Source organism: Amblyomma mixtum, chromosome 7, assembly GCF_055824585.1.
Source record: "Amblyomma mixtum isolate Tamu chromosome 7, ASM5582458v1, whole genome shotgun sequence".
NCBI classification, from domain to species: Eukaryota; Metazoa; Arthropoda; class Arachnida; order Ixodida; family Ixodidae; genus Amblyomma; species Amblyomma mixtum.
Genome location: NC_143018.1, coordinates 130,960,000 through 131,031,754, shown reverse-complemented (window position 1 = coordinate 131,031,754; position 71,755 = coordinate 130,960,000). Strand labels below are relative to the sequence as shown.

The 71,755-nt window shown below is 49.1% G+C and overlaps 2 protein-coding genes and 1 long non-coding RNA gene across 3 annotated transcripts; 1 reads left to right on the top strand and 2 right to left on the bottom strand.

The window, feature by feature from the left end:
• Positions 1 to 14,891: 14,891 nt before the first annotated feature.
• LOC149337599 (uncharacterized) lies at positions 14,892 to 15,713 on the bottom strand. The gene has a single exon (XM_089554913.1). The coding sequence runs from the start codon at positions 15,606 to 15,608 to the stop codon at positions 15,060 to 15,062; it is 549 nt and encodes a 182-aa protein (XP_089411039.1). The 5' UTR covers positions 15,609 to 15,713; the 3' UTR covers positions 14,892 to 15,059.
• Positions 15,714 to 19,439: 3,726 nt separating this feature from the next.
• On the bottom strand, positions 19,440 to 48,470 carry LOC149337598 (uncharacterized). The gene is made up of 4 exons (XR_016284408.1): positions 48,039 to 48,470; positions 32,850 to 34,584; positions 26,057 to 26,974; positions 19,440 to 19,761 (listed from the first exon to the last, which is right to left on the bottom strand). It is a non-coding gene; the product is annotated as an uncharacterized LOC149337598 (long non-coding RNA).
• A 6,006-nt stretch (positions 48,471 to 54,476) lies between these two features.
• LOC149337597 (uncharacterized) lies at positions 54,477 to 64,275 on the top strand. Its single transcript, XM_089554468.1, has 4 exons — positions 54,477 to 55,136; positions 55,722 to 56,112; positions 63,673 to 63,893; positions 63,982 to 64,275. The coding sequence occupies exons 1-4, from the start codon at positions 54,477 to 54,479 to the stop codon at positions 64,273 to 64,275; spliced, it is 1,566 nt and encodes a 521-aa protein (XP_089410594.1).
• Positions 64,276 to 71,755: the final 7,480 nt, after the last annotated feature.

The following is a 71,755-nucleotide window of genomic DNA, read 5'->3' as shown; positions in this document are numbered from 1 at the left end:
AGAGACGAGAAATGCGTACATGTTTACACTTATTAATGTTTAGTTGCATGTTCCAAATAAAACACCAAATAAAAGGCAATCCAGGCGCTCACCCAACGCGCGTCTCGGGGTTTGTCGGCGTTTCGCTGCTGCCATGTCGTTGTCTTCCCCACGACGAAGGCGAGTCGTAACAACCCCGATGATGTGGAAAAGACAGCATTCGTGACTCCCGACGGCCTCTACCAATTCAACCGTATGCCGTTCGGTCTCTCAAATGCTCCAGCCACCTTTCAGCGCCTCATGGACCGCGTCTTAGGCCATATGAAGTGGACTATGGCGCTGGTCTACCTGGATGACGTCATTGTCTATGCGGCCACGTTTGATGAACACCAAAGGCGACTCAAACTCGTCCTCGAAGCCCTTACCTCTGCTGGGCTTCGCTTAAAACCAAAGAAATGTTTCTTCGGTTTCGCAGAGGTCACGTACTTGGGTCACGTTGTGAGCCGGCATGGCATCCGTCCCGACCCGGAGAAGCTAAAAGCGCTTACGGCTTACGAAGCTCCCACCACTGCCAAGGAGCTCAAAAGATTCCTCGGATTTGCTTCATACTTCCGTCGTTTTATACCAAACTTTGCCAAGCGAAGCGCTCCGTTGACCGCCCTACTGAAGAAGAATGCAGCGTGGAGTTGGACAACGGCCCAACAGCTCGCGTTCCTTGACGTCAAGCACGCGCTCCTCGAGCCTCCTACGTTGGCCCATTACAACGAATCGGCCCCCATCGTCCTCCACACGGATGCCAGCCAAGATGGGCTCGGCGCTGTCCTTCTGCAGGAAGACGAGTCTGGTGACCATAAAGTCCTAGCTTATGCCAGCCGCCAGCTTTCCGACGTTGAGCGCCGCCGCCACTCTTCAGAACTCGAGTGCCTCGCCGTTGTCTGGGCCGTCGAGAAGTTCCGTCCCTACTTGTACGGCCGTCACTTTACCATCGTCACGGACAATAGCGCTCTGACTTGGCTGCAGTCTGCCAAACACTTAAATGCCAAGATTGTACGCTGGTCCCTGCAACTTCAAGAGTATGATTTCACCATAGTGCATCGGCGCGGCTCTGCACATCAGGATGCCGATTTCCTTTCTCGCCACCCTTGTTCCGTGACAGCTTTGACGGACCTCAGGACTGCGCAAGCGCAAGATCCCGACGTTGCTGCCATAATCCACTCCCTTGGCACCGCCGTCGGCGCAGGTCTCCGCAAACTGCGCCGGGTCTATCAAATGAAGGATAACCTCTTGTGTCATGTGAAGTGGTCCCGTGGTCGACCACCCGTGTGGTTGCCAGTTGTGCCGGCAAAACCGCGGTCGCAAATCTTGCGCGGCCTACACGACGCTCCCACGGCTGGTCACCTTGGTCGCAGCAAAACCTACGCACGAGTGACGGAGCGCTTTTGGTGGCCTAATATGTCCAGAGACGTCAAGGAACACGTGGCGTCCTGCCAGACGTGCCAGTTCAGGAAGTCATCCACACGAGTAACCAAGCCACCCCCGCAGGCGTTTTCGCCGCCGAGTTCACCTTTCGAACTGGTTGGACTGGATCATTTGGGCCCGTTCCCGAAGACACGCGCCGGCAACCGGTATATTCTGGTTGCGGTCGACTACTTCTCCAAGTGGGTCGAAGCACTGCCCGTTCCCGACACGTCGTCCGCTCATGCCGTCTTGTTTGTGGAACAACATCTTGTTCTTCGGCATGGTGTGCCACAACGCCTCATCACGGACCGCGGGAGCTGCTTTATGTCCCAAGAATTTGAGCTTGCCCTCCGCTCCTTCAGCATTGCGCATTCCACTACATCCGTCAATCATCCCCAGTGCAATGGCCTCGTGGAGCGTGTCAACCGCACCCTTACGGATATACTCGCCTCCTACGTCGCTCCGTCCCACACAAACTTCGATCGTTTTGTTTCTACTGCAGCTTTTGCACTCAACACTGCGGCTCAAGAAACAACGCATGTCACGCCGTTCTCAGTCGTCTATGGCAGAACGCCCTCCATCCCTCTCGACGCGCAGTTGGGCCTTCGCCATCCTACTGCGTCACCGACTGACTGCGCCCAACGACTTCGTTCCGCCCGCCTCGACGCTCAGCGCAACCTTCTCACGGCCCATGCGCGTGCGCAAGTGGCCAATGCTGCAGCACCACCACCTCCCTCCTTTCGGTCCGTTGACTTGGTCCTCGTTCGCCGCACCATCCGCGCGACTGGCCGTGCCGCGAAGCTCTTGCCCCGATTCCGCGGCCCTTACCGTGTAGTTGCACGGCTCGGCCCCGTTACGTACCGTCTAGAAGACCTCCCCGAGCTTCGACCACGCGGTGTACACCACATTTGTCCGGAACATGTCTCCAACATGAAGAGCTATGTCTCCGGCACCCACCGTGATCCCGACTTGGCTCCCACGTCCTCCCTAGTGCCGCCCTCCCGTACCAGCACCAGGCCTCCCTTCCTGAATGCCGCCCCTTAAGTGGAGCGCTGCTCCGTGAACGCAATCCCAAGTCCGGCGGTGCGAGAAGCCCTCGCACTTTTCGTACGGCGAGGAGTCGCCTACAAGCAGCCCCGGGATCTACCGGGACCGTCTCGTGTCAGACGACACTGTCATCACGACGTGACGATGCCTCCTGCGCACCAAGCTGCGCCGGTGCGAAGAACCTCAGCCCGGGCTCATCGGGACGAGTTCGATGCCGCCTGCAAAGCGAAGCACGCGCTAGGGGACACCAGCGGTGTCTTCCCCCTCTTATCTTGGAGACCGGAAGAGACTCTTACCTTCCACCTCTTTCCCCCCCCGGTGGAAAGATGTAACGGCATACGACCTTCGCAACCAAGAGCGCGCTGCGGTATACAAATAAAGAAGAGGCGCGGCGCGAGCGCGAGGGGAGAGCGCGCGGCGCTAGCGCGTGAAGCAGAGAACAAAGGGGAATCGCCGCGCCGGTTATGTCTGAGTCTCCTGTGTCTGAGTCTCTGTGCCTTTCTCTGCGCGGGCCCGCCGTCCCGTAACAGTACATACACGGTTTTGCACAAAACTTGGGCAACTGACCGCTTCAAGCTTTAAGTGCTAGAGCGTTACAAAAGACGTCAACGTCAAGCTCCGCCACATACAGTGGTTTATACGAGCACAATGTCATGCACAGTGCTGCCTACATTCGGTGTGATGTCAGAGCTGCCTTAACAGCACACGACGGTAGATACAGAAATAAAGAGTTAACTGCGCGAAAGGGTTAGGACACCAGGGTGGCACATTCACGACACTTAGAAGCGCAGACTGACAAAGTTGTCAGTCTTCTGTGTAGTGAATGTGTCTCCCTGGTGTCCTAACCCTTTCCCGCAGTTAACTCTTTATTTCAGAAATGAACCAACTAGCCCGGCAAATCCTTTTGCAACATATTTTTGGTAGGTATACTACGAGTACTATTTTGAAAGCTTGCATAAATCCTCTCCTTAATACTAGAGATGTAGTTGGCGTAGTGCGTTTTCTAAAAATGTCCGCGAACGATGCGTTATTTTAGCATGAATCTTAGGCAGAATTGTTCTTCGCTGCGACCAACAACCTGGCATGCTTAAACCATCGCACGAAAATAATGCGGACGGAGGAAGCGTGAAAACAAAAATGATTTTCTCTAACGAAATACCTTGTATCAGTTTTATTTGCAGAGGTGTTGTGCTTTCCCGACTAGCCCGACGGAAGTTGTGTTCTGGGCTCATTCGAAGACAACGACCAGCATGAAAAGGCGGTGAACACTACCAGCAATGCACCCTATCACCTGTATTCACTTATTAACCAGAACTCGTTCGGGCGACAGGCACCAGTATTGAAAAGAGATGTGTTCAGCTGCCCCTCCTGCGCCTACGTTTCAGCGTACTTTGCCGATGTTACGAGACACATGCACACTGAGACAGAAGGAGAGCCATTTAAATGCTCCAAGGGCCCTGAGGTGTTTACGATGTGCGAGGCTAAGAAATATATGCTATGCCACTCAGGAGGCCGACTGCATGAGTGTCTCATGTGCCCTTTTACAACTGACGACTCTGCAACGTTAACTGCGCACAAGCATATACACATGCTAACGAAAGGCCTTTCAGTGGCAATACGCCTGCTTTTACACGTGCAGAGTCTCGATGTTTCACAACACACGATAGTATGCACACTGGCGAAAGCCACTTCAATCGCGATTTGTCTCCTTTTACACCTGCGGAGTCTGAAAGTGTCACTCCACATGATAGTATGCTCATTGGCGAAAGCAACTTAAATCGTGACACGTGTCCTACACATGCAGTCTGGATGTGTGACAACACACGATAGTATGCCCACTGGCGAAAGCTTCTTCAATCGGGACACGTCTACTTCTACACCTGAAGAGCCTAGATGTGTCACTACACACGATAGTACGCACACTGGTGATATCCCTTTCAATCGCGACGCGTGTCCCTCTACACCAGCGGAGTCTAGAAATGTCACTCCAGATTTTAGTAGCGCACATTCAGAACTGCTCATTCTAAAAATCTAGCTGTGCACAAGCGAATGCATACTGGCGAGAAGCACTTCATTTGCAACGTGTGCCCTTTTGCAGCTGCCAACTCCGGCAAACTCACTCGACATAAGCGTATACACAGGGGTGAAAAACCGTTCAAGTGCGACACGCACTCTTTTTAACGGCAAACCCTTGCAACTCAACAGCGCACAAGCGGACGCACACAACGAAAAGACCCTTCTTTTGCGGCTGCGAAATTTAATACACTCGCTCGACACAATCTAACACACACCGGCGACAGACGCTTCAAATGCGACATTTGTCCTTATGCAACGTCGCGGCCAGTTAGTTTAAACCGCCATAGGCTGACGCATGCTAGCGAGGAGGGCTATCGCTATAACCTGGGCTCATTCACGTGTTCAGGTAAGCATAGCCTCAGAGACCACCTGTACGGTCACGGGCAGCGAAATATTCAGGCAGGCGTGCCGATGTCAGCAATATGGGCCTGTCGCTGGTGTACAATCCGGTGCGCCTTACCGCATAATATTAGCGTGCTCAATTAAGTGTGCTCAGTTAACCGTCACACGAGACGTATTTTTCTTGAAGTTTGACTGACACCGAAAACTAACGACGACTTTCTTAATGTAGGGAGATAAATGCAAGATTTCGCAGGTTTTATTCTTTATTCAGTGTTGCGCGCGGGTGCACGGTTTTGTTAATAAGTCACATTTTAGAGTTGTACTCGGAATCATTGCTTCGGCATTTGTCTGAAAATCAGTTTCGGCTGCTGACCCGAAAGACGCGGGTTCGATCCCGGCAGCGGCAGTAGGATTTTTTTGGAGAAGAAATTCCAGAGGCCCGTGTACGGTGCGATGTCAGTGCACGTTGAAGAACCCCAGGTGGTCGAAATTTCCCGAGTCCTTCACTACGGCGTCCCTCATAGCCTAAGTTGCTTCGGGACGTTAAACCCCAATAAACCAAGCTAAACCAACCAAAGTTTGTATACTGACGGAGCTGTGTCACAAACATTGCGGAGGGCACTCAAGTCTACATGTGTGCTATGAATGCGAAAGCATCGTTTCTGTATTTTCATCTCTTTTTAATTTTATTTACGTTGTTATTATGTTATCTTCCTTTTTAGAGACACACCTACTCATTAGCATACTGTCGTAAGGCAACGCATGCACTACGTTCGCCTATGCTCTTGAAGAAGCGACGTGGTTTTACGGCCTGTGGTTTTATATGCTCGCCTCGCAAACTGGAAGACCTTGGATCAATTCCGCGCACCTTGGAAAGATATTTTCTTTTCTTTGATATTTCCCCGCAGGGGGACGTCTGCAGCATGCAGACGTTGGTGACTGGCGACACCACGGGGTATCCCGAGCATCCGCAGGGACATCCCCGCAGGGGGATGATGGTGAGCATGCGTCACCACGGACCCCAGCATCCGCGCTTAGCCGTGCGTGGCATCGCCGTGTCCGGCGAAAAGGGGATCCTGGTGGTTGAGCCGATGCCGAGCGTTTGTACCCTTAAGGCCCCTCGGCGGAGGCAACACGCCACTTTGGCCCCAGCTTCCTGTAGACGGCACCTCCGGCCTGTCCCAACCGGAGGAAATCGGCAGTCGCATTTTCCTTTTCTCCCCTCCATCTTTCACTTTCCTATTTCCTTTCTTACAACTTTCCTGTATCCTCCTCTCTTGTTCGTTTTTTCCTCTTTTTCCTGGCGGCGAGGGTTAACCGTGTGTGACCAACTACCCTGAGTTGAGTCATATTAGGTTACAGTAGATGTGTACAGCTGGCGTGTGCAGGACTTTCTTTCAAGTTCCTGTCAGGTCCCCTTGTTGGACTCCATGCTGGGTGGCTGGCACCATGACCGAAAAACATCAATTTTTTATGGCTCCCCCTTTCCAAACCTGATCGCTCCCTCAAGAGGGCGGAACGAAGCAGCAGACTTTCTGATGAAAAAGAAACCAACTTTCACAAAGTTTCATGTTATACACAGTAACTGTGAAGAAAAGCATGTCCGAATCATATCCCCATTTCTTGTTACCAAATGCCTAACAGATACCTTAGGACCTGGCTACAAGGTATCCAAAATGTCCAGCGGCGACCTACTCCTTGAACTATGCGAGAGCATCCAGTGCTCGAAACTTGCAAACATTGCTTCTATAGGGGACATCTCTGTCTCCGTGACTCCCCACCGATCCCTCAACACAGTTAAAGGCGTTATCTCAGAGGCTGACTTTATCCACCTAACAGAAACTGAAATGCTTCAAGGACTATCCGAACAAAATGTAATTGACGTCCACAGGATCAAAATCCGCAAGGATAGTAAGGAAATAGACACCAAAAACATGGTCCTTACATATAACACCAGCAGCTTGCCCGAAACAATCGAAGTAGGATACCTGAAAGTCAACGTAAGGCACTACATATCTTATCCCCGTCGCTGTTTCAATTGCCAGAAGTTTCGCCATGGCTCACAGAGGTGCCGCGGCCGCAAAACCTGCGCGAAATGCGCATCAAAGGACCACCAGTCTGAGGAATGCGACGCAGCACTACGCTGCGCAAACTACGAAGGCGACCACGCTGCGTACTCCAGGGCTTGTCCGTCCTGGAAAAAGAAGAAAGAAATCATCACCATTAAGACCAAAGAAAACATTTCATTCAACGTAGCCAGAAGGCGTTTTGCACTTAACAACACATTCTCCTTCACAGCAAAACCAAACGTCGCTGATGTGGTGCGCAGGGGCGTAGCACCACACAGCACTCCGGCACCTGCCGCGGCCACTTCCACCGCGCCTGTGGCAGGGCCATCCACGCCCCAGGCAGAGACAGCGAAGGCTGCTCTGCCAAATCCAAGCCAGGAAGTGCCGGCCCACGGGTCAGCATCCCGCAGGACGTCCCCCCGTCGGGGGAGGCCCGACACCAACATATCCGCTGCTTCGCGGTCCTCCAGCACCCCTCGTGAGGTAATGGATACAACTCCTACTCCTCCTGCTTTGCAGCGGCGGACCGGCTCTCACGACCGAAGAAAAGACAGAGCCCCGGTAACGGGCCCCGAACAGTAAATTCTTTCCGTTCCATTCAAACCCAAAAACAAAAACATGATATTTGTGGTTCAATGGAACTGTAGAGGAATGTTGAGGAACTACAGTGCTATAACACATATTCTAGAGTCAGTGATGCATCTAGCTTTATGTCTTCAAGAGACCAATCTTGGTGCACAACATTCAAATATCTTAAAACCTTATAAAACTTTTAGGCCTGATAGCGAGCATGCAAATAGGCACTCGGGAGGCGTCGCAATCGTCATTCAAAGCGGAGTCCCGGCTCAAGAAATCGAACTGAAACGAAAACTTGAGGCAGTTGCGGTTAGCGTCATCAGCTACAAAATCATAACAATATGTTCTGTATATCTTCCCCCACACATAACATTAACATGCCAAGATCTAGAAGGCCTGATCGATAAACTGCCGGAGCCATTTCTGGTAGTTGGCGATTTCAATGCTCACTCTCCGTTTTCGGGAAGCGAACGCTGTGACTCTAGAGGCCAAACAATAGAAGATACTTTCGAATAATGTCTGTCTTTTAAATACGGGAAAAGCCACATTTTGCTGCCCAAGCTCAGCAAAAATGAGCTTTCTCGATTTAGCTTTCGCATCATCATTACTTTCTAATGATTTTAAATGGGATGTTTTAAATGACCCCATGGGCAGCGATCACTTACCTACTGTCATCAGGCGCTCATCGTCCACTCAGTCATCCCCACAAAACCACGGCGCTGGAAAATTCACCTCGCCGACTGGTCACTTTTTACAAAAAGTGCCACTCTGGAAAAGGAATTTTCGACCACCTCAGCACAGATGAAATTAATGAGAAATTTACTGAATGCATAATATCGGCCGCAACACTCGCTATACCACAAACAACAGGACTTGCACAAAAGAAACATAAAGTGTGGTGGACACTAGAATGCACATTAGCAAAAAAAAATAAACAAAGCCTGGAGCGCTCTGCGTCGACATTCCACTGGAGAGAACTTACTTACCTTTAAGAAGGCAAAAGCCAGAGTGCGGTATGTGCGAAGAAATGCAGAGAAAACCTGTTGGCAGAAATATGTCTCCTCAATAAATAGTTAAATAACATCAACGAAAATGCGGAAAAAAGTTCGTAAATTTACTGATGACCCTTTCACACTTCCTCTCTTGACAGCACCCGGGACACAAACATCTTTAGAAGAACAGGCCAACATACTGGGCGAGCATTTTGCTGAGATCTCAAGCTCATCCAACTACACAAACACATTTCAGAAACACAAAGCAATAGCTGAAAAACAAAAATTCCCATCCGGAGCAGGTATACATGCGGATTACAACCAGCCTCTCACACTGCAAGAAATAAATAAGGTACTATATTCTGGAAAAAAGACAGCACCAGGTCCAGACAACGTGCATTACGCTATGCTTGCCCATCTCTCCGAGGCTGCTGTAGAGGTACTGTTAAAATTCTTTATTAAAATCTGGATAACTGGAAATATACCTGACGAGTGGAAAAAAGCAGTCATAATACCTTTTCTCAAACCCGGAAAACCACCAACAAGTCATAGCAGTTACAGACCAATAGCCCTCACCAGCTGCATTGCTAAATCTTTCGAAAGCGTAAAACATTAGACTGACCATCGTACTTGAATCTCGGCAACTATTAGATACACACCAATGTGGGTTTAAAAAAGCATGCTCGACCACAGATCACCTTGCCCGCCTAGAAAACACCATCCGGGAGGCGTTCATCCACAAGCAGCACTGTATTGGGGTCTTCTTCGACTTTGAGAAGGCCTATGATACCACGTGGAAGTTCGGCATCCTCCGTGACCTTGCAGAGCTAGGTATCCGCGGCAGGATGCTGAACTGCTTGAACCACTTCCTGGCTACCCGGATATTCCGAGTCCGCCTAGGAGCAACTCTCTTAATCGCTTTCACCCAAGAGAACGGCGTACCCCGTGCGTGCATTCTAAGCACGACACTCTTCATAATAAACATGAATTCCTTAGCTAAAGAAATACCCAAGTCCATAATTTATTCAGATTATGTAGATGACCTACAAATTGCGTGCTCGTCCTCCAGCATATCAACCTGTGAGAGACAAATACAAATCACACTCAATAAACTAGGTGCTTGGGCAGACAGAAATGGATTTAAATTTTCCCCTCAAAAAACAGTAGCTGTTCTTTTTTCATTGCGACGAGGCATCCAGGTCGATCCCAATCTACACATGAATCGTACTGCGCTACCCATTAAACAAGCATACAAATTTTTAGGCCTAACTTTCGACAAGAAACTCACATTTCTACCACACATTATAAACCTTACAAAGAAAGTTTCTCAAACCCTCAATATCTTAAAAGTGCTCTCACGGAAACGGTGGGGGTCCGATAGAGCAAGCCTTTTACAAATATATCGCTCTCTGGTGCGCTCCAAGCTTGAATATGGGTGCATAGTATATGGTTCGGCAAGAGCACCCTACTTGAAAAGATTAGACCCCATTCATAATATTGATTTACGCCTATCATCTGGAGCTTACAGAACATCACCAGTAGCCAGCCTATACATTGAAATTAATGAGCCCGCTCTTGAGGAGCGAAGAATCGCACTTACATACACATATGTCTTAAAAATCCGTTCTCTTCCGAAACATCTCTGCCATCCAATTGTCACCAAGGGCCCATCTAAAAGATTATTCATCAACAAACAACATTCTATCAGACCATTACTATTGCGCTTTCAAGACAAATGTGAAGAGCCAGTAATAGAGCTTACCGAATATTGCAAAAAGGAATGAATATTTGCCACCATGGTACAGCCTGCCTTCAGTATGTGACTTCACAATGACACATTTAGACAAAAAGCAAACGCCAAACGAGTACATATTACAGGAATTCTTTGCACTGCAAGAAAAGTGTGACACTTACATTGAAATTTATACCGATGGCTCAAAAACAGAGTCACGTTGGAAGTGCAGTAATCCAAGAAAATACTAAACAGATAATGTGACTACCAGAATGCGCATCAGGTTTTACTGCTGAGTGTTATGCCGTCTTTGTAGCTGTAGAAGAAATAGTAAGAGAGAGCATCAAAAACAGCATCATTTACACCGATTCCCTCAGGATGCTCAAAGCACTGCACTCCAGGAATGCTGCTGAACCCATAATAGGAAGCATCTTACATAACATAGTTAAAATCACAAAACAGAAGCATAACATTAAATTCTGCTCGGTTCCTAGCCATGTTGGAATTGTGGGCAATGAGAAAGCAGATGTATGCGCTGCACAAGCCCGGAATGGTCAAATAAAACAAGTGAGCATACCGCACAGGGATTGCTTAAAGTTTATCAACAGTAAACTCAGAAATAAGTGGCAGGCAGCATTACATTCTGTTAATGCAAATTACATTCTGTTAAGCCTATTTTAGGGGAATGGCAATCATGTAAGCATCAAGAACGTTTTACCAAAGTTATATTATATCGGCTCCGCATTGGACACACCCACCTCACGCACAACTTTCTGCTAAACAAACAAAACAAACCTCTCTGTGAAATGTGCGGTGCTGAACTCACAGTGAACCCCATTTGAATTTCATGTATAAATCTAGAAGAACAAAGAAAGATATTTTACAACATTTTACAGGGAAAGCATCCCATTACACCCCGTGTTACTTTTAGGTGATCGAGCACTGGTTCACATCTCATGTATTTTTAGGTTTCTCAAGGAAGCCAGTGTTTTAAACAAACTCTAAGTATAGAAAGCTTCACCTTTAACAAAAACTCTAACCTTGTGTTTGGCGCATCATAGCCTCAGTTGCTTTTGCGCCATTAAAATCAATATTACTACTACTACTTTTCTTTGATATTACGGTGACGTCATCAGGTATTTTTGGGAGGTCGCAGACGCCGCATTTGTTTCTCGATGAGCCATGTAATCGTATTCGTATAGGATATTCTCATTGATGTATTCGCATTGATTTCCTGCAGACAAAAGCTGGCTAGGCCGCTGAGCGCACGGTCCGCTTCTCGGGGTGCGTCACTTAGTGTACAGGATTCATGACCGCTACAGATGTAAGGAACGTCGGTAGGCAGCGCTCGCTGCCAAATACTTGCTTACAGTGAGAGTGAGAAAGTCGGGCTTCGGACGTTCTCCATATTGCAATAAAATTACCACAGCAGTTACCAAATTACCACGGCCTCGTGCCTTGATTAGGCCTCCGTTGTCTGTTCTTTTATCTATGCTGCTCATGTGCGCTTAGGCATTTAAATAAAGAACAGATTGCTCAGTCCATGTCTCAAGAATGTGTCACAAGGAAATCGTCAAACCGCTTGACAATGGTTGGGTATGAAGCCTAGTTCTCAAAACTTGCTTCTTCTCACTTCGCATATCGAGCACATACATCTGCTAGCTTATGCGGTGAGCCAGTTGAGAGTGTAGAAGCGAAGCCCTGTTGAAGCTAAACGAAGAACACCGCAATAAGGCAGGTTGACCATAATTCTTGTTGCGTGGCTGGCATTGCTTGGGATAAAACATTTCTTAAAGCGCTCCGAAGTAGACGTGAATAATCGATGCAGACATGCATCACCCGTGAGTCTTCGCAAAGACCCCGCCGTGTGAGTCACACGGGTAGGGTACTTAAAATGCGCCTGGCGGATCTGCGTGGCGGGATTTGGGACGTTGCGAATGCCACGAGGAAAGGCCACCGAGGAAAAGGAGCCGTGGGACCGATTCTCAGGTGTGCTGGAATTCTATAGACTGTTTTGTGCTGGGAATATGGCGCCGTCTAGTGTCTGTGTTGGAAACGACCACTATGATTGCATGCGCAGTGAAATGTGTTGCCATCTAGTGGCTATGCTGGAAACTACCGCCGTGCTGGCATGCTCGATCGGCTTCGTGCTACACGCGCTACTAAGACGCAGGTGGCGCCAATCGGCATTTCGGAGCTTCCACTTTAATTTTCTTTTTTCGTTATAAAATCGTGCAATGATCGAAAAAGCTTTTCATTCCGCAGTGAGGCAGTCCGGTAAAAAACTGCCGGAAAATACCCTGATTATGGCGTCGCAAGAGCTTGAGCGTTGTGATGACGACTGACGTAGGTAAAAAAAAAATCGGAGGAGTTTGGCGGCACCCATGGGGTGAAAAACAGCGTGCGCGTAACGCTGGTTGTGACAGCGGTCGACGGACTTTGCGCAGGACAACTGTCAAGCAACTTTAGGTGATACTTTACTTAATTTGAGGAATGACTAGATTAACCAGCTCGGAATATTCTTGGAAGCTAGTGATGTCAGTCCCTTTTTTGCGACTGTCTTAGGTGTGTATGTTAGTCGTACTACGTCTGTCGAGTAGCGCCAGTGCGTACGCACTCAGTTTACATTCCGAATTACTTCCCCGATCAGTTTGTTTTGTGAATGCTGAGCGGCTATACGACAAGCGACGTTCCGCCCTCTCCTTCACTCTACAAATATATGACATCTCGAGGGTACGAATAAACTGTCGCGCCGAATAACGGAAATCTGCTTCTAGTCTACAAGCAGGGCATACAACTCTGTTTCTGCAGTTGTTCCATGTGACAGACTATGTGAAACAGTGAGATTCAGCACAGTGCTTTTGTAGACTAAATACTGTGGCACACTTTTAAAGAGTCGAAAAAGAGCTCCGAAGTCTTTCGTGCAGAACTTCTGGAAGGACACTATGCTTTCACAGGCAAAATACAAAACGAGGTCCGAGCATGTGTGCATAAACCTTAACTCCTCTTATTTTTTTTGTCGGCATGAAGTCAGTTCTCAATTTACGTACGCCACCTCGTAATTTTGATCTGTGTGGAAGTTGCCTATATGCACAGCTGTTTTCTTTAGTGCGTAAATTCACGTGTGCGAACGAGTGGTTCTTTGTTTTTCAGATAGCCGCATGCACACGTACTATTGGCAGAAAAACAATATCAGAGTGTTTTCTCACACACAAAAAAGTGGTTGTAGCACTGCTTCGCAATCAAGTCCCACGAAACACAGAACATCTTAGAAACATCCTTGAACAGCTCGAAATGGCTTCACATGTCTTGCGCTAGAATGAAACGTCTCATATACGTCGACGGCCAGATGTCTTTTGGAAACTTCAAGACGTCCGTTTAAGATATCCGCGGTTACTGAAACGTCTAACTCAAGACTATGTTACGAAGACGGGCCAATATGTTCAGGCGATTGGCAGAAAGCTGCCACCATTGATTAAACATGATATAGATCATGACAAGCATTTTTAACCTTCACGTTTTATTCCAAGCAATGAATTAAACATGCAAATGTGGCACATAAACTGTTAGATTTCAGTGCCCTACACCGATATTTGCACCTTTTTAAGAGAAGGCGCACCGGTGCAAAGTCCGCGCTTTGTGCTCAAACTCTGACAGCGCATTTTGTCATAAGTAGTCCGAAATCACGTTTATCACGGTCCACATCGAGTACAACTAGCCCACCACTTGTAAAGCTGCACTAAAGTTACGCAAATCATGAAATTTGTTTCCTGTTGCGAACGCCTCTTCGTTCGGCCTCAGTTGGCCACGAGCAAGGAATGTTGCCGTCGCGCCATCGCCGCTTTCTTCCATGCTGTCCTCGCCATGTCGGCGCAGTCCGCTCGAGGCTCGCGCGCATTCTTCCCTTCGCCACGGCCGATCTCAAGAGGGGCCCCTGAACGCCTCAGCTTGCTGCTTTGTGTCGCTCCGCTCGGTGGTGATAGTCTACAGTCTGTCTACGTGAATTTAACTGTTTGAAGTAAAAATAAACCTTTTTGCAAGTTATAAATGATTAGCGTGACATAAAAGTATGAGATGCAATTTGTGATTATTTTTATGTTGCTGCTTTGTTTATTTTGCATTTTTGGAATGTAGTACTTTGTCTGGCCATTTGGCGTTGCGGACGCTAGCGGTCGCTTGCTACGCGCACTAAGTGGACGCTCACAACGTTTCTCTGCCTTCTTTGTCTCGCGCTTGTAGGCGCTTCGTTTCACGCTGCTGTTTGCAGTTTTCCCGCGATGCCTTTTACTACCAGGACTGCGCTGAAAGGTGCACCTCGTTTTCAGCAAAAGTAAGTCGCCTTCTAATTCTTTCGTGTGTTGAAAGCGTCAACCTTTCTGCGGCTAAGTTGGCAATGTGCCTCATTCAACCGTCTGCTGTGCGTCCCTGCTTTGGTTTGCAAATGACAAAGCTGTCTCAGCCAGTGTTCTCATACCAAAGTGAATGAATGAATGAATGAATGTCTATTTCGCTTTTTGCCATTACAGAAAGCGTGGGTGACGAAATAAAAGCGGTTGACAATAACCGCTTGACGGGCTTCGTCACCCGAAAAAGTCGACGATGAGCGGCGGCAGAGGCAGCGGCAGCGGCGGCAGCGGCAGCAGCGGCAGTTCTTGCGGCATACAAATAACAATTCACACATCAAACAAAATAGATTTTGCTTTAATGCAGGTAGGGGGTTAGATATGTTAAACAATGAGAAGGAAAGAAAAAAAACGGTCGACATATGTATTTCAGTACTAATACAACCTAATCAATAAAAGTTTCACGAAGTCCACGAAAAGACATTGTGTTTATATTGTTATAAAGAGAAGAGTTCAAACATCTTGGTAGTATATATTTCAGCATAGCAAAACCATAGTTTAATCTACATCTGGGTACCGAAAACATTTCAGCGTTTCTAGTGGTATACGGCATGTTGTGTACCAGCTGCACAATACGGGACAAAAAGGGGTCATCTCTTGCAGTCTGCTTTTTATAAAAACAGGCAAACCTGTACTCAAACAACCTAGGAACTGGAATTATTTTGTATTTTATTCGAATGGGACGAGCTGGGGCGTCATAGCAGGAATTTGTAATGACTCGTAGCATTTTCTTCTGTTGAAGAAAAAGCTTTTGCAAATTGGACACTGTAGTATTTCCCCATACCAAATAGCAGTACCCTAAGTATGAAAAAAAGAATGCATAGTTAAGGTCAAGTTTTGTCTTTGTAGGTAACATATACTTATGGCGAGAGACGATACCTATGGATTTAGAAAGCTTGATGCAGACCTTGTTTATGTGAGCATCCCATGACATTGAAGGGGTAAAGTATACACCAAGTGATGCGAATGATTGAACATATTCAATTTGTGTGCCACTGAAAAAGATAGGCGGACCATTCTCTACCAACTTGCCCTTAGCATGAAATATTATCGCCTTTGTTTTTTCCTTATTTACTGTCAAGGAGTTTGAGGATGACTATTCCTTCAGAGCAGTCAATACTAAGTTCGCTGAATTGGTTAATTGGTTAATAGCAGTGGAGGAACAGAACAAAGTGGTGTCATCAGCATAAATAGTAAATTTTATCTCGTTGTTTATATTAGTGATGTCGTTTATATATAAGTTAAAAAGTATAGGACCCAAGAGACTAACTACCCTGTGGCACTCCATTTGAAATCTGTAGGACATCAGAGTGGCAGTTATTGATGACAAGATATTGTGAACGCGAGGACATATACGACTTGAAAAGGTTGAGGGCATGGCCACGTATACCGTAATGTTCAAGTTTTGCATAGAGGATGTTATGATTGAGGGTACCAAACGCCTTGCTGAAATCTACGAAGATTCCAAGAGTGAGCTTCTGGGATTCAATATTACCTAATATATATTCTTTTTGATCAAGTAATGCATGTTCTGTTGATTTGTTCTTGGTAAACCCGTATTGGCAGTCATTTATAATAGAGTGCTTTAGAAGGAAATTATGAGTTCGATGATGAATTACGCGTTCTAGCCCCTTGGAGAAGAAAGGTAAGACCGATATGGGCCTGTAATTACTTAAATTATTTCTATCCCCCTTTTTGAAGATTACTGCCACCCTAGCAAGTTTCATATCAGCAGGAAAGTGGGCTGTAGTCAGCGCCGTGTTATATATATGCGTTAAGCAGGGAACTATTGAAGGCAGGACATACTTTATTGGGCGGCTCTGGAGATCGCAAGAGTCAAAGCTTGTCGTGTCTCTCAAGTTTTTTAAAATAGAGTACACTTCAGTTTCATCTGCAGGTTCAAAGAAGAGGGATTGTGGAAGTCTATCACCAAGAAATTTTGAGAAGTCAGGGCTGTGATACCGACTGCCAACGGTAGTAAAAAATGTATTAAAAGCACCGGCCAAACAAGACCAACTTAGGTTAGTTCCATCAACTACTAAACTTGTCATGTTATTTGGATGCGTAATTCTATTCAAAAGTAGATTAAGGCGCCTCCATTTTTCTTTAGGGCGATTGGAGAGTTCCTTATCAAAAAGGTTATTGTGGTAAGTGGTCCTAGCTGTTTTGAGTACTTTGTTCAAAGAGTTCCGAAATGCTTTAAAACGGGCCAATAGTGAAGTATCCCTAGTCCTAATAAATTCAGCAAGCATCCTGTGCTTCTTTTTTACAAGTCTTATAAGTCTTGGGAACATCCATGGTTTGCGAGCATTTTTCGGCAGTTTTACTTCAACAGTGGGAAAACATTCGTGATAGATTGGTAAAAAGAGTCGCAAGAAAGCTGTGTAGGCAGCATCCTAGTCGGTGCTTAAGAAAACAGGTTCCCAGTCTACTAGCTCTATGCGACTTCTAAATGTTTCAAGGTTTTTCTGGGAAATACACTGCCGACGTGGATTAAAGGTTTGTGTTGGAGGGGTTTAGTCTCAACGCGCAGAAAAACAGGTAGATGGTCACTGATGTCTACTGCAAAACGCCCTGCGGTGAGAGGCACATCATAATTTGTGATGAAAAGGTCGATAATGGTAGATGAAGGGGAAGTTATGCGTGTTGGGCTATTTAAAACGTTCTGGAAGCTAGCGGCTTTAAGCAATATTGTGAATTCTTGTTGTTCAGGACTGTTAACACCCATGTCTGTATTAAAATCACCTCCTATACAAGATAAGAAATTATCGGACAAAAAAGTGAGTTCTTTTTCAAAAACACGCAGCAACTCATTCATATTGCCTTGTGGTGGGCGGTAAACGACGGTAAATGATTGACGGCGACATTGGACTGTAAGCATTTCAATATTCTCGTTCCTCACACTGTGTTCCGATAAGATATGACACGAATAGCTTTCTTTTAATAGAAGGGCGACGCCCCCACCACGTTTTGAGCTTCGGTTAAGAAAGAAGTTATTATAGCCTGGAAATCGAATAACGTCACTATCGAAGCGATACCAAGTTTCAGATAGCATGATTACGTCAAGTGTACACTGAAGGCTTGACAAAAAACTGTTCAAATGATCCGTCTTATTTAAAGCACACTGCATGTTCAAGTGTAGCATTTGCAAACATTTACCGCACTTATTGTTTCTTTGAGAGCAGTTTAACTCCCATGGTGTGAAAAGAGGCGTATCTTCCATATTAGTCTAAGAAACGGAAAAAAGATGCATCTTCTGAGCGACCAGTTACTATTCCATTTTTGACAAATCATCGTGCAGATACAGGCGAATGACATTGGATCCATGAGTTTTGCGTGCGTAAATAGCCCCATTTCTTGTCCACACGTACTTCCAGTCAACTTCCTTTTTCTTTGCTATTGCAGCTCCAATAAGTTTTTTTGTTTTCGGGCGTTAGGTGTTCGTTGACATAGATTGAAGCCGTGCCTTCCAGTCCAACATCCTCGACAATAAGCCGCATCTTTTTTTATTTCTGCAGCATATCATCACGCTTGGCTTTGGATTTGAACCTAACAACAATGTTAGATTTGCCGGAGTTGCGAGTGGGAACGCGATGGCAGGCCTCGACATCCAAGTCTGTGACTGGTTCTTTGACTGCATCACCAAGTTTTCACAGAATCCGAGTCACATTTTCTTCCTCATTCTCTGGGACCTATGACCTATGACGTCACGCGTATGACGTCATATTTTTTGACCAATCAGCGTTTCTAGCCTACCTACCCGCAAACGCTTGTGAAGTGAAGTCTATTTTCCTGATTTCGGTTTCGAAATGGCTCCCTACGAAGACACCAAACAGCCCGCGAATTTTAAAAAACACGATTTTTAAAAATTCATAATAAAATGCCGGCCCAGTTCCGAAGACTCATATTTGTTGTCAATGCTTCTGAGCGTCACTTCTAACATTTACAAGCGGCTTTTAATTGTTTGCATGGTCCCTTTAACGTGCACTGACATCGCACAGTACACGGGCCTCTGGAATTTCTCCTCCAAAGAAATTCAACCGCCGCGGCCGAGATCGAACCCGCGTCTTTCGGGTCAGCAGCCGAGCACCATAACCACTGAGGCACCGCGGCGGCCAAAAAAAAAATAATCGATGACGTGATCACAAGCGAAGTGTTAAGTGGGTCACATGACAAGGTCACCTCTCATGGTGACATACAAAAGCCACACAACAAAATTACTTAAAAAATGAGCGATTACGCCGATTTAAGCAACATATATCGCAGGTGCAAAGGAAATCCTCTCGATGTCATCACTAGTTGACCTCAATTCGGTGGCAGTATTCCGGAACACATTCACCAAAATTTTTAGCAACCGTTCGTTCTACAGCATCTGGTCGGTGTCGTAGCATTTCTCTATGAATATAGCTTACATGTTTTACTCAAGTTGCTTGTGACAGGGGTTCGGACCAATGACATGTGCACCTTAAATTGCATGCTTTCTAAGACATTTTCCTTTAGGGTGCAGTTGAGGTGTCCACCGAGATGTCGAGATGTGGTTGGATGCGAACTTGGGATAAGGGTATAAGGGTTCGGACCACGATATAGGCACCATCAGTGGCATGATTTAAGGCGCCTTTGAGGTGTCCACCTGAGAGCTACTGCGTCCTTTCCTTTCCTCAAAACACATGATTTCGCATTCCTCCGCTCAGGAAGACGGGTTTTTTCTCGTCGTGCACAGTGCCATTTTGTCTGCGTGAGTGCCGCGGCAGTAAAGGAGGAAAGTCGCCGTCGCAGTTATGTTGGTATATGTTGTTAGCCTATGTTGCAATGTAATCAGTACGGCAGCCGAGGCCGATGTTTTTGGCAGTCATTCTCTCTTCGTGATTGCGTGTTTTGTGGTATCATGCAATGACAGCTAACAGGAGGCTGACCTGAGCTTGAGGAAGCGAAGCGGTGTAGTCCACATGAATTCAGGAGAGCAACGTGGTGGTTGGTGCTCTCATGAGGACCAGAAGTGGTACCGCAGTGGTCATCGTGTAAGAATCGTCACGGGAGCAAGTCTGGTACAGACAACCGTTCGGGGGTCTGCTGCCGGACAGAAGTGCCTGCAATAAAAGGAACGATGATCGCTGCATCGTTACGGCCGCGTTTCGGTCCACTCGGAAATATGACGGGAGATCCAAACGTTCGTGGGTGCCTTGCGTCAAGATTTAGTTAAGGTTCTATGCCGTTTTGAAAGTGTAATTGATTTCCAGTGCCCTTGAGACAAACATGCTAACTGCAAGTATAACAGAAAATGGGGCTAGTGGGAGCCCAACCGTGAAGATTTCGATCAAAAATGAACAATCATTCAGCACTATTTTCACTGCTCCCTCAGTCACACCTAGAGATTGGCGCATCTTGGAGAGCACCTTGAGAATAAAAATGCATCTGAGGCCGTTGATTTCGAATGGTTTAAGCGATTCGAAAGGAAGCACCTTGACAGCTCATGAGATGAAAGCAGTGGACGGCCTCGATCATCAGCCAGTGATGCACATATCGCTAAAATTGTTTCGACAGTAACTATATAAAATTGTGGAAAGCCTTGCGGATACTTCCAAAATTGCAAAAACACAACTTAAGCATACAACATGAGAAAATCCTCAGATTTGAGACAGAAGTTTACAAACTTCAAGCAGGCAACAACACTGATCCTCTGGAAACCAACATGGATTTTCTAGCAAACAGCTGCTGATGCTGCCAATTATTTCTCAGGTCTTGCTGCTTGCGACATATGCAAATCGGTTTTTGGTATGAAACTATGCACATTCAGAAATAGGGTAATTTCTATAGGAAACAATGATTCGAAAAGCGTTTTCGAAGCATGATATGCAAAAATAAAATGAGCTGCGGTTTAACTACTCGAACTTGGTTAGAGAGCGAAAACTGTGGTGTATCGGGCAAGTAGACACGGCTAGGCGTATGTAACGTTGAGTGCGTTCCCGACACTTCCTTCCTGCTGGCCACCTTGCACAGGAGGCCCTCGTGTCCCCCAGACCATCATGGAGGACAAGGGCACAGGCTTTTCAACGGCTGAAGCCTACAGCAAGGCGTGGCGGCTCTTGCTCTGCGCGCCTTCACTATTTCTCTCTCCTACTTCTTTCCATCTTTCCTTACTCCTCCTCTCTCCTATCGGCATGCAGGCAGTGGTGGTGGTATTCATACCAGTCACAGGCCCGTGCCCTTTCCTCTTTCCTATTCTCTACAGCCTCTAACAACCGACACTGGAGAAGCAGGGCGCCCACCTTGCCACCCAGGCAGGTGGCAAGTTATTGGTTGATCGCGAGAGGTTTCTCACCGAGTATACACCGCGGCTACAGTGTACTAGAAAGCCTTTGTACCGCGGCTTATTGGTGCAGTGCCGCGTGCCTGCCACAGCGTTGTCAGCGTTAAGGCATGCAGCCCACATCTCTCTTACCACCGCCACGTATCACAAAGCGCGGTTGAGGCGTCCTCTGACTCAGGGAGCCAGTTATTTGCCCTTCTTTTCCTGAAAATCATCCCTAAGTAAAACGTTGTCAGCGCCAATGCCAATGAACGCCGACGGCCTGTAAAAATGTGTTTTTGAGGAAAGGAAATGGCGCCGTATCTGTCTCACATCTCGGTGGACGCGTGGACCTCCCCATAAGGGACGGGGGGACAAAGGAGGGAGTAAGGGAGAAAGAGGTGCCGTAGTGGACGACTCCGAAATAATTTCGACCACCTGGGGCGCTATGCTGGAAGGCCCGAGTTTGCTGAAACTCGGAATCTTCCCGAGCTCTGGCGACGCCCTCAGATGAGTGAACTAATGGTAGCAAGACAAAATCCCACCCTCGTCACGCCTCCAACTTCATTGGGTTATCTGGATATATTCCGTGCTTTATCACCACATCGGCGCCACCTCATCGGCTTCTTGGGCGGTCTACAAAGAACGGGTTACGTGAGCCAACCGCCGGTGCACTTTTCATTTGTGTGTCGCTCCACCAAGTGCACTGCGTGTGCAATTAGACACACGAGGTTTGTTGAATTTTATAATGCACTTAATACACCTTTATAAGCATTTTATAGTGTGCAAGATTTGGATTTAAAGCGCTTTGGAGTGATTTATGCATTATTAAATTTTGCTTTGTACCGCGAGGGAACGCTACCAACGCCCGTCATCAGCTGACCGCCAATATCGACGAGGTACATGTCCAACGCTACGGAAGTAGTCCGCAAAAAAAAAATGAGAGTTGTGTCACTCCGCGCTGTTCTGTGGCCGTGTGGTCTAACGCGTCGCTCCGCAGAGTCGACAGGCAATGGGAGCGCGTGGGTTCAAATCCCTCATGGTAAAACTTTTTTATCTCACATTTTTTTTCATCGCAAGTTGAATTTCGCGTGACTTGAATGAGAAAACTCGTTTTGTTCAGAATCGCTTGAATATTATGCCGTGTTCTGAAATGAACTGCATGCATCTGTTCATTTCATGCATACCGCGTTAATGTGAGCTGTCCGAAATTCGTTGTCAATGAGTTCGCACCGGCTTTTGGTCAGCAGTGGCGGTTATCTTCTCGATTCTGCAGCATTGTGAATATACTTTTTAGATGCAAGTGAGAGGTGTGTGCGAAAGATGACATTCATTCGTCGGATTTAATTAATTAGCACATTGGTGAGTGCTCTGCAGTGGCCCGATTAAGAAGTGGCCATCTGCAACTTTCGACCTCGCCGTTGCCGAGGAGCCGACTTTTTTTTTGTGGGCCTCTCTTAAGGTACCTGGCATGTTATGAATTGTTCTGTGGAACCGGTTAGCGGCTGATCCAGTCTTCGCCAAAAGAATCTGGGACCGACTTTGGCACTGTGCTGTAGAGTAGCCCAAAGGACTTGGCGAGAACAATTATTTTTTACTGATTGCAATGTTCAATGCATAATGTGCCTTCCTCGTGAAATAGTTGGCCTTCACCATGTCAGGGCTGGACTTCGAAGGGGCCAATGTAGGTCTCGTGGACGCATCCCACGACGTCTGTGTCCTCAACATACGCACGCTCGGCCGCAGTCGTGGGCAAAGCGAGCCACCGCTTCTGCACAGCCGCGTCGATAAACGCGTCGGACACGTCCCTCACACAGCGGCTCACAGTGCTTTATTGGCGTCCAATAAAGCGGTCGGCGCCGACGCTCCGAAGCTGCCGGTCGCGAAGAACCGGAGGGCGCAGAGGACTTGCTCTTCGACCGAAAGCGAATGAGGCCCGGTACGCACTCTCCGCAGGCGTGGGTCGTCGCCTAACTATTTACACAACCATCGTACCGATTTTTTGGACAGGCGAAAATGTCGCTAGAATTCGTCGTCGGCCAAGGCAGTAAACGGGTCCAGCCGGCCGTACTGACATTTGCCGTCAGAGGAAGCGATTACCCAGGCTGCTGCTGCTGCCGCCATGACAGTCCCCAGATGAATTCGGGGCACTTCACCGTTCACGAGTTTAGCTCCGAGTTCCCCTGTCAATCAAAACCATTGGTCACGCCCCCGGTGTGCCGTACATAAATTACAGGCGTACACGCTATGGGTGGGCCACTCCCAACATCCCTGCCGGCTACAGGTATGCTGCGCGGCGGTGCTCATTGCTGACAGACATCGATGATGTTGACCATCGAAATATAACAGGAAAAACGGACGTCATCGATAATAAATCTAAGCACCTCTGCGAAGGACACGCAACGTGGCGAAAGCCGCCGATTTCTTCGCTCGCATACCACGTAAGACACAGCACAACGCTGAAGGCGCGTCACACCTGCTTGCAAGGCGTCAAACATGGAGCACGACGACGAACCGGTGCTTGGAGCACGTCCTACTCCAACAACATCGCATCACAGGTGTTTGGCTTGGCCGTCCTTTCATCGGTGATAAAGCTCAGCATCAATGTGTCAAACACATCTGGGATCGACAAACGATCGCTGCTCCAGACCCATTGCAATAAAGAGTTTGTAATTTCTAGCACGCAAGCACTGCGTACTTCACAACCGTAACACCTTTCTCTGTTATAAGTCCGATTCCATTATTACAAACAGGATCCCTCACCTGCCCGAATGATATTAATGCGATGTCCCTGCGGTATACAACGGCGATCGACGTTAGTGACCAAACCAGTCCGCAAAACCTAGAAGTGCGCAACGTTAACAAATACTACGCAGATACGCGCGCCACCCCCTTCACAGCTTTTAGTCAGCGTCTGATGACATAGGATGAGTTGTGTCGCTGGGTAGCACGCTCTTCGCATCCGCGGTGCACTAAAGAGGCCTCACACACAACAGGCATACGTAATGAATCATTGAATACATCCAAACAGCAATTTTTTTTTTTCTCACACCGCATCACAGCCGCTCGCACGGCCAATTTCTACCGCTGAGATTCGCCAAGAGCGTACTAAGAGCAATGGTTGGCCATAGCGGGGTGTGGCAGCGGCCGTAGCAGCGGAGAGCTCCACCTGGGGTCACTGCAGAGAGCAGCAGTGACGCGGGGGTGCAGTGAAGTTCAGTTTTTTGCTTTTGTTTATTATGCAAGCCAGAAGACGCATGACTGTTATTATTTGATATACGACACAATAAAATATATTATCGCAATGGCCGAAAAATAAGACAGATTCAGCGTGTAGTAGTTGCCCAGTATTTCCAGTCGAAGGCAGCGCTACCGGCGGCGTGTCAGCGCAGGAGCTCTCTCGTTTTCGACACGGTGGGCTGCCGCTCTAGTTCGTATGCAAGCCACGCTGCAAGCAATTGCCACACTATCGCCTCTAGCGGCAGAAAGTGTCAAATCTTTGTTAATTCCCTAAAGCTATGCTTTTCAACAACGCTTCATTGGATCCAGATTTTAAAATACATTTGGAGATGAAAAAAATGTTCATAATAATATCTGTTGCCTTTTAACGTATTCGAGAGAAGAGAAAGGGTTGATACAAGAGTGCACTTAGCGCGCACTGTTCGTCTTCGGAAATGGAGAGACAGATAGAGCTGAAAGAGAAGACACGCCTTTGACGCGCCCGAAAAGGCGTGTCAAACAGCTAGCGGCGAGTGTGCAGATAGATAGCAGAGAAGTCACGATTTCGCGATTGCTGATATGGCGCTGATAACTTCAGGTAGCGCTGCGGCCTGGTATTGCGCAGTGTATTGTGTTTGAAGTGTGAAACAGGCGCGCAGGGTGCGCTTGTATCGCCTTTACGTGGCTTTATCTCTACATTTTCTTGTCCGCTGCCTGCGCACGTTCCGCGCTATCTTCGTTCACTGACTGCCGTCATCGCAAACTCGGATGAAACTCGGGCGAGCGCCAAACTCGGGCCTTCCGGCATAGCGCCCCTGCTGCACTGACACTGGTGCACTTCAACGTGCACTGACGTCGCACAGTACACAGGCCTCTAGAATTTTGCCTGGATCGAAATTCAACCGCCGCGGTTGAATTTCGTCGATCGAACCCGCCGATCGAACCCGCGTATTTTGGGTCAGTAGCCGAGCGCAATAACTACAGAGCCGCCGCGGCAGGTTCATGGGCCACGAGCTCCGGAACCGCTGAAGGTCGCTGAAGGTCGACGTGGTCTGCGTAGCTCTCGGAACATGCCGCTGTAAAGATTTCACTTAAAAAAAACGATCTGTGGTGAAGGTATGCACTGTCATTACTGGCGACTGTGCCGAGAACTGTTGAGAATATAATTTTTTTTTGGCGCAATTTACATATCTCACTTATTTGTGAGTCAGAATAAACAAAATTTTTGAACTCGTCTCCTGTAGACCCTGAAAGGCAGCAAAACGAAGTTATTGGAATTGACAGGCAAGGGCACCGCGTTTCAACTCCTTCGCTGCAAAGCCACAGAGGTGAGCGCACTTGTGTGCAGCGCTAAAGCAACGCTCTACGTATAATAAGAAGCTAAAGTTGGGAGAAGGTTCTGAGCTTGGCCGTCTTTAACTTCTTTGTCTGCGCAATGGATCCACAACACACCGCTATCGCATTTCCCTCTTAAACACAGCCTCGAACCCAAAGCTGAAGTGGGAGCGCATCTAATTTGCATTTTACCTAACCACGCTTAGATCGTCATCTTTTTTTTTTCGCGTTAAAATATGGCACCACGGCGCAAACTATAACTTCATCAAAAAATATCATACTGAGGAAAAAAAAAATTAAGATGATGAAAGGCGTATCCTTTGACGACATGGTTTCTGAAAAGCACCAACAAAGCGTTGCAGCACCTTCTTGGGGCCTCATCCCAAGCAGCGCAGGCAATCGGCCCAATATTGGAAGCTTATAGGCAAAGGCCGGTTCTACAAAGAACCAGAGTGAAACTATTCATTTGGAATATTGGGCCGATTACATGTGCTGCTTGGTGAGCCGTCTGCTTGATGCAGCTGAATTTCAGATGAACTCACCTTACTCTTTTTTTCCCCGCACGAAAGGCAAGCCGTGATGATGGAAAGCATGTCTCGACGCTGCGAAGATTACGTGGCCATCGTGACTGCGCTGCCGTTGTCGATGCGGGAACCTGGTCGCCATCGTCCTGGCAGCTATGCTGGTGGTTATGGCAGTATAGCAGCTCTTGTAGTTGCCCGGAGTTGTTTTTGTCGTGCTTACTCGAGCGTTTTGGACGTAGTGTTTGAGGTTCGAGTGACTGCGTGAGTAGTTGAGGTGCTCGCGCTTGTTCTTTCTGCGATTGTTGCAGTTGCAACTGTGTCGTTGTAGTTTTCAAAACTGCGGTTGCTCAGATACCGGAGAAATATTTGTTGGGAACTCAAATGGTGTGGCTGTACTTTCATTTTCTGCTTTGCGCTGCATTGCTGTGGTCAAATGTTGTCATATTGTGGCTGTACTTGCGTTTTTTTGCATTGTGCTGCGTTTCTATGGTCACCTATTTTCATAGTGTGGCTGTACTTTCGTTTTCTGCTTTGTGCTGCGTTGCTATCGTCACCTGTAGTCCTAGTGTGGCTGTACTTATGTATTCTGTTTTGTGCTGCGTTGCTATGGTCATATGTTGTCATTGGCGTTTATGGAGCGTGTGGGAGAGGTTCTTGTTTAGAAGAATGTAGGTGGTCATAGAATGACCAGCATTAGGAAGAACATAAGCGCCACCAGTGGATTTGCCAGGAGGGATGAGTTGACACTGCCATGATGAACAGCAGTGCTGTTTTGGTCAAGACGCGTCTCATTTTAGATGGTGTGCCTTGCTTTGATCCGGATGTCCAAAAATGTTCAGTTCTGATTGATTGCACTTTTGCGTGGATTTATCACAGTCCAGAGGTATTAAGCAATGTCACAGGTAGGCATGTCGATAGTACTGGCAGTGGGGTAGCCTGCAATGAAAAATGCATCGCACCGGTACAGAACGTTTTGAACAGATGCCGACGCCTGTGCTGAGCAGCAGTTTGGTTTTTTGAGGCTGTGAGGCAATTTATATACAAGCAAATGACGCTCAATAGAAGTTCAAGAAGAGATTAATTCTGTATAAATGCGGTGGAAATTGCCGAGGCCACCGTGAATATATATACAGAAGGTCTTTTTAACACCTGAACGGCGTACCTGACAACGCCCACTGCAGGACAAAGACTTCTCCCATGTCTCTCCAATTACCACTGTCTATTGCCAGCTTCAGTGACCGTATCCCTGCAAACTTCTTAATCTCATCTGCCCACCTAACTTTCTGGCACCCCCTGCTACGCTTAGCTTTTCTGGGAATCCATTCCGTTACCCTTAAAGGACCTGTGGTTATCTTGCCTTCGCATTACATGTCCTGCCGAAGCCAATTTCCTGATTTCTACTGAAAATCAAGAGGAATAAATAAGTAAATGAATAAATAGATAAATTAGTTAATAAGGAGACACCTGATTTCTACTGGAAATCAAGAGGAATAAATAAGTAAATAAATAAATAGATAAATTAGTTAATAAGGAGAGAGTAAAAGTTAAAAACATAACTATTCAATATTAGTCAACCAGCTTACTAGTTAGCACGTCTTAGCTATATTCAGATGTGCTACACCACTGACGATGTTATGCCGAAACAAGCGCACTTCCCTCTCAAAAAGCGTATTTTAAAAAACTGCAGAGCATCTAAGGTGGAACACCCCGCATACAGCCTTCATAGATTACGAGACGGCAATGGACTCAGTTGAAACCAAACCTCAGTAGTATGAAGCCAATGTGTAACCAGGGTGCATGTGCAACCAGGGTGTAGAAGAAGACATATGTAAATGCTGTGAAAAATATTCACAGCTGTTGCACGGCGATGTTGCACAAGGGAAGCGATCAAAAACCGATTAGGAATGGAGAATGGCTAGATTACAGGATCTCTCTGCCACTGTTCACCGCGTGTTTAAAGAAGGTATCAAGAGAACAAGATTGGGAAGAGTTCGGGCTGAAAGATAATGAATAACATATTAGAAATCTCAGGTCAGATTATGAATTCGCCTTTCTACTTGCTAAGGGCACGAAATTCAAGCCATGATCGAGTTCGCGGTCAGGCAACGTAGAACTGACCAAAAATATTCAAGACTCTCGGAAGAGAGCATCAGTTTACGAAAAGCAGCGAAGTGTTCGACGTGGTGAGGAAATACGTCTACTGAGGGCACTTAGGGAAGTAGTCAGCACACAGTAACAGTCAGCACCATATGGTCACACTAGTATGCATGAAGCATTTCGATTTATACAGATTCAAAAACCCGCGCCAAAATCTCCTATACACCGTTTGAACGCTTAGTGTTTACTTTATTGGCCGCCAGATGTCAGGAGCTGTCCATCTTTTTTTGTCAGCTGCCCAAAAGGCGGGAAATAGTGTTCTTGTGAGAGGTGCGGCGCCATGCAACGCTCCCATGGATAAGTGTGTTTTTTGCACTGTTCCTTTAGGCAATAGGAGGATGCACTTACCTCCGTATAGCTCTTTGAATATGCGACCACCGGTGAGCGTTTTAGAAGGATTGATGTTTGTTTTATGAAGGAAAGAGCGCATGTTTTGCTTCATTACCATATGGTCACGCTGGGCCTTAGGGCTCCGTAAATTGTTTTGTTTTTCATATCTGCATTGCCTTCACTCGCACTATGGCAAAGTTGTCCCCGCTATACTCATGTAATGCATTATTGTCTAAATAGATTGACGTTGGAAGAAATAGCGTAGATACTCGAAGAGGAAGATGACGACGTGTCAGCAATTTACATAGAACCACCAGAGGCTAGCACCTATTCGGATGAGGACTCCGCAGATGAGGATTCCGGCGGGCTCATTGACAATCTGAGCGGGAGGCAGCTGAGAGCCGGAGCCGAAACTGTTTTCACGGACGGACGCCGCATTGGTGGATGTGATTCCGACGACGACGATGACGACCATGGCGGGCAAGGCGACGGAGCATTGAACACCTCGTCACCTGCGGGTGATGCAGGCGTTTGTGCAAAATTACCTCTGACTTCGAAGTGGAAGAAGGGGGATCTTCAAAAGAGTCCTGCCATATTTCCCGACCCAAACGTTTCCTCCTACAGGGACTTTTTAGCTGTGGAATTGTTCGAACGTTTTTTCGATGAAGCCGTAGTGGAGCTGCTGGTTGAGCAAACACGAAAATACGCGCTATTTTTTAATATGCCCGATCCGGAGGTCACCAGAGAAGAAATGAGGTGTTTTATCGGAGTCCTCGTTTTGTCCGGCTATACCCGCTTGCCAGGAAAGAAGTGCTACTGACAGCGGCACGGACATGCGCAACACAATGGTGCACAACGCCATGCGTAGAAACCGCTTCATACAGAAAATGAGGTTTCTGCACTGTGCGGACAACATAAGCCTGACACTCAGCGACAAGTTAACGAAGTTGCGGCCTTTGATGACGCTATTGAAAGCGAGGTTTCTGAAGCACTTTCAGCCTGTGCGTCACTTGAGCTATGACGAAAGCATGATTGAATACTACGGTCGCCATGGCTGTAAACAGTTCATACGTGGAAAGCCAATTCGCTTCGGATATAAAGTTCGGTGTCTAAATGCCAAGAATGGCTACCTTGTAAACTTTGAAGTGTATCAAGGCAAGCAGGGGAACCCAGGGACGTCTGCAAAATATGAAAAGGACTTTTGAAAGCTGCGGCCCCACTTCTTCAAATGGTGAATGAACTCCCGGCAGAAGCTCGCCATCTTCCATTCTCTTTCTATTTCGAAAATTTATTCACAAGCATCCCTCTGCTTAGGCATCTCAAGGAACAGGGCTACGAAGGTACGGGCACAGTGAGGCAGAACCGTGTTCCGAAAGAGTGCTCTATCGCTCGACCGGATGTCGTGAAGCGCCAACCTCGCGGACACGAAGAGCACGTGTTGAGCGACGATGGAATAATTGTTGTCCGCTGTATCGACAGTTCTGTAGTAACCATCGCGAGCACCATACACGGGGTAGAGCCAGTGTCGTCTGCAGACAGGTACTCCCGTGCTCAGAAGAAAAGAATCAAAGTACCCCGTCCAAATGCTGTTGCTCAATACAACAGCTTTATGGGAGGTACAGACCAGATGGATCCGAATGTAGGTGCCTACAGGATCGGAATCCGTGGCAAGAAATGGTGGTGGCCGATCTTCACAAGGCTTTGTGATGTGTCAATCAGCAATGCTTGGGCGCTTATTCGTAGCACAGGGTCCAACGTCACTCAGCTTCAGTTCCGTAGGCAAATCGCACAAAGTTATCTGATGCGATCGGACAATAAACCGAAAGGACCTCGACGACGAAGAACCCCGAAGACTGGTGACGTCTTGACGGGTGCACGGTATGACCAAGTGGCCCACTTTGTTGTACCGGTTCCCATTAGCAAAAGGCGAAGATGCGCTGGGGACGATTGCAACAGCACGGTGCGCACACAATGCTCAAAGTGTGACATTGGCATGTGTATCCCATGCTTTAAACCTTACCACATTAAATAAGTGGCCAAATATTCCCTTAGTATGTTTTTTGTCATTTCTCGCCACTTGAAATAAAGATTTGTTACTCCGTGCATTTTTGTGCAGCCTAAGGCCCAGCGTGACCATGTGGTCACGGGCTATATTTCCTTAACTAATAACACAACAGCCATAGTTTCTTCCATGGGACTTATGTGTATGGAATTGAGTTAAAATATAACATCCACTTCAAGAAAACCGAAAAAAACCGGTCCTTAATGTGTTAAGGATAGGGTGAAGTGCATTCGGCAGGTACTTTCGGCTTAAGAGTTGAAGGAGGGATCGATGGTGACTTTTCAGTATTTGTTCTTAGAGCGACGAAATTTGTCAGATTTGCTTAAAACAGCATCAAACAATCAAATATAAAGATTCGCAATGGTAGCTTCAGTAGGTTCTCTTTTATCATTGCTTTTGTATTGTCTCCATGTTACTTGTGTAAAGCCTAGTATGACAAAAACAGGCTACAGTTCTGTAAATGCGTTTAATATTTATTAAGAAGTGTGGTGTAAATCAAGAATAGACTCTACTCAATTTTCTTTTTAAATTTCTCTGCTCTGTTTTTAAAGGGTTGGTTTGGTTTATGGGGTTTAACGTCCAAAAACGACTCAAGCTATTGAAGGGCTCTGGAAAATTCGACCACCTGGGGTTCTTTAACGTGCATCCCAGGGGACACAATATGCACCTTCTGTTTACTTTTAGAATGTATCACATGTAAGAAAGAGAGTTGGGTTTTGCTGCCCCAGCAGTTATCGCCGACGAAGGAGAGGAAGAAGACAGAAGACGAAGCTGACCGAGCTCGTGTGCGCGCTTGCGAACGCTGGCCTGCTGAGCAGCACCGCTCGAACATAGACCGGCCGTCCACACTAATTGTGCGAGTCGTCTCATTACACATACTTTAGTTACCATGTAATAAAAGAATGTGAGCCTAAATGGTAAATCTTAGACTGTCTCGGCGCAGACCGCATTTCAATGATCACAACAAAAAAAGAAAACGGGGTAAAAATCTATGAACCCATTGCTGTGCTAAGCTTTCCACGAGCAAGGTATTAAGCGCAAAACAAACTTTCGATAAAACAAGCCTGGAAGTAGTAAGCCAGCACACACTGTATATGTGTAGATGCCTTCAAATATATTTAGTTGGAGTGCTTAAAGTTTATTTTTGGGTGAAATATTTCAGTACAACATAGAAACAGTGTTGGAGATACCAGAAAGTATACTTTTCAAAAATCAAATTTTTTCGCGACTTTTGCGTTCTGATCCGCACACCCCGCCTAAAGGATGGCAGTTTATCAGTATCCTCTCAAGAGCAAATGGTATAACAGCTGTATTTTGTTAGCGCTCAATTAAGGAGCAGAAACATAGATGCTTGACAACAAAGTTGAACTTGAGTTGTGACAATGCGGCGAACTTAATTTCCTTCCCGTAGCTCCCTTTCAACGTCCAGCTTTTTTAACGTTCAAAGACAGGTATAGAGCGGAGTAGGTCAGGGAAAAAATGCAAGTTAATCACACCCTAGTAGATATCATGAGAGAGAAACGGACATGGGCAGTGGAAGCCATGCAGGGCAATATAATCGATGGCCGTTATTTCTAACGCAGTGGATTCCAAGAGCAGGCAAGCGTAGCCGGAGGGCGGCAGTGAATAATCTGGTCATAAGATTAGTAAGCTTGCGTATGTGAGGCGGCCACAGCTGGCACAGGACAAGGTTATTCAGAGGGTTAACCTGGATGACTTTGTCCTGCAGTGGAGTAGTGAGGCTGATAATGAATTCACCGCAGGAAGATCCAACTCCTATACTCGAGTACCCATACCGCGATGTGAAGCAGTTTCAGTGCCAAAGTTGACGCGAACTTGCCCATGTTTCACCCAAAAACGAAGTTGCGCTTTGCTTGTGAACTAAAAGGCTCACTTGGCCACACTCTGGACAAATAGCGGCAGGCGCTTCGTTATCTAAAATGAGGTGTGCGCCCGTGAGGTACCGCTGAAGCCTCCATAATTAAAACTTGCCGTGAGAGACCGTAATGAAACGTCACTGGAACATTTTGCGAGAGCCAGTAGTGTGGCGAAGATTACGTTGTTCAATGGGCCGATGGTTTATGGGGTTTAACGTCCCAAAGCGACTCGGGACACGAGGCACGCCGTAGTGAAGGGCTCCGCAAATTTCGATCACCTTCTTTAATACGCACTGACATCGCACAGTACACGGACCTCTAGAATTTTGCCTCCATCGACGGCTGAGAGACCAGAGTTATCCTGGTTATTACCGAGTGTACTCACCACAATTGTCTTGTCTTTCGGGGTTGAGGTCGAAGATATGTAAGACTTGTTTTTGCTGCGCAGGTGACTAGATGTGCTCAGTCGGAACGTGCTGGACTTTGTCGGGCTGAGGGACCGCATTTAGTTGCTGCTGTTGAAATTTGTGCACTCGCTACCACACTTGTCTGGGAGCTTGCGGTTGTGGCTGTCGCGGTTGTCGTCATTGGTGCCGTGGTGCATGCTTCTTGTCTTCTCCACAGGCATGTTTCCTCTGCGTGGTTATTAAGGTATTATGGCTAGTGCAGCATTGAGAAAATCCTGCAAGTCGTGGCTACGCCTGTCCTGGTTTTGCTGAAGGTCTAGCGTTCGGGCGTGACTGACAAACGTAAATGTCTGAAGTCGTGTGGTTACTCTCATCTGGATGTTGGTGTCGTCATACTAATGGCGTAATGTTATCTTGAGCCATCTATCCGTCAGTTGCAATGGGCGCTCTAGACCTCGCCTGGCTGGTTGTATTTCTACAGCTGTTGTTCGGTGGTTCGCCTGTTGTAGTGTGCCAAGTGCGGAGTCTGTGCGGTCTTACGTGCAGCTATGGTAATTGTGCTGTAGTCAGTAGTAAAGTTCTGGGTACTGTTGGGGCGCGCGTTCACCGTTTGTGATGGGGACGCGGTGGCTGTGCGTTTTGTGTTAGTGCATGGAATGTTGCGGCTACTGCTAGAAACTTAAGCATGAGGAATAACAGTAGCGCCACCAGAAATCTTCCAGGTCTGTATGGAACTGTGGACGAAATGAGAAAAAACAGCGCTGATTTGGACGAGGCGATTTGGACGCTTTAGAATTATATGCTTATTTTGTTTAGTTGTTAACAAGACCAGTGTCTCTTGTTGTGAGCCTTCAATGGTCTACACGATTTGTTCTTGAATATAAGTCCTACTCAAGCTTAAATTACTAGCTGGAATCTACATGGCATCCACAATGGTGGTCATCACCATGGGAGGAAGGATGTGCGGGCTTCAACTGCCCGGCGATGTTCTAGTCGCCGGAGTGTAGATGAAGGCGTCAATGCTCTGTCTGTAGAATCGATGTTAGGCCATACGTGAGCAGACTTGTCATTAGGGACAGCGGCTGCCCTACGGGCGTGATGTCGGGACGGGGTGACGACTGTTGGTCTGACACGATGAATATAGAAGGGGCGCCACACCGAAAACCTTCAGCCAGCGATATGATGTAGCAGTGGTTGCTGTCTGACCTGTTGGCAGGACCGACGTGGCGGATGCTTTTTAGCGAGTGCCGAAGAGTCGTTGGTGCTGGTCAACCGTGGTGTGTTGCATGGCAAACACCTGGTGGCGTCTTGTGCCTGCGCGTGTTTTGGTTTTGTAGGTTGTGTTTCGGGGAGTGTCAGTCGTGTTTTCCCTGGTGTGTCCTTACTGGGTCTTGTGTCCCATCAGTGTGTTTTGCTCGTCGCTGCATACGTGTTGCTATTAATCTGCGCATTTCCTTACGGTTGTATGGCTCGTGGTTATTAAAAGTGTGTTCGACGAGCCTGGCTGTGTATTTGTGGTTGTGTCTGGTACGGCACTGTGAGCTTGGGTCGTCCATGTTGACGCATGAGGAGCAAAAGAAGTGCCGCCGGTTGCTTCGGAGTCACTGGGCCGCATGTTCCCGTCCGCAAATATGCGCACACGTCAGCCATGTCGACGCATATGCTAGTCACCAAGAGTGGTCCACTTTGCGATGTTGGTCAGTCCGATACAATCTGCGAAAAGGAAAGTGTCATCTTTGTTGAGCATTCTCAGTGTATGCAAAGCATATTTCTGTTTCGCGTAGCATTCGTGATACTCTGCATTAACACGTGCACGAACTCCTACCGATATCGATTTTGTACTGTAAAAGAGGAGCATACATTAGTTTTGTTCAATAGCATTTGTTTTTTCATCTTTCTTGGTTATCATTGCCTGCGGGTGGCCTCAAACATTTTGTATGTTAGCAGAGAGGCAAGCAGAGCTCTCTGGAACTGCGAATGACAAACGGGGAAGTGTGTACGATATTCTAGGTTGTCGTGGGTGCTTTAGCCTCTCCGCTCGTAAGTTTGCTTTCGTGTTTTAACTTAATGCGTCTAAAAAACACGGCCAGCATTCTGATTTTCAACGGCCGTGGAGCACACATGCTGATCTCGCCTCAATAGAGCATTTTGTATCGGGACGCAAGTTCACCCAATGGCGCTGCCTTCACCACTATATAACAACATCCTCGTATTATAGCTGCACAGTCTAGGCAGGAACACTCGACAGCATAAATTGACCTACAATTGTGATAGTAAAGACAGATTTCAGAGCAGCTCTTGACATGCCAGCCGCCAAAGCTCCTGACATGAAACTTGCCACCTTCCAGGAGCATCCCTTGGTATGCCACCTGCCACTGCTGGTAGGTGGTATTTTACGCTGCTAGCCCCGTTTCAGGATGTTCTCGTGGTACTTTCCAAGTGCCACGGGATCGAAACGCCACCAGGAAGGTGGGGGTTCATTCTCCTAATAATAGGAAAACCGATTACACTGGTAGCTCCAGTGCCGACAGCGCCAATGCCGACAGCGCCGACGCCAACTACCAAGCAGAATACAGAAACGCGCGCCTGAGATCGGCGCTCTAAAAACTGTAGCGCAGAGATTTTTAAGATGCCCCAGTGCTCACGTGATGCGCTCGCATGACCAAATCTGTGGAACCACGTAAGGAGCCAGTGATAGCCAAATCTATACAGCCTGCTTTGGTAAGGGCAACAACGGTGCCGCACTCGGTAATATGGCCATCAAGCGAGGATGGTGACTTCCCATCAGAATTCGCCAGTGGCTGAAGCGACGCCAAGGCTCTCCTTTCCTGCGGCTTGGGCTAACGGCAATTGTTGAACCTGGGGTGGGGCATTGCTTTAGGAAATGACGGAAAGCAAAAACAAACGAATGGAATCAGCGTCGAGTCGACATGTTGCTTCACAGGCTGAACATTAATTACGGGAGGATTCATTAATTGTCTGAATGAATACTATTCGGTCAGGATGACAGAAGATCTGCTGGGTAAACGGGTTCTCGGAGGAGGGGTGATATTTCTCTCACTATGCTGTCATGATCTTGCATGAACGAAGGAAGTGAACTTAATGAGATTCGATAGCACCACAGATTTAATGAGCAACAAGTAAGCTTATAAATACCAAGTAAAACGAACGCTGTAAAACAAAAGCATAGCTTAGAAGCACCCACTGCGAACCCAACTGAAGAAAGAAGAAAATTTGATAGACGGAATGATGTGACAATGTTCGGTAGACCTTGTAACGATGCCATCTTCTAGCACTTTTCGATGTGACCCACGGCCTTCTAAGGCCGGAGGACCAGTGTCTTTGGGGAGGCTGGAAGGGGGTTTAGTGCATAGGCTTAGCTTGCACCCTCGGCCTGTAGGCGCGGCGTCTCCAAGCTAGTGGCTGCAGACCTTGAATTGCATGGTGTCACTAGGCCAAAACTGCGAAATCATCTTTGCCATCTCGTCACATGGTATGAAGTATAGAGTCCGACTTTTACGGCGTCGCCAGGAAAGAGGTTGAAGGATCTACGTAGGTATGACGCGGCATCGCTGCCTGGGCGCTGTTACTCAGCTCTGGACTTCATGACAGCCTAGCACTAGTGCTGCTGCACTTACTCGGGGTGGGGCAGGTGCAGTGCGTCCATTTGAATAGAGCCCACACACTACCCACACTGCAGGATGCAGTGAATGCTTCAAGATGCCTTTGGCTCAACCTTTGAGTGCACCGTTTGCGGTTAAAACTTCATGCCTAAAAATCCGGAAAAAATGCCTGAGTTCGAGTGTGCATGGCTTAGTAAACAGAAAAAAAAATTTAAAACAAGCTGCCCTTTCTCGGTGCTGAAAAGTAGCAATCACAACAGTACCACACCCATCAAAAGAGCTTCCTCTCTGAGACCCAACAGCTGTGCCACGTGATCACAAGCAGTAGAGAATGGGGGCGGAAGGTTGCCGGGTCACACAACCCACTTCGCACAAGGTTCTCTTGCGATCCCGTTTCTATTTACGAGCACGTGACCATACGATTTACCGCCTTTGACACGCTTCGTAAATACCGACAATTCCACAAAGCGCGCCAGAGGCTCATCAAAACTCAGTGGCGCTAGGAGCGGGTAGGGATAAGAATTACAACCTCTTGGCGTCAATCCTTTGCCATGGAGGTTACGCACTAAGGCCATAATCAAGTGCGGGAACGGCGGCAAAATTAGAGAGCCTTAGCACTGCTTCGTAATACTAACAGGGCGCATTGCCACCTGCGTGATACTCCGTCGCGAGCTTCCCGTTCCAATTAACTCTCCCGTTAGGGTGAACCCTGGGAAGCCGTGCGGAGACCTGTCGTGCCCCCGTGCCGCTCCAGACGACAGGAGAGCCAATTAAGAGGCAAGAGGCGCCCCGGCCAGACCTGCGCGCGTCCAACCTGGGCTCCTGACACACCGGGCAAGCTGCATCGAAGCACCCGCGATGAACACGCTAGCCGCTAGGCCACAGGTCCGGCACTGGCAATAGGCTTTCAGGGGGCCTTTATGTTGAACGCATTGGGAGTACTTATTGCACCGCAACACTGGGCACATACAATGCAATCGCTGCCAAGAGCCCATCCCGTCAGCGATCGCTTGTAGCAGGAGCACGCGGCGGCAAAAAGACGAAAACAATTACGAGGAACTTTAGCGGCTAAAGTGGTGAAAGGCGAAAGCCTGAGTGCTGCATTCTGCTACGCGATTGTTCACTACATATTTTGTTTGTGCATTAATTAACTGCCAATTAATGACGCTTAAGCTTCGCATTTGGGAGTGGAACGCGACAGCGTGTTGTAGGACTGCCACGGAGTCCAAGGAACGCCTCCAGCCGTTCGGCGCGATGCGTTGCCCTTTGAACGCAACGCCTTTTGAGGAAAGGAAATGGGGCTGTATTCTCTGTCATCTCGGTGAACACCTGAGCCGCACCGTACAGGAAGGGAGGAAGTGTGAGTGAAAGAAGAAAGAGGGGCCGTAATGAAGAAAATGAAATTTGTATTTGAGGAAAGGAAATACGCATTAACTGTCTCACATATCTCAGTAGACACTAGTCGAGAATTGCATTTGAGGAAAGGAAGCTGCACAGTAACTGTCTCACATATTTCGGTGGACACCCGTCAAATTTAGCGCGCGGTGACGTCACCACAATTTGGACCAATCTGAAACGCAGATAAATACGCCTTGCTCGTCGGTAAATTGGTTTTTGAGGAAAGGAAATGTATCTGTTTCGCATATCTCGGTGGACACCTAAACCTCGCCGTAACGGGAGGGCAGGAAGATAGGAGTGAACGAAGACACCGTATTCACTAGACGCACCTTTGTGCATTCCGAACCATCGAGCTGGCATGGCGGAGTGGTAGCGTGCTCGACTCGCACTCCGGAGACCGGGGTTCGATTCCGAAGCTCGGCTCGGTTTTATTTATTTACCTGGTCTGACTAGAAATGTTAGACTAATTGGTTAAGTAAGTAATTGGTTAAGTAATTTGTCAAACTTACTTGAAGCACAATCTTTTAATTGGTTGCATGGATAGTAGCGAAAGTACAATTGGCCCCATCTGAAATTCGCGCACACTGACGTCACGACCGTTTCGACCAATTGAAAAGCGTGACATTTCTGTCGACAGCTCCTGCTTACAACGATGAGGCATTAAAGGCTTCCGCCTTAAAACTTCAGGAGACAATGAAACAGCTTGAGAATATCAGGCGGCAGTGTTAGTGGGTTCACCGCCATGTTTGCGGAATCGGTTATTCCGTGCACTCATAGGTCCCACAGAGCTCTCATGCCACCACTCGCGCAGTGGTGCAGCTGTTAGGCGATGCGCCACTGCCCTGCGACGACCGCAGTTGCCACCTGTGGGGCTTGTGAGGCTCAGGGTGCCCTTCTCGAGAAGCCTGTCGCAACCAGTCATTAATTTAGCTCTCACCTGTCACGGTGGGCAGTTCGCTCAAAATCCGGTAGGCAGGTTCTGATCACGCCACAAGGTAATGTGACCTAGGAGGCACCTAGATTGCCGGAGCGGCTAGCTGCTCCGGGTGCTCCTTCTGCGAGGCTCCAAACGGTCGCCATCGAGGCGCCGGACAATTTGATCTGACATCGGGCTACTAACGCTCTCGCGCTAAAAGAAACGGTAAAGTTAAAAAGAGCACAAGAGCCCACCGACACAGAAAGAGAGATCAGGTGTCCAGCCCCACTGAACTTAGGAAAGACAAAGGGTGAACAATTGAAACAACAAACAAAAGAAACAACAGAGACGGGACGCGGTCAGGAACGCAGGCAGCCAAAGAAATTGCTGCCGCGGTGGAAGAGCGAAGGAACACGGAGCAAAATTCAGGGGGCGCTTTGACTGTCAAGTGCGTAGAGGCGAAAGTGATTCCCCACCACTTTGACTGCCTCTGTGGCACTGGTGACATCTTCACTCGATGACGTCACACATAATGAAGTACTAATTACTAAGCAATAAACAATTACTAATAAATGGCTAATTACTGATTAATGACTAAATACTAATTAACTGCTAATTAATACCGCATAAGCTTTGCCTTTAGGAGCGGAACGCGACAGCGTGTTGTAGCGCTGCCAGGTAGTCCATGGAAGAACGCAACGCTTATTAAGGAAAGGAAATGGCGCAGTAATTCTCTGTCATCTCGGTGGACTCCTGAACCGCGCAGTACAGGAAGGGAGGAAGTCGGAGTGAAAGAAGAAAGATGAGTGGCCGTAATGAAGAAATTGAAAATTGCATTTGATGAAAGGAAATTACGCAGTAACTGTCTCACACATAATCGAGGCCAACGGCGTCAACGGCGAAACGATCACTAAATTAAAGCACAAGACAGCTAACGCCATGCGAATCCTCAAGAGGATCACTAGCAGAAGAAACGGAATGAGGGAGGAGAGTCTCACACGACTCATACACTCTTTCGTCATTAGCCATATTGCGTACGTTGCGGCATTCCACAACTGGTACAAGGGAGAAGAAGCCAAGATCAATGTCCTCATTCGCAGGGTGTACAAGATAGCACTGGGTCTACCCGAGTCTACCAGCACGCATCGCTTGCTCCAGCTCGGACTTCACAACACGCTTAGCGAAATCGCCGAGGCGCAGCGCACTTCACAACTGGAAAGATTAACGGGAACGACAGCAGGCCGCCAGATCATGGAAAGTCTCGGCATCCGTTACCACGTACAACAAGGCCAGAAAGTCGCCATTCCAAACGCGATCAGACAAACGCTAAGAGTCGACCCGATTCCACGAAACGTCCACCCGGAACACAACCGGGGAAGAAGAGTGGCCAGGGCCAGAGCTCTCCTGCACAGCCATGGAGACGATACGGGGACAAGGTTTGTTGACGCCGCGGAATACGCAGAACGCTCGCGATTCGCGGTTGCGGTCGTCGATTCGTGCGGCAAAACGCGCATAACGTCAAGTGTAGCGTGCGAACGCGCAGAAGAGGCGGAGGAAGCGGCGGTGGCACTCGCCCTCACGGATCCGACGTGCACCGTGGTTCTCTGCGACTCGCGTCAGACGGTTAGAAACTTCGCGAAAGGATGGATCTCACAGACAGCGGCCCAAGTCCTGAGGAACCGGCAAGTCCAGCAGGAGGTAGAATTCCAAACCAGAATTCAATGGTTCCCGGCGCACATGGGAGAAGTATCGAGGACGTATCGCAACCGCAACGAGACGGCACACGCCAAGGCGCGCGAGCTCGCGAACCGCGCCGGCGACCGTCGTCCGTGGAATAGCACCAAAGACTGCTTGATCAGCTACAACGAAATTACCAAGGCCCTCTGCCTGGCCCGCCGAACCTTCCCTCCGCCCAGCGACAAGCTGGACAGGGCGCACGCGGTGACCCTCAGACAACTGCAGACGCTCACGTACCCCAACCCGGAACTATACCACAGGCTTTACCCCGGTACATACCCGACAAATATATGCAAGGTCTGCAACGCCAATGTAGCCACTTTAACTCACATGCTCTGGGACTGCAACAAAAACCTTCACGGTGCTAATTCCGGAACCCTCCCGCCGCGGTTGGCCGCTGCCTTGCGCAGCCCCAGCCTCGGGGACCAACTCTGGGCCGTCCAGCAGGCCCGCGAGGCGACGGCGAGGCAGCGCCTCGACGTCCCCACGTGGGAGACCTAAGGCCCCGTCGGCGAAAGCTCTGCAGGACTATGAATAAAGTTGTTACCAACCAACCAAACTGTCTCACATATCTCGGCTGACACCCGTCATCTCTTTGTAGCGGAAGGGAGGAAGCGGGATCGAAAGAAGGGGCCGGTATGAAGAAAATGGAAATCGTATTTAAGGAAAGGAAATTGCGCAGTAACTGTCTCGCATATCTGGGTGGACACCCGTCCAAAAGCGTGACACCTCTGCTGAGCAGCTTCAGTCGACAAGGATGAGGCATTAAAGGCTTTCGCCTTAATGCAAAATGAAGACGAAGATGAGACCGCAGGTTAACACGGGGGACCCTGCGCAGAAACGAAAGCGCAAGTCCACCGGCCCAGCTACGCAGAGAGAAAATGGTTTACGGTTCTTGGGCGTTTAACGCCCCAAGGCGACTTAGGCTATGAGGGGCGCCGTAGTCGAGGGCTGCGGAAATATCCTCCCCATGGGGTTCCTTAACATGCGCTGACATCGGACAGTACACGGGCCTCTAAATTCGACCGCCGCGGCCGGGATCAAACCTGCGTCTTTCGGGTCGCAGCCGAGCGCCATAAGCACCGAGCCACCGCGTCGGCGGAGAGAGAACAGGCCTACGCTGACAACCTACAACAATGAATGATGAATCAAACTTTATTTCCGCAAACAAAGAGGGGATTGATTAGAAGATGGTGACTTGGGCATTGCGTGGTCTTTCCTGGTTCGGAGACCATTGGCGCTCGCGGTCAGCGTCGCGCGCTCAACCAGCAGAATATGGTCTTGCACGTTCACGCTGCTCAGAAGCGTCTCCCATTGTTCGGATGACTGATTTTTAATTTTGGATTGTTTCGGGTTTTCCAGACAGCCCTATTTTATGCGAAGCATATTACTAGAGCTACACTACAGCCCGTCGAGCGCGGCGGTGGAGCTACCATTGACCTTTAGCGTGACCACGTGACACCACATGACAACATGAGGTCACAGCAGAGGAGAGATGGGCTGCCGGCTCGCGCGGTCGGCCACGGCGGTGGAGGCTGCACATCAGAGGCGCGGCGGCTGACCACGTGACAACATGACGTCACAGCAGAGGAGAGATGGGCTGGCGGCTCGCGCGGTCAGCCGCGGCGGTGGAGGCTTCACATCAGAGGCGCTGCCGCTGACCACGTGACGCTGCAGCAGCGGTATAAAGCTGAGCTTGCCTCGCTCTCCGGGCACTTACGAGGCGGAAAAGGCGGGGAAATATTGCTACAACCGCCGGTACTACAGCTGCTGCTGCTGCTGGGGGTACATCAATAGTCTATAGGGAATGGTGGCGGTGGTGGAATAACTAAGGGTGTTTCCAGTGTACTTTCCATGGGTGCCAAGAATAATGTTGTAGCCGGTGCTGGGGCAGCGGTTGTACACTCTGCATTGAATTCACCGATGATCCCGTATATAGCTGCCACGGCAATCCTTGCTACACTTCTAGTGGTTGTATTAAAATGACCAAGTATTCAACCAAGGAAAGCCATGTATTACCAAGCCTATAGCCATCAATATGCTTCGCATCTGACTAGGCTTAACCTTAGCTAAGCCTCAGCCATTTATAGTTGTAGGGTGTATCCACTTCCCCACGCCTTTCACATGCCGATGCATACTGTTTGGTTTGGTTTATTGGGTTTTAACGTCCCAAAGCGACTCAGGCTATGAGGGACGCCGTAGTGAAGGGCGCCGGAAATTTCGACCAACTGGGGTTCTTTAACGTGCACTGAGATCGCACAGTACACGGGCCGCCGCGGCCAGGATCGAACCCGCGTCTTTCCAGTCAGGAGCCGAGCACCGTAACCACTGAGCCAGCACAGCGGGGCCCGATGCATACTGTGTTAGGAATGTTTTCCTACATACTTGACGACATGGATATGTGCTTGTAGTCTCCTCCAAGGTTATGGTTTATGGGGGTTTAACATCCCAAAGCAAAACAGGTTATGAGAGACGCCGTAGTGGAGGGCTTCGGAAATTTCCACCACCTGGGGTGGCTTGGTCTCTTGTGAGTCTTTTGTGCAATAACTCCCGCCGATCCGACTCAAAAAGAAAAGAGCAGGTAAAAACTGGAGGGCCCTCATGCGATAGCGTTAATCGACTATTGTCCGTATATGCGCAATTGGTCATTTTGTGCTTTAGATCCATAGATCGCGGGGTGCATTCATGCCACTCCTGGCGCAGTGGTGCAGCACGACTGCCCTGCGATGGCACAGGCAGCCACCGGTGTGGCTTGTGTGCCCCAGCAATCTCTCCCCACCAATCACTTATTTACCTGCTACCTGCCCCGGTCGTCAATTTGATCTCAATTCGGTGGGCAGGTTGTCACCGTATGACGGCACAACGTCACGCGACCTATAGGAGGCGAGTGGGCCCACTGCTTTTTTGTTAAAGCAGAAATGGCGTAGTAACTGTCTCACATGTCGGTGGACCCTTGAACCGTGCTGTAAAGATCGGGTGTTCAGCGTGATGTGAGACAGTCACTGCGCCATTTCCTTTCCTCAAAAACAAATTTTCAAATTTTTTCGCCGCTGACGATGCCAGAATTTGTGCAGAACGGAAGCCTTAACGCTTTCACGTTAACAGTGAATACCTGGCGCTCTTTTCGGGGGACATGAGTACAAGAATCGCAACCAAAGCGGGTCGCCACGACGGCTCCCGCAAGGAAAAGAGCCGAATATCAGCGTCCTCGTCGGCACGCCGGATGACTGGCTACAGGCCACAGTGTGCCCCCGAGTTAAGACGCTCAACGTGCACGGCAAGAATCGAACACGCTCTCACGCCTGGCGTGTGACGCAGGCCGAGGTCCGATCTCTAGAAATACATGGGATCGCCGATGCCATCACACACTTTGCCACCCTACCCCCCTCCCCACAATACGTTGTCTATACAGACTCGCAGGCAGCTCTGCGTGCCTTCCATGAAAGAGGCCTTCCCTACTCGATCGGCCTTAGATGACGACCGGTGACCCTTCGGTGGATCCCTGGTCACATGGGCATCCCCGGCAATGAGCTGGCTCACCAGCTTGCCTGCGAAACTATACACCGGGCGCCGTGGATCTCATGGACGAGCCCACCGACGGAGCAGGCGGTCAGGGCTTACAAACGTACTGTCGACAGATACTACGCGCAGCAAAAATTGGATTTAGCTGATTTACCGCCACCGCACCCATCCTTCTCGATCCGTGAAGCTCGCATTCTTCGCCGAATACAGTTTAATCTCCTTCTTACACCAGCCAAACTTTACCTATACCGGTACACCTCCACACCTCAGTGCCCAAACTGGTTCGGTTTGGTTTAAGGGGTTTAACGTCCCAAAGCGACTAAGGCTATGAGAGACGTCATAGTGGAGGGCTCCGGAAATTTCGACCACCTAGTGTTCTTTAACGTGCACTGACATCGCACAGTACACGGGCCAAAACTGTCCACACACATATGCAGACATAGAACACTGCCTTACACAGTGTCGCGCAGCCTTCCAGTCCCCCGCCTATCCTCCCCCTCCCCCCCCCCCCCCGTGGCCCATCTGGCTCGCCTCCCTGGATCTGAGACTGCAACGTGCCCTCGTCGCCTTGGCCCAGGATGTACTGAACGCCTAACAGAAAGGATGTTCGAATAAAAATGTCACACCACCACCGACTGTCAGCGAACCATACGGGTGCGTCAGCCTGGCTGAACGCGGAGCCTTCAGCGGAGCCCGGGTTATTTCGCACACGGCAGTTACGCGGGACCTAGACGTAAGACGCGAAAAAGTGCACAACGTCAAGCGGAGACCCTCCCGTGGACAAGCGAAAGTCCAGTCGACCGCGACTCATCGGCCACCACCAGAATCTACCGCCAAAATGACGCAGTGACTGTCTCACATATTTCCACCGAGATATGTGAGACAGTTACTGCGTCATTTCTTTTCCTCAAAAACCAGTTTTCATTTCAATTTCATTTTTAATTGTAGAGGCTAATTGTAAACGACCCTAGGCGGTCTAAATTTTTCGATACCTTCCCTACGGATTCCCTCATAGCCTAAGTCGCTTTGGGACCTTAAACGCTCTAAAAACAAAACAAAAAAAAACATCGAAACGCGACCGGCGCGGCCGCGTTCGAACCTGGGAACTCCAGCTGTAGCCGAACGCGCTAATCACTCCAGTGCCGTGTTTCTGCCACAGCGTTGTCAACGCATGCAGCGCAGATCTCTATCATTACTGTCAGGTAGCTAAACGCGCGACTGAGGTGTCCACTGAACCAAGGAATGAGTTATGCAACTTTCCTTTCCTCAAAATTGATGAAGTCGACAGCTTTGCCAACCCCAATGAACGCAGTGAACGCCGGCGAGCGACTGCTCCAGAGCCGCGCTTGTGCCACAACGGCATCACGCGTCTCGAAATATTCTTTATTTATACTGTTCTTGGGCCAAACCCACAAAGCCAATTTCTGCGTTCCTGCGTCTCGCCTATGAAACATAATTTATTGGAATTTGACCTCCAAAGCGGCTCAAGCTATGAAGGACGCCGTAGTGAACAGCTCCAGAAATTTCAACTGCCTGTGGTTCTTTAACGAGCACTGACATCGCACAGTACACAGGCCTCTAGAATTTCGCCTCGATCGAAATACGGCCGCCGCGGCCGGGATCGCACCCGCGTCTTTCCGGTCAGCAGCCAAACGCCATTGGCCACTGAGCCACCACTGAGGTTTCGCCCACAACAAAAGCGAAAGACACCGTTTTAATTCACTTACAGCTGTCGCTTATCCTACCGAGCTATTCAGCTTTAATTCCAAATGGACGGCTACTCGAAGGAGCCGACAATCATTTCTTAAATGGCGCTGGAAATGCCCCCCCTCCCCGCCCCCCGTGTATCGCACAAGACGTAATTAAGGTATGGCTAGCGTCCCCTTTACTGTGAACACTGTGAAGAAGGACGCTTTTGCCTGACGACACCACAAAGAAAGCCTGTGCAACAAACTTGAATAGTGCTACGTTTACACACCTTCCACCTCACTAATACTGCACCATTGAATAGTAACGACGTTTCCTGCCCTAGGGCCCTCAAAAAAATTACCGACGATTACGTTACTTCCTAATGCGAAATTTGAGCGCAGCAAATAAGCTGTTTCACCTTTTCGATACATTGAGGCAAAGAAATCGAGCAACACATGTATGCGCTATCACAGATTTTTTTTTTATTTTTCACACGTATTCCTTTAACAAAGACTCCACTAACAGTTCTTGACAGTCATGAAGGAAGCTTTGTGGTCGGAGAAATAGACTGATATATGTTCGACTTGGTACACCAATGCTTGATTCTCAAAGACAAGATCTATACAAGTGCCTCGCGAGGTTGTCACAGCCGTTGGACGCGTTACGAGCGAGAGGAACGGGATGTTCTCCCGCATAAGTGTTAGGAAATTGCTGTTTGTCTTTATGTCAACATTAAAGTCCCCCACTACTAACATCGGTGTGGATCGATGGACGGTTAATGCGAGTTGCAGGAAGTGCACGACGTCTTTCGTGAGTGCGGTAGGGGCGAAGTAGGCAGCTACTACCAGCAAGCCGTTGGGCAACTTTGCGGCGCACAGTTCGGCAACTTCATGTGACGTGCCAAACATTTCGACTGGTATTGCAGAGAGACCTGTGCGCAAGTAGATAGCGACTCCCGCCGCTCTGTTGTGGTCTCTGCGAGCACCACAGCAGTATAGGAAATCTATGATTTCGAGAGGCTCTTCGGGATCCATCCAGGTTTCAGCAAAGCAAAGTACAGAGGAATGGCGCCGAATGTGATCGTGGTGTACGTCCTTGGCATGTGCGGCAAGGGAGCGTACATTAAGAATGTGGTTGTGAATGATGAATCAAGTGCTGCCAGCGAATGACGCGTCCATTGGCTGTCTGCGTGTGTTACTGGTGTGTGGTTAACATGTTAAGCTTCGCCTGTGAGTGGAACGCGACAGCGTCTTGCAACGCTGCCAGGGAGTCCACAGAACGCCATCGCCAATTCGGCTGTACGCCTTGCTGGACGGTAAATTTATTTTTTGAGGAAAGGAAATGTATCTCTCTCGCATATCTGGGTGGACACCTGTACCTCGCCGTAAGGGAAAGGGGGAAGATGGGAGTGAACGAAGACGCCGTATTAGCTAGACGCGCCTTTGTTCATTCCAAACCATTCAGCTGGCATTACGGAGTGGCTAGCGTGCTCGTATCGCACTCCGGAGACCCTGGTTCGATTCCCCAACTCGACCAATTTCGTTCTCGGTTTTATTGATTTATGCGGTCTAACTGGAAAGGTTAATTAGGCTATTTCATATTTATATTCTTGCATTTCTATCCATCGTGCTCTGTCATTAACCTGTCAATTGTTGGAACTGTCTAGGATGTTCGACAAAACGTATATGAAACGAGCAACGTCTTACTGAGTGGGGAAGTGCGTGGTGGTGGAGGGAACGCGGCTTCGTACTTATCTGTTTTTTTCAGCAGCGTCTCCTTCCGCGGACGCTGTTGTCGCTGCGGCGCGCGTCTTTCTTTTCTTGTCTTTTCTTGTCTTTTCTTGTCTTTTCTTTTCTTTTCTTTTCTTTTCTTTTCTTTTCTTGTCTTGTCTTGTCTTGTCTTGTCTTGTCTTGTCTTGTCTTGTGACCACTTCATTCCCCTCTATATTAATTAGGCTAATTGATTAATTAAGAAATTAACTAAACTCAGTCCAACTTAGTTGCAGCATCACTATACGATCCCTTTGATTGGTTGCATGGTTACTAGCCAAAGTACAATTGGCCCCATTTGAAATTCGCGCACTGTGACGTCACGAGCATTTCGACCAATTGAAAAGCGTTACATTGGGGGCGGAGCTGGTTACGAGGCCGACGCCGACGCCGACGCCGACGACGACGCGAAACCCAGGAACGGACGCCAAAGAGCTGCGCTCTAAAACGCACGCGGCGTTGTTGATGCACACGCAGACGCAAGCGAAGCGTCGTGCTGATCCCAGCGCTCACCTTTCAGTGGCCGTCACCGAGCATTGCCAAAACTGACGGCGTCCGTTCATATTGCGGGCGCTGTGGTGGAAGATGTGAATGTGTCCCTTGTCCTCCGATGCGATGCAGCGGAACGAGGAACACTGTAGCTCAGAGCATAAACCGCTTCCTCAGCAGGAAGGTCAGCAGCGACTGAACCACGAAGAACGAGTGCTCGCAGAGTCCGCGTCACTCCCGCACGTGCCTCGCGCTTCCCTCGTGTGCAAGTCATGCTCGCGAGCACACCTGCTCTTCCTTTCTAAAGCATCAATGCTGTGCACGTGGACGCGGAGGAGCACAAGCGCCCCTTGCGCGGCTTGGCGTCTGCAACGTTGAGTGCGTTCCGGACACTGGATAGGTAACTCTGCGACCCTGCCACCCTTGCGGGTGGCAGTTAACGGTGGATCGCGAGGGTTTGCTCATCCGATGAACGCAGCGGCCTACTGCTGCAGTGCTGCATGACTGCAGAAAACGTTATAACCGCTAATTAACGCAGCCACGTCTCTCTCCCATCACCCCACGTATACGTCAAAGCGTAATTGCGTCCACTGACCTATACTCCGTCTCACAAGATGTTTGCAGCACTACGAAAGGTACAGCTCTCTCGTCCAATCAGGATGGCGCGCACTGCATTAGTGTGTTCCTACGCGCCTGTGGCTCGATCCACCTGATGTCCAGGTGGCTTCTTTCTACCTCTAGCAGGTGGCGCGTGATGTCTTTTTATTCTTTTTTTGGTTTGTTTTTGGACAGGCGGACGCCTGTTCCAAAGGGACTAGCCCCACTTTTTTTTTATCGCAACCTGTTCTCATCAGTTCCTCTGTTGTCGCGTCGCAGTAAATTTCAGTACTCGTGTCATGTGCATATAAATTTATTTACTCCAGCGTGCCGAGGCAGCCGAGTGTCGATGGTGGCGAAATGAAAAACAAGCCCATGTGCTGAGCGAGAGGCAACGCACGTTAAACGGGCTCGATCATCTCATCGTCCTCATAACAACTGAATTCAGCACTGCTGGTTGTGTCGTCTCCAGGTTGACAACAATGGCCGGTCCCTGGTCAACAACATCGTCGATGATGTGGTCCAGTTTTCTCATCCCATCTTCCTCACTGATAATATGCTGCACGTAATTCCTCCATTTCTCAACAGTCACTTGCGTGATGCCTTGCCAAACCAGAGGCTCGACGTCTTAGAGCTTAAACGTCTTGTGTTGGCTGGCCACGAAACCCTTGACGTCGCTCCAGACAAGCTCTATCGGGTTCAGTTGGCAGTGGTACGGTGGCAGGCGCACAACGAGATGGCCAGCAGCTTCAGCAATGCAGTCAACACGGTATCACTCCCCACCTGTGTTCAAACTGCTCACAAGCTGCATGAGTTCGGCCTTCACCACGCCGCTGCTCCACGCGACACCTTTTGCGGACAGCCAAGCCTGTATGTCCTTTTTGAGGCTACTCATCCGCGGCACTTTATCGTGCTTCACAGAATGATATGGCGCGTTGTCCATCACTATAACGCTGCCGGGTGGTAGTAGTGGGAGAAGTCTCCTGGAGAACCAGTTTTCGTAGTGTTCCCCGTTCATTTCCTCGTGGTAATCGCCCAAGTTTTTCTTCGCTCGGAAAACTTCCGCTGCGCCTTGGACAAAACCTTGCTCACTACCGCAATGCGTCACAATAAGCCTGCCACCTTTGCCACTGGGGTTTTGTAGACCAGTCGACAGTCCTGATCGATGCGCTTGGTGTGCAGATTGGATGGTGCAGTCAGTCCACACTCGACTTCGCGTGTGGCCGGCGTTAACCCACGTTTCGTCGGTAAAGAAAATAGGCCTACCCTGGCGTCGCAGCTCCGCTATCTGGCGCAGGTACCGGCGGCGACACTGCACAATGTGCGTCGCTTCGATTAACATTGCATTCCGAGAGCGCTTCTTGTATCGGAAGCCAAGTTTTTTCAACATCCTCTGCATTGTCGCTGCGGACACGGTCGGTAGCGTTTCGTCCTCTTCGAAATGCGCAACCACCTTCGCGATAGTTGGAATTTGCCCTCTCTGGAAAAAGGTGTGTACCACCCTTCGCAACACGCTCAGGTCAAAATCGTCCAGCTTCTTCGTCCGCTCGCGGCCTCTTCCGCCAGAACGCTTCTTCGGTGACAACACTCGGCCCGCGTTCAACGTCTCCGTTGTCCACTTGTAAAGCGTTCGCTCGCTCACCTGCGTGAGTTTTGCCGTCCTCTTGATGAGCGCATTTGTACTCCAACTGCCCCCACACTCGACGCGAAGCGCTTCAAGAACATTTAAAGCCACCTGCTTCGGCTGCTTGGGGAAACAGCGCACTGTCGGTGTAGAGCCTACAGGAGGCACAACAGACTCGACCGACGCCATGTTGGAAAGTGGCGACGCATCGCTACCTCGCAGCAGGCCTCCGCAGAGCTGTGTCCGTACGGGCTTTGTCTGGTAATTTCACCAGTGATTGAAACACTCCCTACCATTTAAATATACCTGTCCAAACCATGTTTTTAGTTGCAATGCTTATTGTTTTGATTAATAGTCATACACTCCTCAAATATTCGAGGGACTATTTTCTGCGTTTCTGCAGCCCTGATTGGACGAGCGAGCTCTACCTTCCGTAGTGCTGCAAACATCTTGTGAGACAAAGTATATACTCCGCTTCATACATCATGTGCAACGCTGTCAAGGCTACGGAAGTAGTCCGCAAAAGAAAATAAAGAGAGTTGTATCACTCCGCGCTGTTCTGTGGCCGTGTGGTCTAACGCGTCGCCCCGGAGTGTCGACAGGCCGCAATAGGGGTGCATGGGTTCAAATCCCGCGTGGTGAAACTTTTTTTTTTTCGCACATTTTTTTTTCTTTTTTTTCATTGCAAGTTGCATTTCGCGTGACTTGATAGAGAAATCTTGTTTTGTTCACAGTCGCTTGAATATTATGCCATGTTCTCAAAAAAACTGCATGCATCTGTTCATTTGATGCATACCGCGTTAATGTGAGTTGTCTGAAATTCGTTGTCAGTGAGCTCGCACCGGCTTTTGGTCAGCAGTGGCGGTTTTCTTCCCGATTCTGCAGCATTGTGACTATACTTTTTAGATGCAAGCTAGAGATTTGAGCGAAAGATGACGTTCATTTGTCGGGTTTAATTAATAAGCACAGTGGCCCAGGTAACAAGTGGCCGTGTGCAACTTTCGATTTCTCTGTTGCCGCGGAACCCACTCTTTTGTGGGCCTCTCTTAAGGTATCTGGCATGTTATGAATTGTTCTGAGCAACCGGTTAGCGGCTGATCCAGTCTTCGCCAAAAGAGTCTGGGGCCGACTTTGGCACTGTGCTGTAGAGTTGAGAAGCGAGATGTCTGTTAATTTAGAATGCTGGTTTAGAATTGAGAATACAGGAGCGCAGAAAACAATCTAGACTTCTTAATCGCCTATTTTCTGACTGTGTATGCGTAACATTCTTGTGCATATCTGCAATTCTTTTGTTTTTGTTAGTGTCTTTCGTTTTTAACCAAAGCGCGTTTTCCTTTGTCATTGAAGATAGCTCTATAACTTGGCTATTATATGCGGAAAAAGAGCAGTATATTTAGAGTGATGGGTCAAAATATTTTTACACACACCACCTCGATATGGCCTGTTTCCTGTGTTGTGTTAAATTTAGAACATAGTGTTGATTAACACAGTGACAGAAAACAGTACTGCCTCAAGAGTTACAGATTTGTTGTCGTGCACAAATGTATATGAAGGCAATACAGATGCAAGTCAGGTTGTCTCTATTTCCCTGCTCACCTAGAAGATCAGAAGCTGCTCAGGCAGGATTTTCATGCACCCAGGTAAAAAGAGTTCCAAGCTGTGGGAGCGTCAAGTAAGAATGCCGAAAAAGTTGTACAACACTAGGAAAAATTATTCTATAAATGAGACAGGACAGTAAAGAACGTTGACCCCGCAGTGTTTGCGAGAAAAGGTTTATTCTGGAAACAGCCAGTGGCCCCCTTGCCCGAAGGCGCAGCCAATCCCGTTGTTAAACCTTTCAGGAAAGCATCCTGAGATGACTTCACAGTCTTGTCCTGCCAGACATATTCTTTTGTGTGCCCTGTGTTGACCCAGGTTTCATCTAGGTAGATGATGCACCTGTAAATGCGAAACAACCGAGTTCACGAGCTAATGCTATTAAGTAAACAAACATACTGCAGCATGTAAGCAGGCAACGCACTGCAACAAACACACTGCTGACCACTGTCTAACAAATAGCCGCTCAAAGACAATCGAGAAAAAGAATTATCTCGGCTTTATTGCTCCCTTGTTCGGGATTATATTTCGCGCCCAGGCGGCATTTGGTAGCCAGGTTATATTCACTCTATGTTTGCTAATTCATAACATTTGAAATCTCTTCACGTGTGGCGACTGCGAACAAAAATTCCCAACGTTCGCAGCAGTAGCGCCTCTAACTCGCACCACAGGAGCAACGGGCAGTGTACGGTGGGTGTTTATTCGTTCCTAACGGAGACGATGAGATGGCACTGCCCATTGCGGTGCTACGACATTTTGGCAGTTTTGTTGTTTTTGCTTGCCGCACCAATTCGGATTTAGCGATTAAATCTGACCCATGCAGACACGTGCCCCACCCAAACGAAGCGCAAAACTGGCCGTGAAACGTCACCTCTGCGCAAAAGGTCCGCAACAGCAACGTGGTTAAGACGATTTCCTTTAAATGTGTCATTCTCAAGCAGCAATCACTGTTACGACTACGAGGTTGCCACGCTAACATCAAGCTCTATGTGAAGCCAGTCTAAACGTGCTGCGTAAGAAAATAAGCAAGGAACGATTCGTACCTGCCCTGTTCTCGGAATGCATAGATCGCCCGCAGGTACAGAGGGAAAAACACATGCCTAGAACAACCAAACTCTGTGTTCCGCCGCTCCCAAAGCCGCTGCGACAAGGAAGGCAAAAAATGACGATGAAATTCTATAAGTTTAAAAGCACATGTTTACAACCAGACCCTTTTTAACCAAATCTTATCGCTAGTTATCGCGTGTTACGCCCGAAACCCACTCTGAGCGTGTTCTAGACATGCGTTTTGCCCTCTGTACCTGCGACGCCAGGCAATGATGTCACTTCGCTCGATCAGTGCAAGGTTCCGTTTTCTTTTTTCGAATGTGAATCCGATGTCCTTCATCAACCTCCACAACGTCGTTTTCTTGAAGTTCGGCAGGTCGTCGTCCTCATTGACAGCCTTTAGCACACTGTCCAGTGTTGGGACTTCCCTCTTCGCGTACATACTGTGCGCTTTCAGACGGATGGCATGGACTGTGAAGCTACCATTCTTGACTGTTCGCGAGCTTGAAATCTTCACGTCGCGAGGTCTTTTCTTCGGAGACGCCAGAGGCCAACACAGACGCTCCGCCTTGATTTTGGCAACGGTACGGGGATATACTCCGGTGTCCTCGTTCACAGCACTCAGTACTTCCCGAACAGACTTCTCCGGAAAACGGATCCTGGTACGGGAGTGCCTTGACAGCTTGGATGACGAACTTTCGCGAAAATGCGTACAGGAGGGTGGCCGCGGCCGCTGAGCAGGACGCCATTTTCTCAAAAGTGAAAGGGAGCCGGACGGAAAGAGTAAACACGGCCAGGGTTGCGGAGACAAAAACGTGAAATGGAAAAATACGGCAAGCGCAAAATACAAAATCACAGATCTCGATCGATTCCCTCGCAATAGCAGCGTTTTTTGTCACGCTGATGACAAAAGTATTATTCACAAAGCCTGCCAGCAAAGCATTTGTTACTTTTCGCTCACCACAAGCAAGGAGCCGCCGCGGTGGCTCAGCGGTTATGGTGCTCGGCTGCTGACCCAAAAGACGCGGGTTCGATCCCGACCGCGGCGGCTAGAATTTCTTTGGGGGAGAAATTCTAGAGGCCCGTGTACTGTGCGATGTCAGTGCACGTTAAAGAACCCCAGGTGGTCGAAATTTCCGGAGCCCTCCACTACGGCGTCTCTCATAGCCTTAGTCGCTTTGGGACGTTAAACCCCATAATCCATAATCCATCCTCACCACAAGCAACGCACTATTTTGTGTCACAGAAGCAGGTTGCGCAAAAAGGAGCGCTAGCTTTGGCAGCGTTGCACCTGATGTATGAAACGGAGTATAGGAAGCCAGTTATGCGCACTTCCTTTCTTTATAACAAAATCGGTCTACAACAACAGTGAACACACACGAATGCCGACGGCCTATGGCTTCAAAGCCGCGTTTCTGCCACATTATTGTGGCAAACAAACCAAACAAACAATAGAGGCAACAGACACAGGAAAGAGCCACGAACGCAAGCAGTTCAAGGGAAGCATCGCCAAGAACGGCGGAAGACCGACTGAACGTGGAGCAAAAATTCAGGGCACTTTGGCTCTGTAAAGTGCTGCAAGGCGAAAGCGTCTCCTAATGCAGTTTTTACATACGCAAGGCTCCACACCCGATATAATAGCTTTACAGGAAACTAACACGACACCGTCACTCAGGGGATATACGTGCTACGATAGCGAACGCACGGGAACCTTGGTCAGCAAAACGTTGGTAGCCATAGCCCATGACCCAATTCCCAACACCAAAATTGAACACTTAGTGACGGAAATTATTCCCAAAAAGAAGCGTAAGGAAAAGAGTGTCTTTATCGTAAACCTCTATAGCCCGCCTCGCCAGCGGGACGCGAATTTTGATACACTCTTTCTAGGGGCCAGCAAACTTGCGAAAAGCAACTCGTTGCTCATTGTAGGCGACTTCAACGCTCGCGGACAGCAATGGGGATACCCCACTAATAATCACAAAGGTATACAGGTCGAGGACGCGGCGGAAGCGATCCAATGTACCCTCTTAACAGACGAACTTCAACCCACGCGCCTTGGCACTTCGATCTGCCCGGATACGTGTCCGGACTTAACGTTTGTCAGGGGAGTGAAGCACGCAACGTGGGAGAATCTGCTGGAGAATCTAGGCAGTGACCACTATATCCTGAAGACCACGATAGCAGCCACCAACATCAAGCGCAAGCTCGGCACAGCCAAGATCACCAACTGGCCGGCTTTCCGCAAGGCTTGCGCGGACCTGGAAGGGGAATGGTACGGCAAAACAGCGCTGACGGACGGGACGGAAGAAGATGAGACAAACACATGCGCTGACTAACAACCAAATGGTTTATTGCGAAAGAGGGGTGCAATATAAAGCATAGAAGGGAAAACTGCGGTGTAAACATGACAAGGCATAGTACATTCGCCAGAAAACAAGTCAGGCCGAAATAACATGGTCATTCATTTCGCAGATTGCGACAAATGTGAGGCGTTTTTAGACCAAACCACTATCATCGCCAAGTATAGAGATCACACCTCACGCCTGATATCGGAGGCCTTTCACATTCATACATTAGGCAACTCATGTGTAAGCCAACCATCGGTGGCTCTATTCCCACAGGAGATCGCTTTTCTTAATCATTGATGATATCCCGAATGTATGCCTTGTCATGTTTACACCGCAGCTTTCCCTTCTATGCTTTATATTGCACCCCTCTTTCGCAATAAACCATTTGGTTGTTAGTCAGCGCATGTGTTTATCTCATCTTCTTCCGTCCCGTCCGTCAGCGCTGTTTGCCGTACCATTCAACATGAACCAACCAGCCCGACTCAGCCCTCTCACCTGGAAGGGGGGATTACTTCCATAGATGATTGGTGCCAACAACTTAAAGACATCCAGAAGCGGTACACTCAGGAAGTGGATCGCACCGAGCAAACACCAGAGGTGGACCCTCGGCTCATCAGGCTATGGGAGGCACTTCGAGGACTCACCAAGCGCTGGAAGAAGCAGCGCTTTAACAGGAATCTCAAGCTCAAGATCGCAGAAGTCACCAAGATAGCGGAGGAGTACGCGACCCAACTGGCCAGGCAGAGCTGGCAGCAGTTCAGTAGCTCGCTGGACGGCACCCTCAGCACGGCGAAAACGTGGCGTATACTCAAGACCCTCCTCGACCCTACTCAAACCAGGGCCGAAAGTGGGAAAGCTATCCGCAGACTCGTCCACACCTTCGAGGGTACGGAAGAGGAACTGCTAGATAAGGCCAAAGAGAAATGCTACGGCACGGCCTTGCCTGCGGCATACGCGAAACCATACCTGGGGAAACCGAACACCCACTTAGACAGGCCGATCACCAGGGAAGAAGTGTTCGCTGCCATAAAGGCATGCACGCGCAACACTGCGGCGGGAGCAGACAAGATCCAGAACGCACTCATACGCAACCTCAGCGACGAGGCGGTCGACCAGTTGACCACCTTCCTCAACGGGCACTGGGCCGCAGGAACGGTTCCTGAAGAGTGGAAGCATGCAGAGGTCGTAATGATCAACTGGTCACGCAGTTAGCTAGGCTCCAGCAGACTCCTACGGGGCGCTCGCTCCTTAGGCGACTGGGGCTAGGCCGAACTGCGGAATTCGAGAATCGTACTGCGAGCATACCGGACGCAATTCGCCAGACGCTAAAGGTTCGCTCCCTTCCCCGGAACATGGACCCCAACTTGCATGCGGCCCGTAGGGCAGCCCGGGCGAGGTATGTACAACAAAATCTAGCTACAAAATCCACAACGGTATACACGGACGCGGCTCCGTATACAGGAAGCTCACATAACAGCACAGTGGCGGTAGTTATTGATTCGAACTTAAAGGAATTAGCTAGCGCCTCAGTGAGGGATTGCACGGTAACCGAAGGGGAGGAGCTGGCCGTAGCTCTAGCGGCGGTAGCCGGTTATCGAAGCAACATGTCCCTTACCATCCTTACACATTCGAGAGAAGCGTGCCGTAACTACATGAACGGCCGCATAGGTCGCGCCGCGCTCCGGCTCCTCCAGAGCGCGACCCCACCAAAAGTCACACATAGCATTTACTGGGTGCCAGGACACACCGACATAGCCGGGAACGAACGCGCCGACGAGGTAGCTCGAGGGTATACGAGCCGAGCTTCCTCCCAATCGGACGATCTACCCGAACGAGTCAGCCCTACGTACTCAGACATTCTCAACTACTTTAAGGGGGTACGGATCCGCTATCCGCCGCCTCATCCTGATCTAAATCAACTAGAGGCAGTGTATTGGCGAAGATTGCAGACAGGAACATTCCCAAACCTGCATATCCTTAGCAAGATTTACCCGACGCAATATCGGGACACTTGCCCGTGGTGTGGTAGCAAACCATCGTTGTACCACATCACGTGGGAATGCAGTAAAAACGGCAACTTTCGCAAAGACCCGAGTGCAGAACAGTGGGAGAGCCGGCTCTCCACGGCGATCTGGGTTGCCAACAAGGTCTGATCCAGCACGCCCAACGAGCAGCGAAGCTCAGCGGAGCCCTGGAATAGGGGCACCGACCCTGTGAGAAGAAGGAAGATGGACCTCTTCTTTCTCGTCTGCTACTAGCACCTTTCTAGAGCAATAAAAGTCTCCTACCTACCTACCTACCTTCCTGGCGCACTGTTTTTTTCTATTTATTTTTTATTTTCCATATTTTTTTGCTCTTTTCCTTATTTTTATTGTTTTTTATTTTTATTTTGAAATCGTATTTTGATTTTGTTTTTATTTTTATTTTTCTTATTTTTATTTTTTATTTTTCCTTTCCTTCAATTTATTCCCTTTATTTTATTTATGAAACCCATGCATTCACTAGATGCGCCTTTCTTCATGCTCAAATCTTGAGCCCTCGTCACGGCAACTGTGATGCCAATGAGCAAATTATAAGTGTGGCCTCGAAGCGCAGTGTGTCTCCGAGTTCTGCCTCCTCTGAGGAGGACAGTGTCCCCGCCAAGCACAAGTCCCGCCGTCGAAAGTCTAAAAATAAGAAACCTCCTCGGCGCTCCAGATCAAGGAGAAAGGGCGTCAAGTCTAGGGAGGTCTCACCTTCCGGAGTGATGCCCCCAGACATCGTGGATGCCTGATTGAAGCTCAAGTTAGCCACCATGGCGTCTAACCAGCAGTTGATTGTCGCAACACTCAACATATGCGGACTCCGTTCAAGGCAGAAACAGGTACAGTTACGCCGATTGCTTTGGGGCATTCGGCTAGACATTGTCGCTATTCAAGAAACTTAGAAAGTGAAGTGGATACAGAGATACCCCTGCGACCTTTTCTAACAGATTACAACGTCTGTGTGTCGCACTCAGTGGGTCTTTTGGCAGGTTGCTTTCTTTTCTTAAAGAAGAGTCTACCTATTTCTGACTTTAAGTACCAGGTGGACATAGAAGGGCGTCTGATATGTTGTGACTTTGACTGCATGGTGAGTCGTGGAGGGTTATCAATGTGTATGCTTCAAAATCCGGTGCAACGAGCAGTTTTTTTTTCATGACATTGCAACTCTCCTAGGATGTGGTCGTTATGTCGTTTTCATGGGTCACTTCAACTGTGTGTGCGACCCACGCGATCGCACAGGTCCTAACCAAAACGCCGACAAGAGCTCTGGTATATTATTGTCTATTACCAAAAACGCAGGTTTAATTGATGCCGGATTGTCATCCGCCTTCACATACATCAGAGGAGCCTCACATTCAAGCCTTGATCGCATTTACGCTTCCGTAGATCTCCTTAAGCGGCACATTTCATGTGATGTCAAGCCTGTTTCTTTCTCAGATCATGCTATGGTCATTGCGCGGATTGGAGAATGCACCCGTCCAAAATTTCAGCCGCAGTGGGAACTGTGGAAGCTTAATTCCGAGCTTCTAAATGATGAGCATTTTCAGCAGCGAGTGATGACAGCTTTAGAATCTTGCTTGGTCATGGATGTCCCATTATTTGCAGCTTGGGAGATGTTTAAGCTAGACGTTCGTAGCATAGCTATTGAGATCGGCTCCGTCAAGTCTTATCTTAAGCAATGTGAGGAGAAACGGTTACTTCAGAGTCTTTATAATCTGCATGCACTTGAATCTCAGGCTCCTGGCTTGTACAGAGAGGAAATTGGTGCTGTTAAGTGCAACCTTCAAAAGTTTGATGCAGAACGCTATCGTGCGGCCCGTGTGCGATCCCGCAGCAACCGTGCTCTGCACTCTGAGGAGCCTATTAGACAGGCCTTGCTAGATGAGCGTCGTCACGTGGCTGCTAAGCGAATTTCTGAGCTCTAATGTGGTGGTGCCCTGGTCACAAGTACAGATGTCATAGTTACCGAGTTTGAAAACCACTATAGCTCTCTGTTTGCTGCCACGTCTAGCACTGCTGATGATGAGCATATAGCGCGATTGGTGTCCATGATTAACCCACTCAATGAGGATGAGTGCAAGGCAATACGTGGCTCTTTAAGCTTGGGTGAACTGCAAGATGCAATTCATCAATTGCCACTTTCGAAAACCCCGGGGCCTGACGGCCTCTCAGCAGAATTTTACAAGGCATTTAAATCCGTTCTAGCCCTTGTCCTGCTCCAAATTTTTGAGACAAGTATTGATATTGAATTTCTGCCTCAGTCATTTACGAAGAGTCATATTGTCTTTATACCAAAAACCGAGGATAAGGAAGAACTTCGATTTGTAGATGGCTGCAGACCAATCACGCTTTCTAATTTAGATTATAAGATTTTTGCTAAAGTACTGTCAAATCAGCTGCAGCTTGCAATGTCTACTTTGATTGGGCCTCATCAAACATGTGGCTTGCGGGGATGATCAATACAATCTAACCTACATGTAGCGCGTACGGTGTTGCAGTATTGCAGTGACGCTCAAGAACAATTAGCAATGCTGCAAATTGACCTGGCAAAGGCATTTGATCGAGTGTGCCATTCATTTCTTTTTGCACTTTTAAATCACGTCATTCTCGGTTCAATACTTTCTACTAGCATACGCCTTTGTTACAAATCCTGTACCACGCGCTTTTAATGGCTGTCTCTCGCAACCAGTTCCAATTCAGTCTTCGGTGAAACAAGGGTGCCCACTGTCTCCGCTCCTGTTCGCATTATACTTGGAGCCACTTTGCAAAAGTGTTATAAACAGTAGAGCTGTCAATGGTTTCCGAATAATGGGCCACGAACTGAAGGTATTGGCTTATGCAGATCACCTTGCGTTTTTTTGTACTGATAAGCCAAGCATCGATGAGGTTATTCGTTTAACGGAGGACTTTGGTTCGGTGTCAGGAAGTCGGATTAATCGCTCTAAGAATTGCGGTCTTTGGTTTGGTAGCTGGAGTTCGACACCTGCTGAATATGCTGGTATAACATGGACATGCAGGCCACCAAAGTACCTTCGCGTCCCTTTGAGTGCCTATAAGCATAGCGCACATTATTGGAAAGACCGCGTGTCACCTCTTCAGCGCTATGCTCAAACGTTTGTCCCCCATGGCCTCTCAATTTTTGGCAGGGCGACCGCCTGTAATTTGTTTCTCGCCACTAAAATATATTATGTACTGCAAATTATTCATTGCGCAAGACTTCCTATCCAGCGTTTTCACAGGGTTTTCGCTACTTTTGTATGGGATTCGTCTTTTGAATCCATGAGGCGTGATAACCTTTTTCGGCCTGTCAGCGCTGGCGGCCTTGGTCTAGTTCACCTGTATGTCCGACAGATAGTGTCACGTTTCATGTTTTTCCGTGACACTACACACCCAATAGTACGTTCATTCCTGCAAACAAATTTAGTTCATGTTTTACCCAACCTCATTGTGTCTTCCAATGTTTGTGACCGTCCGTGTTTGTGGGGCATAATGCAAGAGGTGTATTCGGCTGTCAGTTTCCTACTTGTTCGTTTTTCTCCTGAGGTCCTTTTTTTAGTGTCGAGGAAAAAGTTGTATAAGGATTTGATTAGTATGCTCTTCCCTCCGCCCATGTACCGCTCTCTGTATTTCGGTTTACCGGGGCATGGCGTACTCAAAAGAGTACGTAAGATGCTAGTCTCGTCGTGTACAAGGACCTTTTTCTTTAAGTTACACACCGGTACGTTGCCTGTTAGAACATGGTTAGAGAAAAAGGGCATTTTTGTGTCTACCGTTAATTGCTGCCTTTGTGATGATCCAGAAACAATTGAGCATTGTTTCATCAGTTGCAAAGATGCAGTACTCTTCTGGAATATCCTGCAACGCACATTTAAAAAAAGAATTCATCTGACACCACATTCTGTTCGCTATCTCACTGCGCTGCCATTTGTTGATGAACCCCTGGACACGTTCTTTCTGATTGGACTGCACAGCCTCTGGAAAACCCGCATGATGGACAGACACTGTGAACCTGTTGTGTCTACAAAGGATCACTTCAGTCGAATGGTTGTTCATCTAAGAGACGTGTATGCCCAGACTGAGTACGAACCGGAGTGGCACTCACTATTAGTGAGTTGCTCTGTATTGCCCCTTTTTAAGTGCATGGTCTTTTTACTATGTATTGTTTAACACTGTTTTCATAATGGCTTGTATATAGTTCATGTACATAGAACATTACATCACTGTAATAAATACCATGTTGAAGAAACAAAAAAGCCTTCGTGGCGGAGTGGTAGCGTCTGCGCTTCAAATGCCAAAGGCTCTGGTTCGATTCCCACCCTCGGCGCAGTTTCTTTTTAAGCAGTGACGCCGAAAGGCGGACAAATCTGCAGACGCGTCTGTCGACACGGCTGCTGACGCGTCTGTCGACAAGGCTGCCGACAGCGTCTGCTAACTACAGTATGAGGCATTAAAGGCTTCCGTCTTAAAAGGCAGAATAAAGACGAAGATGAGACCGCAGGTTAACGCGAGGAGCCGCGCGAAGAAACGGAAAGCGCAAGGGGACCCACCTATCTACTGAGAGGGAAATTGGTTTATGGGGTTTAACGTCTGGAAGCGACTCAGGCTATGAGGGACGCCGTAGGCAAGGGCTCCGGAAATTTCGACCAATTGGGCTTCTTTAATGTGCCCTGAAGTTGCACAGTTCACACGCCTGTAGAATTTCTCCTCCATCGAAATTCCACCACCGCGACCACGATCGAACCCGCGTCTTTCGGCTCAGCAGCCGCGCGCCATAGCCCCTGTGCCACCGCGGCGGCGGAGGGAGAAAAGACCTACGCTAGCAAGCTACAACAGTGAACAATGAATTAAACTTTATTTCAACAAAGAAAGGGGTTTGACTAGGAGATGGTGACTTGGGCACTGGGTGGTCTTTCCTGGTCCGTAGTCCACTGTCGCTCGCGGTCAGCGTCGTCCGCTCAACCAGCAGAAGCATGGTGGGTACCTAAACCGCTCCATAAGGATCGTGTGTTCACTTGATGTGGGAGAATTTCTGAGCCATTTCCTTCCTGAAACTGTTTTTTCCAGCCACCGCGGTGGATCAGTGGTTATCGCACTCGGCTGCTGACCCGAAAGACGTGGGTTCGATCCCGGTCGCGATGGTCGAATTTCAATGGAGGCGAAATTCTAGAGGCCCGTGTACTCTGCGATGTCAGTGCATGTTAAAGAACACCAGGTGGTCGAAATTTCCGTAGCCCTTTAATACTGCAGCCCTCATAGCCTGAGTAGCTTTGGGACGTTAAAGCGCTCATAAACGAAACCATAAAAAATTGCTGGGGCTTAGCTTTGGTTAAGCCTAGGTAATTGCGAAAGCAATATCCCCTTGGCTACGCCATGTGTTTCGCTTATGGGTGATACACATTGCTAATGTCCGTGTGTACCCACGAAATGAAAGCGCAGTGTTCTGCTTGTGTCAGTGATGCGTGGTTAAGATGTTAAGCTTCGCCTCTAAAAGTGGAACGTGACAGCGTCCTGGAACGCTGCCAGGGAGTCCACAGACCGCCATCGCACGTTCGGATCTACGCCTTGCTCGATGGTAAACTGGTTTTTGATGGAAGGAAATGTATCTCTCTCGCCTATCTCGATGGACACCAAAACCTTGCCTAAGGGAAGGCAGAAACATGGCAGTGAACGAAGACGCCGTTTTAGCTAGACGCGCCTTTGTTCGGTCGCAGGTGGTCGACCGGCCGCGAAGTTCTAGCTGCGGTGCGCTGAAGAGCCGACTTGGTGCCCCGTCTCTCGCTCTGGTATGATGTCAGTAGTCACATCACCAACCACCGACCGTGAAGAGTAGGCTGCAGTACCGTGAAGATGAGACACCTGGCGTAGTGTTGCTTTCGCAATAAAAGACGATGAGGTAGCGTCGCCGTGTTCACGAGACTTTTTTTTTTCTTCGTACGCTGTGGTCCGCTCGTGCCAACGTTCCAGCGCGTGCTCGCCTCGAGCTCTGACCTTGTTACAAGAGGTTTCTTGCGGCAAAGTTGGTCCTGTCTGCTCTGAAGCTGTCCACACTGCAGCGTCCTGCTGCTGGTGCTGCTGTTGCTGCTTTTGGTTTACTGCTGAGTCTGTATCGATCCCAAGGCGGTGCCTTGATGTCTGTGCCTCCGGCGGCCTCAACCCGGCTTCATTCCGAGGCGGTAGGCTTACGAGGCCATCATCTTCAGCGTGTGGGAGGCCGGCGGTTAGCTTACAAGATGACCCCGTCGGCGGAGCACCAGGGTAGTGCAAATACAAAGTTCCGCTCCAGCGGTGACGTGGACTGGCGGCTACGGACGTGGCTTCTGGAACTCGGGCGCAAGTACCGCGGCCAGTGCGGACGGCTGCGGACGCAAGGGATGATGATGCTGCTCTGCTCACGCATTATCTGTGTTGGCTGCTACGCTCAGTATACGAGGGGAGCTACGCCTGCGTGCTGGACGTCAAGGGCGTCCGGAAACAAGACGTCTCCGTGGTGACCTGTACCAGCGAGGACCTGGCCTCGCCGCACGCCCGACCCTGGACCACTGGCACCGGCTGCGATGTTGCAGGGCCGCTAATCGTGGCTCTGGGCCGGAGTGAGGAGGACTTTCATTTCGTCACGTGTAGCTGCGGCCGGCGCGGCCTGCTGGTCTGTCTTGGACGTTATCGATGCTGCCGGGGAACTGGACCGCACCAGGGTAATCAACCGAGCGTTCCCGCGAGTGTTCATCTCGCAGAAGACCCACCACGCGATGAATGTCGGGAAGGACTTCGTGCGCCAGCCCCGGCCCGTCTCGATGCCTCTGCACCTTTGCCTGGACAGCTGGTCCCACGCCGAGTCCGGAGCAGTTGCTGCGGGCAGAGAGGCGGCAGACTACTTCCATGACCTAAGCACCGCCTTCTTCGGCTACGCCGTCGTCCCCGGTCTGCGTTTGGAGGAAGCGTCCGAGCGCGCGCCCAGCGAGTTCTCTTTCGGCCGATTTCCGTGCGGAGAGGAATCTGAGGCGACTTCCTTCGGTGGCCCGTCCTGAAGCAGCTGGCCAGCTGAGGTGGGACGTCCTTCGCCTAGAAAGGAAGGTCGGACTGAAGGGTGCGCGAGGCCCGCAGACGAGATCACGAAGCCCGTCTCAGGAGCCAAGAGCGTGAAAGCTGGCTATTTCGAAGTGTCCGGGTCGTGGCTGTTGCTGAAGTTCGATGACAAATAGTGGCTGGCAGCGTCTGCTCTCACTCCCTACCCTTTCCTCTCCAAGCTTGCCCTGGCCTTCCCTCTGCGTCTGCACGCTACCATCCCTACTCTACCCTACCCTACCCTATTGTACCGTATACCCTACCCTACCCTAATCTTCGCAATTTTCACTAGCGCCAGAAACGGTGCTATAGTAGGATGCAACTTATAAAAACAGCAGTTGCTAACACTGGGCCGTGGTCCGCGGCGTCTTGTATTACTCCGCTGGCGAATCGCAACTGTAAACGAAATAAATTTTTTAATGCTTGACTATATCAAACGATCCACGTATCAGAACTGTAGAGCTCGTAACTTTTTTCTTGTGCTAAGCTTCTTGTTTACTTAACAAGAAACGTTTCAGCCACAGACTACTTTTTCGTCGTGGAGGAATTCTGCGCGCGGAGGCTGAATGTGGGCGCAGCTTCACTGCAGACTTAAGTTGTATCCGACTATAGAACTCGCACGGTATCTGCTTGACCCGTACTACGTCGCGGGTACTTTTTTACCATGAAATTGGCGTTGATGTATTTGTGCTGTTAAATAGCGTTGAAAACTATGCATAAACTTTTGCTGCATATTACGTGCCTTGTTGTGTACTTCATGGTAACGCGATTTGTATCGTCTCACCTCATTGTGATCGAGTACATGTGTAGGTTGCTACTGCTGCCGGCGACTTTGAGCTCCCAAGTAGCGTCAAAACGGATAGAATGAAAATTGATTTTGAGAAAAGGAAAGGCACAGTAACTGTCCCGCTTCTAGGTCGACACCTCAGCCGCGCCATGGAGGAAGGAATGAGAAGGGAGCGAAAGAAAGGTGCCGTAGTGGAAGGTTTTTGAGGAAAGGAAATGGCACAGTATCTGTCTCACATATCTCGGTGGACACCTGAAGCGCGCCGTAAGGGAAGGGTGGAGTGAAAGAAGAGAGGTGCCGTAGTAGAGGTCGGAATAATTTCGGCCACCTGGGGATCTTTAACGTGCGCGGACGCAACATCACCTAGATTGGTGTTGGCTGACATCGCACAGCACACGGGTGGCTTTTGCGTTCCGTCTCCGTCGAAACGCGGCCGCTGTGGTCGGGTTCGTACCCGGCTTTACTCCGGCTTGGCCAATGAGCCACCGCGGCGGGTCCGTAGTGGAAGGCCTCGGATAAATTTCGAACATCTTATTACGCGCACCCGCTTCGCACAGCACATGGGTGTCCTTAAAACCCCTCAGGTTTCCTTTGCGACACACCTAATCAGGCTCGCACGTTAAGTGGTCAATGTCACAAGCTGTGAACGACGAACTTTAGTACGTGAGTGTGCTGAATGTGCTGCGCAAAATAAGGTGCCTATATGATTTCGCAACTGCATTCAGTGTGGCGGGACATTTACGCCTAAAGTATTTGGAGCATTTAGGAACGAACTCGCATGTTTTTTTTAATTTGCTGTGCCCTGCCGTCGTATAGATGTTCTGGTCGATCATCGCTTTGCCTTTTTCCAAACTCCCGCACGCAAGCGCCCCGCCGCGGTGGCGCTTGGCTGCTGACCCGAAAGACGTGGGTTCGATAATGGCCGCGGCAGCGGAACTTCGATCGAGGCGAAATTCTAGAGGACCGTGTACTGTGTGAGGTCTGTGCACGTTAAAGAACCCCAAGTGGTCGAAATTTCCGGAGGCCTTCAATACGGCTTGCCTCATAGCCTGAGTCGCTTCGGGACGTCAGACCCTAATAAAACCAATAAACGAAATTCGATCCTACCGGCACATGGTGATTGCGGAAACACCAGCTTGTAGACAGCGTGCACCAATTATTGTTGTGCCCGTTTATAAATAACGGATACTGACAAGGCATGGGAGTGAAAATTCACTACAAAAACAAAAAAAAAGAACATTTAAACAAAGGAACTGCGCTAATTATTAAACAGAAAGATGAGGTAGCTTCGACGTGTTCACGAGATTTTTTTCTTCGTACGCTGTGATCCGCTCGTGCCAGCGTTCCAGCGCGCGCTCGCCTCGAGCTCTGACCTTGTTCCAAGAGGTTTCTTGCGGCAACGTCGGTCCTGTTTGCTCAGAAACTGTCCACACTGCAGCCTCCTCCTGCTGCTGCTCCTGCTGCTTTCGGTTTACTTCTGAGTCTGTGTCGATCCTAAGGCGGTGGCTTGATGTCTGTGCCACCGACGGCATCAACCCGGCTTCATTCCGAGGCGGTAGGCTTAAGAGGCCATCATCTTCAGCGTGGGGGACGCCGGCGGTTACCTTACAAGATGACCCCGTCGGCGGAGCACCAGGGTCGTACCAATACAAAGTTCGGCTCCAGCGGTGACGTGGACTGGCTGCTACGGACGTGGCTTCTGGAACCTGGGAGCATGTACCGAGGCCAGTGCCGGCGTCTGTGGACGCAAGGGATGATGATGCTGCTCTGCTCACGCATTGTCTGTGTTGGCTGCTACGCTCAGTATACGAGGAGGAGCTACGCCTGCGTGCTGGACGTCAAGGGCGTCCGGAAACAATACGTCTCCATGGTTACCTGTACCAGCGAGGACCCGGTCTCTTGGGACGCCCGACGCTGGACCACTGGCACCGGCTGCAATGTTGCAGGGCCGCTAATCGTGGCTCTGGGCCGGAGTGAGGAGGACTTTCAATTCGTCATGTGTAGCTGCGGCCGGCGCGGTCTGCTGGTATGTCTTGGACGATATCGATGCTGCCGGGGAACTGGACCGCACCACGGTAACTGACCGGGCGTTCCTCCTAGAATTCATCTCGCAGAAGACCCACCGTGTGATGAATCTCAGGATGGACGTCTTGCGTCAGCCCCGGGCCCTCTCGATGCCTTTGCACCGGTTTCTGAACAGCTGGTCCCAACCCGAGTCCGGGGCAGTTGCTGCGGGCGGAGAGGCGGCCGACTACTTCCACGACGTATGCACCGCCTTCTTCGACTACACCGTCGTCCCCGGTCTGCGTTTGGAGGAAGCGTCCGAGCGCGCGCCCCGCGAGTTCTCATTCGGCCGTATTTCGTGTGGAGGAAATTCGAGGCGACTTCCTTCGGTGGCCCATCCTGAAGCAGCTGGCCAGCTGAGGTGGGACGTCCTTCGACACGCGTACAAGGGAAAGATGCGTTTCCTGGCCGTAGATACAAAGAAAGGTCGGACTGAGGGGTGCGCGAGGCCCGGAGTCGAGATCACGAAGCCCGTCTCAGGACCCACGAGCGTCAAAGCTGACTATTTCGAAGTGTCCGGGTCGTGGCTGTTGCTTAAGTTCGATGCCAAATATTTGCTAGCAGCCCCTGCTCTCACTCCCTACCCTTTCCTCTGCAAGCTTACACTGGCCTTCCCTCTGCCTCTGTACGCTACCTTACCCTACTCTATACCCTACCCTATTGTACCGTATACCCTACCCTACCCTAATCTACTAGCGCCAGAAGCGGTGCTAGAACTCGCACCGTATCTGCTCGACCCGTACTACGTCGCGGGTACTTAATTACGATGAAATTGGTGTTGATGTATTTGTGCAGTTAAATAGCGTTGAAAACTGTGCATAAATTTTTACTCGATATTACGTGCCTTGTTGTGTACTTCATAATAACTCGATTTGCATCGTCTCTCTCACCTCATTGCGTTCTAGTACATCTGTAGGATGCGACTACTGCCATCCGGGGTTCTTTAACGTGCACTCACATCGCACAGTACGCGGGCCTCGAATTTCGCCTCAATCGAAATACGACCGTTGTGGCCGGGATGGAACCCGCGTCTTTCAGGTCAGCAGCCGAGCACCGTACCTAATGAGCCACCGCGGCGGAATTTCCGGAGCCCTTGACTACGGCGTCTCATAGCTTGAGTCGCTTTGGGGGGCCCGTGTACTGTGCGATGTCAGTGCACGTTAAAGAACCCCAGGACGTCTAAATTTCCGGAGCCCTCCACTACGGCGTCTCTCATAGCCTTGGTCGCTTTGGGACGTTAAACCCCATAAACCAACCAACCAACCCCATAAACCATAAGCCATCACTGCCGGCGACTTTGAGCCCCCATGTAGTGTCAAAATGGATAGACAGGATGAAAAAATTTAGGCGGGCGCTTTGTTGACCTAAAGTGCGGTGAGGCGAAAGCCTTAAGCGCGGTGGTGCTGTTTGTGTCACTGAAGTGTGGTTAAGATGTTAAGCTTCGCCTCTAAGAGTGGAACGCGACAGCGGCTTGCAACGCTGCCAGGGAGTCCACAGAACGCCATCGCCCGTCCGGCTCTGCGCCTTGCTCGTCGGTAAACTGGTTTTTGAGGAAAGGTTGGTTCGATTCCCCAACTCACCAATATCCTACTGTTTTATTTATTTGTCTCGTCTGTCTAGAAAGGTTAGTTAGGCTAACTGGTTAATTAACTAATTAACTAAACTAAGTCTCGCTTATTTGGAGCACCACTATACCACCCCTTTTATTGGTTGCATGGTGATGCCGTTCGGCGACCTCTTCGGCTCGCTCTGTGACTCGAAGTTTAACCTCCGGGTCCGAGCTGAGCAGCGCGGCCTCCCACTGAGATCATATTGTGCGGTGAGGTGTGCTTCCATCATTTCCGCTAAGGTGTTATGAATTCCTAACTGTAGTAGGTTTTCATTTGGAGTATGACGAGGTAGGTTAAGTGAAATTTTGTACGACTGTCTAATTAGAGAATCCAGGTCGTCTCTTTCTCTGACTGTGAGGGTGATGTATGGTGTAGAGTAGATGACTCTGCTAAGAACAAAGGCTTGTATTAGTTTTCTGGTCTCGGCTTCTTTAACTCCTCCTCGCCTATTCGCGATGCGTCTGATGAGGAAGGAGATTTGGTTGACAGTGTTTCTCAGCTTCTTAATTAGTGTGTCGTTTTTTTGGTTTGACTGTATCAGCATTCCCAAGATTCTTAGCGTTTCCACTTCTGGGATGGCTGCCCCTTCCGCGTAGATTTTGATTTCAGGCGCTTTATTCTTTCTTTGACGCTTTGGATGTAGGATGAGGACTTCAGATTTTTGGGGGGAACACGCGAGTCACGCGGCTTATGCCTCCTCTACTGCTACATGTGCCGCTTGTTGTAGCGTATCTTGTATCGTGGCGATACTCCCCTTGGTGGTCCAAAGGGTGATATTGCCACGTATCATTGTACTGTTTGTTCGTTGACGCTCAAGCCTGCAGGAAAGGGTTGTTATCACTTTTGTTCGTGACGCGAGAAGCGACCAGACTAATCTCGATTGATCGCAGCCATGAAAGGCTGCATCTAGGTTTTTCTAGATTACTGTAGATGATCTTGTCCTGTTACCTGGAAGTTTCCTTGCCGCCTTTAAATTGAACGATGCCGCGAGCGGCGGACATTCGTAGTTCGACGACTGACGAGCACGTTTGTTGCTTACGCCGCCGCCGAGTGATTCAGTTCTTTTGTGGGCGCAAGTCAGCCCAAATAAAGAGCTTCGTTTCCAAGACTGGTTGGTGTATTCCTGACCGCTGGACTGCCGTCACTACAACGTGACATCTGGTGGAGGTGCTGGGTAGCCTCCTATGTTCCGGACACCCCCTACAAGTCGCGACGCCAGCCCTTCGAGTCATTCACCGGAGGACTTGACTCCAGTCTACCACGCAGCCTCTTGGAGCCTCCAGCCATGACTTACGCCGCAGCAGTGCGCCGTCGTGCACCTCGACGACGGCACCTAAGCCCCTATCGCCATTAGCCTGCTGCGCTGGAGCGCCGCCCTCTCGCCCCAACTCGCCCGTCTTACGAGTGTCGCACACGGCCTAGGAAATGCGACGAGTGGAGAACACCCGACCAGCGCCGTCAACTATGCTTCCACTGCGGAGAAGCCGGTGACATTCTCCGGTACTGCCCATACAGGAGAATGGGCATCCGAGGATTTTCTTACGACGCCCCACGACCCCGACCTGGCCTGCGACCAGCCGCAATCGAAGAGTTCTTGCGTCGGGAAGAATACTCATCGCCGAGCCGCCTATCTCGTTCTCCGTCACCATCGTCACCGCGCTATGTATCGCTACGCAGTGCGTGGACGCTCCCCCAGCCTCAGAAGGTTGAACTGAGTAAAGCAGCCTCTGGAGGTTTGGTTGCTTCTGAGCGCAAGGACTAAGATCCTCCATCGAGAAAAACACAAGACTATGCCTCAACTACGACGAGAACTACGACGACCCCTACGTCAACGACGACCCCTACGATGGCGACGACCCCTACGATGACGACGACCCCTACGATGACGACGACCCCTACGACGACGACGACCCCTAAAACGACGATGACCCCTGCGACGACGACGACCCCTACGACGACGGCGACCCCTACGACGACGACGACCCGTACGACGACGACGACCCGTACGACGACGACGACCCCTACGACGACGACGACGACCCCTACGACGACGACGACAACTACGACGACGACAACTACGATAACACCGACGATGACGACACTGCCAGACTTGAAGATTTTAGCGCTGCACTTAAACCTTGTTATGAACGCTAAAGTGCTCGAAGTTAGCATTCTCCGTGTTTATTTTCATTTTAAAGCATCGAGACGATGCTCCTTTGGAAGGGGGGTAATGCCACGTATCATTGTACTGTTTGTTCGTTCACGCTCAAGCCTGCAGGAAAGGGTTGTTATCACTTTTGTTCGTGACGCGAGAAGCGACCAGACTAATCTCGATTCATCGCAGCCATGAAAGGCTGCATCTAGGTTTTTCTAGATCACTGTAGATGATCTTGTCCTGTTACCTGGAAGTTTCCTTGCCGCCTTTAAATTGAACGATGCCGCGAGCGGCGGACATTCGTAGTTCGACGACTGACGAGCACGTTTGTTGCTTACGCCGCCGCCGAGTGATTCAGTTCTTTTGTGGGCGCAAGTCAGCCCAAATAAAGAGCTTCGTTTCCAAGACTGGTTGGTGTATTCCTGACCGCTGGACTGCCGTCACTACAACGTGACAATATCGTCCGCGTACAAAGAGTGTTGTAGGTCTGGGATTTTTGCGAGTGCGTGTGCCATTTTGATGAGGGTTATATTGAATAAAAAGGGGGAGAGGACCGATCCTTGCGGCGTTTCTCTGTCTCCTAAACTGAAGGTGTCGGATGTGATAGTGCCAATTTGAATTTTAGCCGTTCTATCAGACAGAAAGTCCTAGATGTAGTTAAACGGTCTTTCGCCTACATTCAACGATGAAAGAGATTCTAGGATTGATTTGTGTTTGACGTTATCAAACGCTTTTGTTAAATCTAGAGCTAGGATTGCCCTGGTGCTCTTTCCTTGCTCCTGAGATAGAACTTCGTTTGCTAGTCTGAGCATCGTGTCCTGTGTTGA

Excerpts from the sequence above, each read along its gene's own strand:
- LOC149337597 (XM_089554468.1), top strand. The coding sequence starts at position 54,477 with ATGCAGTTTTTACATACGCAAGGCTCCACACCCGATATAATAGCTTTA. Across the intron at positions 55,137-55,721 it reads TCCGCAAGGCTTGCGCGGAC|CTGGAAGGGGGGATTACTTC; the intron begins CTGGAAGGGGAA and ends CAGCCCTCTCAC. Across the intron at positions 56,113-63,672 it reads ACTCGTCCACACCTTCGAGG|TATACGAGGGGAGCTACGCC; the intron begins GTACGGAAGAGG and ends TGCTACGCTCAG.
- LOC149337599 (XM_089554913.1), bottom strand. The coding sequence starts at position 15,608 with ATGTCATGGGATGCTCACATAAACAAGGTCTGCATCAAGCTTTCTAAA.